At 36.9% G+C, this 72,089-nt stretch overlaps 1 long non-coding RNA gene across 1 annotated transcript; it reads right to left on the bottom strand.

Annotated features, from left to right (window-relative positions):
* Positions 1 to 16,406: 16,406 nt before the first annotated feature.
* LOC124992724 (uncharacterized) lies at positions 16,407 to 47,002 on the bottom strand. Its single transcript, XR_007110181.1, has 3 exons — positions 46,931 to 47,002; positions 18,620 to 18,668; positions 16,407 to 16,530 (listed from the first exon to the last, which is right to left on the bottom strand). It is a non-coding gene; the product is annotated as an uncharacterized LOC124992724 (long non-coding RNA).
* Between the last annotated feature and the right edge of the window lie 25,087 nt (positions 47,003 to 72,089).

Genomic DNA, 72,089 nt, shown 5'->3' on the forward strand with positions numbered 1-72,089 from the left:
GATATTTTGTGGAACAGTAATGAAGATTAAGCCCACAGAGGATATGCAATTTGCATGTATGGTATTATGTATTTGGGCTCTTCTCATTTGGCAAATCATTGTCTTTATAGTGATGTGATACTAGTCAGATTCTGGGAATGGATGGCCAGTTCTTATGAAACACAGTGTCTGTATCACTGGAGGCCAGGACAATATTCATCGAAGAGTGAATTTCCTCAACACTTTCAGAGAGTGGAAAAGAATCTGATTAGCCCATGATAAGCAGCTTAATCTTGAGGGAAAAACATATTTTTTAATATTAAGTGAGAATTAATGGAGAAATTCTGTTTCCTGTTGATAACTAAGGCAAAAGTTTTTTCTTGGGTGAATTTTTGAATAATTACTCTCATTTTGATTTTTAAGATCATTACCCAAGATTATTTTATATACTTTCTCAATTCTTATAAGTAATAAGAATATAGAGTGCGAATGCAATTTCATCTTCTTTTAAGTGAAACAACAATAAAGAGATGAACGAATGCCCTTTAATTGCACATTTCTGTTTTTCTTGCTTAAAAATGCTCATCCATCAGTTTTGAGAATAAAATATTCTACTTTTTTCTTTCCCCAAAGAGTTGTTTTTGCTTGTGTCAGCATAATTAGGAAAAGTTCTTAAAGTAAGCAATTGAAGAATATTGACTATTCATCAATATATGATTCCCTTCTATATCCAGGTAGAGGGAGGCATTATACTATCCAGTACCTTCCCTTGCATTGGGCTGGGGCTATGTGACTGCTTCCAGTCAGTGGGTCCGTTCTGGATCTAAGCATTTAGTTGCTAATTCCAGAGAGTTCTGCTACCACATATGAAGATGGATTGACCTTCAGCATGGGTCCTTGAGGGATAATGGTGAGCAGTGTTGCCTTGAGCAGAGTTGCTGTCAACCCACATTGACTATTTGGCATAAACTAGGAAGAAATCTGTGTTGTTTTAAGTCACTGAAAATTTGGGATTGTAAGCACAATGCAACATAAGCTATTCTAACACGGAAAGAAAAATTAATAACAATTACTACTAATAATTCTCTTAATCATAATTCTAACACAAGCTGATACAGATTTAAGGCATACTGTGTCAGACACTTACCAAAACTACCCTATGAGGTAGTTATTAATATGATTCCCATTTTTTAGATAAAGAAATGAAGGCCTGAGAGATTAAAATAATATAACTACCCAACTAAGAGGCATTAGGACACAAACTTGAAGATTGATTTACTCCCTGTAAACCTATAAAAATATAAATAGATTTAACTGTGAACAAGTCACCTGCCAATACTCTTTAGATGTACTTTTCAAGAGTTTATCAACATGCCTGAGGGACAATGATGTTTCAGTGATAACTTTGGTTGCCTATTTTAGTCAATAATTACAGATGAGAAACAGGTAACTGCAATCTAATTTTCTATTTTCCTAATGAAACCATACATAAAGCTTTCCAGGTTGAACAAATATTTAGGAAATATCTACTAGGTCGAATATATCCTACCAGCTGATTTTACCTGTTTTTTACTTATTCCTCTTTGAAACCCTTTCTGTTATGACACTATCACCCCCGTTTTGTAAATAAATGTCTTATTTATCTGTAATGTGCCTCAGGACACTCAGCAGTTTGACCTGTTTCATTTGACAGAAAACCCCATGCTTTTTTATTAGGAGTGAATTCATGCAAATAAACACAGCAAAGGAAGCACAAGTCTGCTAAGTAGATTCTTTTAGGATAGAATGGACCTTGAAGAAAGCTGGCCTAGGGGACTGTGAGAATTTCTGCCAGCTCAGGATCGTTGGCAGACTCCGCGGATCTCATCGTGCCTCATCTTGCCGGTTCAAAGCCAGCAGCCCAGCAGGACTGCACTGTGAAGTGACTCTTGGGCGGTCCTTGAAGGAAATGTTCAGAATGGAGTCCAAATATGCCTGAAAAGACCCTACAGAAGGGGCACATACCGCATCTGTCACAGCCTTGGGTTCTCCAAAGCTTTTTTTCTTGAAGGATCTACCGTTTCTCCCTAAAGGAAATAACTTAGCATAAGCACTAGAGTTTTGGTCAGTTCCAACTTCCTGGCTTTCATAGGACTGATCAGTGTTTCAGCACATGACCTGACTCCGTCATCGGGTCCTTTAGACCACCTTCTGTCTTTGCATTTCTAAACCCCAATTTTACAAAAGCATTAGGTGAACATTTTCATACTTTGCCCTTTTTTAATATTACTGACCTGCCTATAAAGTTTACCAATTATCTGCTAAAATTCAAGTTCAATATATGCACAAGACTACTGAAGGAGCAGAAGTAAAATAAGGAGGACCAGATCCTGTTACATGAAGCCTTAAACACGTTTGATTTGTCAGTGTAGTTCTTCAGCAGGCTGGCGGTGCTTTGCCCCAGATGTGATAACAGTGTTTTTTATCAAATCCAAATAAGTATAAAGCTCTGCCCTTTACTTACTCTGAATTTCAGGAACATTTGAGTCCCCGACACCTCTCTGTATGTATAAAGCTCACCTCAGCTTCTTTACACAGTTCTTGTCAAAGGTTAAAACTAATTAAAACCTTGACTCTGTTTCTGAAACTAAATCAAATTCAAAAAGTGTTAATGTTTTTAAGATTCCTTCCAGGAGTGGCATTTAGATTATATTTGGGTGTTTTACAGAGCTGAAATGTCCTTCTAGGAGAGTCTGAGCACTGTGGATGAGAGAGATAAATGTCCAACATCTGTATCTCTTGATTTGAAAGCCAGGTGAAGGATCACTGGATACCTTTTCTTGGCAGACTTTCCAGTGGGAAGGTTTTAGGCCACCATGTCATTTTCTTTTCTAACTATTTTGTCTCACTAGATTCAGTGATGTCTTTTACAAATGGAAACGATCAAAGATGATATAGAATATCATACACAAAACAGGAAAAGAAAATGGTGTTAGAATTTTAACATCTGCTTCTTCTGTGACCACTTTCCACCCCCCACCTCCCACTACTACTACCTTGGACAAAAGAGAAAGAAATTACTTAGTTGTAAAATTGTCAACACTCTCTTCTAATAATAAAATGTACTGTTTTTAGTGTTTCTTTTAAAATTGGCCAGACTATTTTCCCAGTGAAAAACTTGAGTGCTAAAAAAGATGAAGAAAAGAAAGTCCTAAACCACTGAAACTTTGTCTCAAATTAAAATACAAATGTTATGTTTGATCATCTTGTTCAGTATTTTAATAAGATTGTAACAAATAATTTTCTCCCTCTCCAATCACTCTTCCCCCAAACACACACACACACACACACACACACACACACAGAGTTTTATGGTAAATAAGTTCAGGACACTTCCATCTCCTCCCTTTGATACTTTGTGATGTGTGCATGCACATAGAAGCTTCTGTGAAGTTCTGAGTTTTGACTTTGACATTGTTTAACAGAGCATCATTCTCCCCAGGAATACTCATTATATTTTGGTAACCACAGCTTCAGAAATGTTGGACTAGAGATGTGAGAATTAAGACACTTAAGTGCCTACTAAATTGGGACCTTGTGTGGGCAGCACATAATTGTTGCAGAGGTGGTGCAGAGCTAAGTGGTCAGCACGTCAGCCTGGTTGTCAGAAGAGTTCAGTTTGGATCCTGCTCAGCCTCCTCATACCTGTGATCATGAGCAGATTATCTCATTTCTCTGCAGCCCCAATCCTGGCTTATAAAATCTGCACACATAGGTGGGTGGGCGTGGTGGCCCACACCTGTAATTCCAATGACTTAGGAGCTGAGGCGGGACTATCTCAAGTTCAAGGCCAGTCTGGACAACTTAGTGAGATCCTGTCTTAAATTAAGAAGAAAAAGAAGAAGAAGGAGGAGGAGGAGCAGGAGGAAGGGCAGGAAAGATGAAGAAGAAGAAAAGCTGGGGATAAGGTTCAGTGGTACAGCACCCCTGGGTTCAATCCTGGGTACAAAATAAAATAAAATAATGAAATCTGCATGTTTATTTTTTAATCTCATAATGTTATTGGGAGGAGCTGGCATATTGTGAGGGCCTAAAATAACCCTCAAAATAGAAATTCTCCAGGAATGTTATTGGAAATTTAGAAGTCTCATGGAATAGCATTGTTTTCAAAGATTTCATGAGTGACCGTAGAAATCATTTCCTCCCTATTTGCTAGTAATCCTAGGTTCATAGAGTCTCTTTCTTTTAGATAAAAGCAGGTAGCTTTTATGGGTAATACTGGCATGATTTCATGGCTCGACGCAAATGTTAAGAAGCAATGAGTCAGCTTTTCTCAGTCTGTGAGGAGAATTTGCAACACACAAATCCAGTTCTGAAGGTAGCAGAAGGTGTTTCTTTGTTAAGTCTTCATTGATTTTTGTTTGAATGTGGACTGTGATATTTACCAGCTGTCTTTCTTTGCTGCCTCTATGCCTCCCAAATTCATATCACTTATTATTAACAAGAAGAAAACAAAAACATGTGATTTTTCCTTTTCGTATATGCTCTTTTCTTTTTTATGTATAAGCGTGCTGATGCCTAGATGCACATCATCAAGAGCGGCCCAGGAAGGAAGACGAATTGTGGGAAAAGATAAAAAGTCTATAAAGTGACAGCTGCTTGGAGGGGACAGAGAATATCATGCTGGTGACTGTCATTGAAACGAATTGGGGTCCTTGTTCCTGAGTGAGCTGCCAAGTGTTTGATGGTGTGAGGTACAAGGGAAAGGCAGGCTTGGCATGGTTGACAGGACAGAGTTTGATCTGGATTTCATACAGAGTTTGATCTGGATTTCATTCAGCGTTTTTGGTTCCTCAGACTTCTTAGCATTTCTTTGGAATGTTTGTTCAGAATTTCAGGTACTTTAAGAAGTAGCAGGTTTTGAGAGGATAGGAGTTATGTCCTTGGCAATAGTTTTACTACTAAGTAAAACTAATCTGGGGAAATTAATGTGAAGATGTACTGATTGTCTGCCATGCATATTTTTTTCCCTAAAAATCCCTTCATGACAGTGGGCCCCCCTTTGCCAGTGGCAATAGTCTTGAAACTATGAAATGGTTCTTGCCAAAGTTTTGAAGCTCATGATTAGCCTTACTCCATCCCTAAAACCCACCCCCACCACTACAAAAAAAACCCAGATATTTATAATAGCATTATTTCTACATATCAGGTTTTGTGTTGGACTGAAGTGCTCTATTAAAGAAGGAAGGTATATACACATTCATTCATTCAATAAACATTAATTAATTGTCTACTGTATGCCAGACTCTATTAGGTAATGGGATACTGCACTACACTGAACAAAAAGAAAAATTAATAAGAACAAAAAAAACCCTGCTACCATGGAGCTTATAGTCTAGTTGGCTTAATTGGGGAGGACCCAGCAGCAGAAGTCAACTGTAGACAAATCAGATAGCAATTAGATAGCAAATCATAAGTCTATGCTAAGGAGAAGACACAAAGCAGGGGAACCGAGGGTAGGAGAAGGGAGTAGAAATTGTAGATCATGAGGCCAGGAAAGGCCTTGCTGAGAAGATGACTTTTGAGAAAAGTCCCAAGGAAGCCAGGAGCAAGCCCTGAGGGTATCTGGGGGGAAAGCATTGACCATTGCAGGCAGAGGAAATAGCTAGTGCAAGGGTCCTGAGAGGAAAGTACCTGGAGATATGGGAGACCAAATGTCTTGGGACAAGGTAGGTGAGGGTGGGGAAGGTGGAAATGAGATTCCAAGGTAATGGAGAGCCAGTTCATGCAGGATCTTGTCAGTCTTGTAAATACTCAGGATTCCACTGTGAGGCAGGAAGTCCCACCTGCTCAGTTTTTCTGCCTTCCTTCCTCTCTTTCTTTATTGTAGATGAAAGACCTATATGACTTCCATCTTAACACCATCACCTTGGCAGCTAGGTAGTGACAAGAGAAAGAAGAAAGTAAAAACAAGGAGACCATTTAGGAAGTTTTTGTGATGATCCAGATGAGAGATGAAGGTAGCTTGGAATAAAGTGGGGGAGGCTCAGAAGTGAACACACTTGGGGTATATTTTAAAAGTATATCGAGAAGGATCTTCTGCAAGATTAGATACTGACAAGAGAAATGTCAAAGACTCTGAAGTTTTCAGTCTGAGTTAATGAGGAGATGAAGTAGATAGGCAGATTTGGGTGGGCAGTAAAGATCAGAAATTTGGCCTCAGTCATGTGAAACTTGAGACGTTTATTACACGGACAAGTGGTCATGTCAAGAAAGAGACTGAATATAGGATCCTGGAGTTAAGGGGAGAGGTCCAGATTGGAGATATAAAATTAGAAGTTGTAGCATAGAGTTGGTATTTAAAGCAATGAAGCTAGATGGAATAATCTCTCGAGAAAGTTTTCATGCAAAGTAGAAGAGATCCAAGGGATGAGCCCTGGATCTCTTCCAAAGCTCGAAATCTGAGAAATTGGAGCAAAGGTGAGTGAGAAGGAGTGATTTGTGAGGCAGTAGGAGAATCCAGACAAGGATGAAGCCAAGTACAGAGAGAGAGAGAGAGAAAGAGAGAGAGAGAGAGAAACACTGTTCTGTAAACCTTACCTTGTCAAACTCAGACAGTAGATGAAGAAGATTAGAACTTACAGTTGCTTGCTACCCTTAGCAACATGGAGGTCACTAGTGACCTCAGAAACACACATAAAAAAGAAATACTGGAGCAGAGTTCAAGTGAGAAAGACCTAAAGCATAAAAAAGCATAGATTCTTGAATACCTTTTCTTAGAAAATTGGACTGTAAATCTAGAAGGAGGTTATGAGAACTTAGCCTTGTGAATTTTATGAGTATGTCCAGGGTTGCATTTATTACTGAAACTGCTGCTAAAGGGCCAACCGGAAATAGAATACAGGAAACACAGATGCTACAAAATACAGTGTCTCTTTCGTAGTCATTGTGCCTGTGATTATTTGGAATGTTTACATCTATCTTGAAGTTTGTATTCTCTATTCCCCAGGCTGTATAACTGTGGTTATACAGTGAATGTGCTGCTAAAAATTCTTGTATTTTGAAATGTGTACTGAGTCCCAAAGGAATGAATATAACTACCATGGGGAAACCCCCCAGTGATTGCTAAGAGAACAGTTCCTCTGAAGATTTATTAAGAATAGTTGATGACAGAAACTCTAGCTAAACACTTCCACATGCTCCTAGGAACTCTCTCTAAGTTGCATTCCCTTTGTCTTCAAACATCCTCTGGTATCTTCCAACCTTAATGAGAAAAAGTCAGCATGTTCCCGATAACATTTCTAGTCTTTCCAGAAATTACTATATGATTATTGAATCTAATGATTTATTTTCAATCTGTTCCTTTTGATGACCCCATGGGATTTTACAGCATCAATCTCTCCTTTTGGAAACTCTCTTTGGAGATACTGACACTTCCTTCTGGTTAAATCTTCTAGAACTGCTTCATTGGTACTTTTTTTCTCCTTCTTCCCCAAAACTGTTGGTATTGCTTGGGGTAATTCTGTGGTATTACTGATGTTTTTCTTTTTCTAAGCTATTTTCATCCTACCCTGGAGGTTTCCATATTACCTATCCAGGTGACCCTAAATCAGACTCAGGTTTCCCTCTTCTCTCTCTCTGAATTTTTCACTATACTTCAATTGCAGCTTCTTCCAAGCAAAGCTCATCATGTCTTTGTCATGACTAGTTCCCATATTTGACTTCTTTGCATTGTTCTGTGAGAAGGCTGACTGATGGACAGTTTGTAATACACCATAGCCTTTCATATACTCATTCTGTTCTCCAAATGCTTAACAGCAATAGCTGCAGAACATTTTCCATCTTGTAATTCTTCTTCAGAAATCCCAAGAGCACAGATCAATTTGTTATCTTATCCTTGAGGTCAGGGCAGTGCAAACCTGGGAAAGCCTCCCTACACAGGGGTCAAGATGTACCCTATAAAGCTTCCAGGATAGAGCTGCTAAGAAGAATGCATGATTCACGTAGACAGTTGATACCCAAGAGAAAGAGAGAGGATTGGGTTTGCCTTGTTCAGTTTTTCCCCTTCTAAAATTTAACAAATTAAATCAGAGAAACCAAGAGGTTATGAAAAACGTATTTCATTCACATAAAAAAATTCCAGCAGAAATGAAAAGTGTATCTCTCTAATATTCCCACTTTGGAACTATCATCAAATAGTTGGGAACATTATAAAATCTATCACATAATATAACAATAAAATGATATTAATATAGTGCCCACATATGCATATAAGATCCCATCTCATTATCAGATTGTCAGGGAAAATTAAAGATTGAAATCCAAAGTAATTTAAATCTAAAATTAAAGATTAAAATCCAAAGTAATTTAAATCTAATTCCCAAATCCAAAATCCAAGTTATTCAAGACTATAACCAAAACTTCTTACCCTGGGAGGACAATTGCCCAGGAAGTTCAAAATTCATCAACGTCCTTAGATTTCTGTTCTGCGCAGTCCCAGCCAGTTGTTTCTTGATGTCTGGGCAGCGTTGTGATGTTTTTCAGCAGCAGCAGCAGCAGCCAAGTCTGCCTCAGGCCAATTATCTCATGCCTCACTTCAAAGTCAGGAAAAATTATGTTAGAACTATCTACTCACCTGCTAAATGTGGAAAGTACACCAATCTCCAGGTCCCTGAGTAAGTTATTTCGGATAAGGACCATACTTCCAGAACCTAGCAGAGCAGACCACCAAACTCAGTGTTGCCAGAGATCTTAGCAGGTACTCATGGCATCAGTGAAGGAGGGCAGATGATGAAGAAATTGTGGTGACTGCTTTGCCATGATGCTGGTCACACTGAACCAGTGACCCAAAATCCGTGACTGGATTTAAATTCATTTGGGAGGTGATGCTCAGGAAAAGGGTTAGTTTTCACTCTCTGATTTATTGTGTCTTGGGTGTAAATTCAACTGTACATTCTTTATTTCTTCTGGAGAATAACATATTAACCATGGCTACTTTCATGCAAACAAAAAATTTTCATTGGTGGTACCATTGGTCACAAGGTCTTACCGAAGAATATTTTTTTCCCATACAGTTTACCCTCTTGGCTCCCATTTTCCTTTTGAACCTGCTATTCTGATACCCTGCCCCTGACCTGAGGATTGGATCTATCTAGTGATCTGATAGTACACTCTCTAGGGAGCAGGTTTTTCTAGACCTGAACCACAATGAGTGTTTCTATCACTTCTCCTTATGTAATTGCTTCAGTTTTAAAAATCTGCCTCCAAGAATACATGATTCCTTCACATGTGCTGTGGTTTGAATGTGGTTTGTCCCCTCTCAAACTTCTGTTGAAATTGAATTGCACTGTGGTGGTATTGGGAGGTGGGGCCTGTTGGAGGTGGTTAGATGGTTAAGGGGGATTAACGCCTTCCATGCAGGTGTGGGTTTATTCTCACTGAGAATAGACAGTTACAAAGTGAGGCTGCCCCTCATGTTTTGTCTCTTCTGCACACACTCACTTGCCCTTCACTCTTTCTCCATGTTTTGACACAAAATGAGAGTTGAGATTGCAGCTACTCAATCTTGAATTTTCAAGGTTCCAGAACCATGAAAGTTTCTTTCTTTTATAAATTATTCAGTGTCAGGTATTCTATTATAGCAACAAAAAATTAAATAAGACAATATGTAATCAACCAATCCAGAGTGAATTTGAAACCTTATGTGCATGCAGGGTTAAATGCTGAATGACAAAACTTATTAACTCAAGAATAACTTATTTGAAATAAGGGCAAAATGAAATCTGGGATAGCCAATCTAGTGCATCTAGCTCTATCTAGAACAGGGGTCAGCGAATGGCTCACACCTATTTTTGTAAATAAAGTTTTACTGGAATATAGCCATGCTCATTCATTCACATGTGGTATAGCAATGGCACAGTTGAATATTTACAAACATGCCAAATAATCCACAAAGACTAAACTGTTATTATCTGGCCCTTTACAGAAAAAGTTTGTCAGCCTCTGAACTATAGCATCCCTAGTATCTTTGCACATGAGAAACTCATTGTCTTATCTAAGAGTTCAGTTGGGCTTGGTACAGATCTACCTCTACAAATAGAGTCACTCACCTGTGGGCAAAGCTGCTGTTAGCTGCAGTGACTCACTATGGTCAAAGTGCCATGGTCTGCATCTTAGACCTACTGCTGTCACACAGGTTGCTATAGTTAAAAGACAACTGCACAGATGCAGAAAGGTGTTCCTTGTCTGAAGATGACAAGTCTTTAAATACCACCAAGGTCAAAATCCCCTATACTCACATTTAAGTCCAAGGTCCCATATTGCATGTCCTGGACCATCAAAAGACTCACCACCTGTTATTTGGTTTCTCACAGCTCCTGGTGAGGACCTTGTTGAGATGCTTATGGAGGGCCCATGAGTACTTCAAATCTGGGTTTAGTTTAGAGAAAATTAAGAGATGAAGGAGTAAAATTCATGGAGAGAAAATATAACCTTTATTTCTGATAAAACTGACGTGAATGAATATGACCTCTATCTATTGGTAAGTGAATGTCCTAAAGCTGGATCCAAGAGTTAAATAGCTATGCTCAACCAGTCATGAGAGCTCTTACTCAGGCAAACCTGGCTTTAAAACTGAGGTAAGAAGGAAGAGAACGATGGGTATTTCCATGTGGAGGGTTATAGAGAAAGGCAAGGGAGGAGGAGAGGGCTGGATTCTAGCCTTTTTCTTTAAAACTCACCATCCTGATTAAGTTCTATTTCCTTAGGTGAGGAATGAGAAAGCTCAGCTATAGGACAGGGAGATTATGCTGGTGGAAGGAGACATCAGGAGTGAGGAGGAAACAGGCCAGGATATCATTTTGCTCAGGCCAAACCTCTTATGTGAATATTTTTTGTCCCCTGCCATGTATTCACATTTCAGGGAATGTAGTCTTTTTCATGAATAAATTATAAATGTTGCCTTCACAGCTATAAACCATTTATACACATTTGATCAACATCTTTGTTTCTAGATTCTTTTTCATGCAGAAGTAATGAGAAGCTTATGTTATATCTGTACACAAGAGAAAATGCCTATTGTTTCAAAACTACAGAAATAATTTTCATGTTGGATACAATATTTATTTGACCATTAGCCTCTCTCTAACTAGTTCACCTCTTGAGGCCATGTTCTAATCCAGAAACAGTTTCTGAAGAGAAATTATTCCTTTGAGTTTTTGAGTTAAAACTTGGTTTCATTATCTGAAATCAGATAATCACAAATGTTTGTGAAGGTTGGTCACCTTTTTTGGTAAGGGATCAAATAGTACATATTTTCAGGTTTCTAGGCCACATGGCCTCTGCTGTGATTATCACATTGTGTGTGTGTGTGTGTGTGTGAAAAAAGAAGCCATATGCAATAGGTAAATTGAATCAGTGTGGTTGTGTACCATAGAACTTTATCCACACTCGGGTGATTTGGGCCTTTGGTCATAATTTGCTGTACCCTCTCATGTGGAGTTGTTTGAGGATTCAGTGAGATAGTGACCCTAATAAAGTGTCTGACATGAGAGGCATTCCATGCTAGTCTATCATCCTTCTTTTCTTAAAAGGTACTAGGAATTCTTACAAAGCCTTATAAACATTTTAGCCAACCATATATATGTATTTTTTTCTATTCAAGAAACTGTACAACTTAAAGAGAACAATTATCATCAGTTATGAGGGATTTGAGTTATCATTAAAGTTTATTACTTAATTATTATTGCAGGAGGTTCACAACATTTGCCTACCAGCTACTAAAATTAAAATATATACAGTAAATACAAATAAATTATTTGTTTAATTAAGTAGATCCTCAATATAAAACAGGCTGCTCTAGAAGTTTCTATTTATGACAAAAATCAATGCAATATCCAGTAGTCTTCCCAGAATCAAACACTTCACCAAGTTTACTATGAAATAATCTAGCTTTTTGAAACTATTTTTAGCTAAAATTTAATTTCTTTGTTTCCTAAACACTGATTTTATTTTCTATTAAATTAGTGCTATAAGAATCTACACAAAATTCATTAGAAAAAATTTGTCAAGCTCTTGGTATATTTAATATGCATATTTATATGTGTGTTTATGTTTCTATACTTACATATACATGTATGTGTTTTACATACATATATGTATCTATACATATGTTCTGCCCATCTGCAAAATAAGTAGTAGTATTTTGTCTGTTTAAGCTATTGCAATACATTAATTTTCATGTATAGCACTTGTCAACCTAAAATTACTGTTCCATGCATATTTAAAGCACCTTGGAACTTGTAAAATCACAAAGTCAGGGCCCCATCTCCAAAGACTCTGCTTTTACAAGTCTGGACTAGGTCCATGCACTCATTTTTACAAAGCTCCTCAACCATTGTTCTATATTAGCAGTTTCAGTTGCTGGGTCTGACTTTCCATACTGAAGAAAGCAAAAAAAAATTGATAATTGAGAGACAGTTCCTCTGACACCAGACATTGAATTACTGATTTTTGCAGATTAATCACCAACTGACTGTAAATGATTTTAAATAATAATTACAAAAGTGTGTTAAGCAAAAATATGAAAATTTGAAAGAAGTTTCTGAGGCAAATGCATCCCAGTTCTTTCATCTTTCTTTGATGTACATTATGACCCATGTCAGTAACCAGGTTTTTGGTAAGCAGAGAAGGAACTATAGGAGTATTCTGTTTGTTCTGAGGGCTTGCTATGGCTTTGGGGTTCCGTGTAAGCTACTTAAACAAATAGGCATATTCTTTTTGGGTGGGGATAGGAGATTGAATACAGGTGAGCTTTACCACTGAGCTGCATTCCCAGTTCTTTTTATTTTTTATTTTGAGACAGAGTCTTGCTAAGTTGCTTGGGGCCTTGCTAAGCTGCCAAGACTGGCCTCAAACTTGAGATTCTCCTGCTTCAGCCTCCCAAGTTGCTAGGATTACAGGTGTGCTCCACAATGCCCAGCAATAGACATATTCTTTAAGTGTGGGAACAGTCATAATTCCTTTGCACTTTAATTTCTGAATACATTGTTTCCTGGCTAGCAAGTGGCCTAGCAAACAGGTAGGCTACCTGACATAGAATGAATATAAATAATCACTGGCATTCTATCATACTATTCCTTTCAATTGCTTTTTAATGCATGAATTTTTAAATGATATGAACCTAAGAAATTGGGCCAGATCAGAGGAGAAAAGTAAAAGGAGTACAAAGAACAGTAGCTTGTGCCTAAAATGACTTCTGGTGTAATTCAGTTTTCTGGCAGCTGGGCCATTCTTGCTCTGGACAAACTCCAAACAACATCAGCTGGAGCTCCTAAGACTTGTCAGCACAATGCCTGAATATTCTACTCCAGGCTGGGGATTTAGCTTCACATAACACTGTCCAGCTGTGGCTGCCTGCACAGCAATTTTAACTTTCTCTGCAGGGGTTCAGGTGGCTCTTTTGATAACATTTCCTTCATCAAATCTTAGCTCATGATCTTAATGCAAATTTGCCTTTCAATTCTAAGTCACACTTCATTGTAAGTTGGAGATTTTGGAAAAGCAAACTTTCACGGTCTGTCCCCATGGTGATACCTAACAGCAATATGTTGGGCTGTCCCCTTGATACTGGCTAGGGAAAATTAGTGTGGTGGCCATTATTTTGCTTTAAAAACTAAGCATCTGTGCTAATTTTGATCCAGTTGAGGAGAGTAAAGGATTTTTATACAACCCTTGCTGATAACCCTCCCAGCAGCAGTGTGGAATTTGGAGCACACCTACAATACTCTCCTGTACAGATGGATTCCAGAGCTGTTCTGCAGTTCTGGCAGTTGACATGACCTGAAACTGTATCCCACTGGAGCATCTGAAGACCTGCTTCCATTTTGACATAGAAGACACCATGGTAGGTTAAGACCCAAAATAAAATGTACAATATGTTGGTTAATTTCTCCTGGTTCACTCCTTTGGACTTCCTTATTCCTCATCAATATATAATGTAGAGGACTGAGACAGGTTGGGTTTGAATCTTACTCTGTTGCCAGTTGTGTTTATTTTTGTCTTTGAACTTCAGTTTTCTCATCTCAAAATGGAATAACAATGCACCTACTTTGTTGGATTAGTAGGAAGATTAAATGAGATATGCTTGTAAGGGAGCACCATGCCTGGCTTGTGCAAGATGCTCAGTATGTGATGATTAAAAGAATGACAAAGGGTAGCTGTTACTATGTTATATTATCCTAAAAAACCGAGGACTTGTTCTCTTATTCATGTGACTACATGTCCAAAAACAAATCATGAAATTCTCATCAAGGACAAGGATTTGGTTTTCTTTCTTTTTCTAAAAAAAAAAAAAAAAAAACAAAACCATAAGGTTTTAAATGTAGAAGCAAGTAAATGTTCTATAAAGGGGAAGACTAAGTTGCTTTCAGATGTATCGATCTAAAAAATTTACGAGTCTTGTAGAACAAATGGATTCTTTTTTTACTTTGTATAACATCAACAAAAGGTATTCTATTACCATTTGTTTTTTATCCCATTTTGTATAGAAAGATTATTAATGATTTATGAATGGGGCATTAAATAACCTTGAATTATCAAGTGAGAAAATTCTTCCATTTCAATTATATTTCATTCCTTCTGATTACGTTCATGAAAACCATCTCAGTTCTAAACTAATAAGACTTTATCATTTTTGTTAACAGAGAGAACAGGGACCAGACCACAGACAAGAGAGTATGTCGTAGGAATCAAATAATCCTACATTACCTTCATTATACATAGTTTTGTGTATAATTTTTATTTTGGTAAGTTAAACTGGTTAGCAAAACATCATTTTTTTTTAAAAAATTTCTTTGATTATAAAATTAAGCCATTTGAAGAAAAATATTTACTAAATAATAGTAAAATTGATGTCTGTATATATAGAGAGTGGGAAGGTGGTAATTTAATAGCTTTAAATTACGAAGACTAGACTAGATGATCTGCTATTTTCCTTCAGACTTCAGGGGTTCTGAATGGCAAAACGAGAATCTGACTCACTCCCTCAGTGCTTGGAGGAGCTGATCTGCAGGGATGACTCAAAGAGTCACTTTGGCATGATTACCCTCCCTTTATCTCCCCCTCTGCCTGCCTTATCCTGTGGGCTGCAACGAGTAGAAAAGGAATCAGGAAAGGAAACAGAATGGAAAGGGAATAAGGAAAATTTTCATTCTCAGATTGTATGGACAAGGTATATTTTTTTCTTTAGAGATATTCCTGTGTAAATGAAAGGTATCTGTAGCCTGAACACAAGTCCCATACCTTTGTAACCTAGCAACCAAAATAACTTAGAGTCAAAATTATTTCATGGACTTGCCATTTTTTCCTACCTGATAAAGTTACTATGCTCCAGTATCCACAGGGGATATTTTCTACTTGTGGATCCTATCTATCTATCTATCTATCTATCTATCTATCTATCTATCTATCATCTATCTATCCATCTATCTGTTTATCTATCTATCTAATATCTAAATCTCTATCTTCATCATCCTCATCATCTAGCTCTTCCTATGCCATCCTATACTGTCCTAAGATGTTTTTCTATTGCCCCAATATTTGCCCAGAGAAAATAAAATTAATTACTTCACTGAATTAAAAAAAAAATTTGATGGGTGAAAGATCTGCCAAATGTAAAAGTGTTAATGCAAAAGTGTTAACTAGAACATTTTATTTTGATAAAAATTATTCATAGATAATCTATAATTGTGAAAGACTTTATATCAACTGAAAGTCCTTTCTTCGTGCTTTTCAAATGTTGAATAACAGCAATGTCCATTTGATGAACAATTCTATTATTTCTATTTTATTCTTACTATTTATTCTCTTTTCAAAAAAAATAAATAAATTTCTGCCAGGCTAAGAGTTGACATACATTTACTGAAGTGCACATATTGCCTACTTTCTAGGAGTGAAGAAACAGCTTATTGTAGACAGAAGGAATTTCAGGGATGATCTACCTTTTCCCATGTGTTTTTTGGGCAGGTAGGCTGAGACCTAGAGAGTTAAATGAACTTGGCTAAGGTTATTCCCCTACTGGTTGCCTACAACTAGAGGTGGATCCTGACCCCTGGCTTTCACAGATTAGGGCTTCCTGGTGTGGTTCACCTATCAAGACATACAGCTCTAGAAACCATCTGTTTTAATCTTTTGTGACATGTCAGTCTTCACATTCTTCACAGTTTTTTTAAAAAAGATATTTTTTTCAAATTAATGCTACAAAATATTCATTAACCGTTTACTCAACTTATTTAAAAACACTTCCATCTATCCTCCAAAAGCTTGGAATCCTAATTTATCACTAGATGTAAACATGCACCATCTGCTAATTACTTCCATCACTGAGATCAAAGCTGGCATTAAAGCCTTCTTTAGAGGTAACTTTATTTCTTTCATTTCCTTTTTCAGGCATTTGAACTTCAGGAAATTGCACCTCGAGCCCTCATTTGCCAGGAATTCATCCATATTCTCTTCAAAGCAACATCTTTCCTTTCATATTTGTTCCTTTGATAAACAGGCCTGCAACATTTATTGCTGAAGGGAAGACAGAAAAAAAAATCATCTAGGCATATAATTTCTCCCACAGAGAAATAATTCGAGACATATCAAGAAGAGTTTTAATATAATGCATTGTTTTGCATGTAGACCTGAACATGATTTTCCAAGATAATTTGTCTGCAACTGATTGGTGAATGTACCTTTTTAAAATGTATATGTTATGGATACTGTATTATGTTATGTGCCAGTTAACAGTTCAGTCAATGATAGATTGCATTTATAACCATATAACCGTGGTCCATAAGATTATCATGAAGCTGAAAAATTCCTATCATCTCCTGACCCTGCAGCCAGTGTAACATCATAATGCAAAGTTATTCGTGTGTTTGTGGTGATACTGGTGTGTGCAAATCTACTGCCCCAACAGTCATATAATAGTATAACATGTAGAATTATGTACAATACCTAATGCTTGGCAATGATACTAAATAGCTTATTTATGTGTTTACTCTACTTTTAGTCATTATTTTTGAGTGTACTTCTTGTACTTATAAAAGGTTTTTATAGCAGCAGTCTCATATATCTCATTTACCACATCTCTTGATTGCATCAGAGGGCTGTGTGGAGTGACTGATCTCTATGTATCGTCAAGGTCTGTGTAAGATATTCTCTGCTGTTCACAGTGTTGAAATCACACAATGATACATTTCTGAGAATATATCCTCATCATTAAACTATGCAGGACTATATCAAATTTATATAGATACATATACAAATATAAAATATATACATTAATATATACATTAATGTCACATTGAAGGATATCTCTAAATCATACTCCTGGACCATACTTTCCAGTGTTCCTGGAGTCAATCATATAAACCATAGAATATGGTAGTGAACATGGTAATTACTCTGATTATTTCACAGCATACATATGTATCAAAATTATTTTGTACCCCATAAATATATATAAACAGTAATTTGTCAATTAAAAATAAAGTAAAACTGAAAAATAGGCAATCCTCTGCAAGGATTTTAGTGGTATCATTAATATAAGGCTGCACAAATTAATTCATCTACTATAAATGATGTAAGCATCAAATTACCATTTCAATTTCTGACTTTTTTTTTTTTTTTAATTTTGAGTAATGTTATGGTTTGGAAGTGAGGTGGCCCCCAAAAGTTCACATGTGAGACAATGTAGGCAGGTTTAGAGGAGAAATGATTGGGTTGTAAGAGACTTAACCCAATCAGTGAATTAATCCCTGATGGGATTAGTTGAAGCGGTAGGGTGTGGCTGGAAGAGCTGGGAATTGGGGCAAGGCTACAAGGTATATGTTTTGTATCTGGTGAGTAGAGACTCTCTCTCTCTCTCTCTCTCTCTGCTTCCTGATGATGCAAGCTGCTTCCCTCTGCCACGCTCTTCCGCCATGATGTTCTGCCTCATCTGGAGCCCCGAGGAATGGAGCCTGACTTCTATGGGCTAAGAACTCTGAAACTATGAACCTTCAAATAAACCTTTCTCCTCTATAATTGTGCTGGTTAGATCTGTAATGTATAAAACTGCCACCCCGCCCATTCCGTTGCAGTCATTTTCCCCGCCTCCCAACCACTTGTCAATCTGTGAACATCCTAGCTAGCTATTGGTTCATCAGTCAGCTTGCAAGTATCCTTCTCCATTATTGGTCCCCTGTTAGCCTGGTGGAATTCAACCCCCATCTTTCCCTTCTTGCTTTTCTCTCCTACACACTTGCTTTTCCTCCTCCTCACTTTCCACTCTCTCTAGCGTGCGCCCTTTCTCTTTCCTTTCTCTTTTCCTCCCATTTTCTCTTTTACCCTGCAGGGAGACACTGTTTGCTTAATAAAGTCCCTTATGTGATTTCCTGTGTCCGGTGTGGTTTCCGTGGGATTCCTTACAAGATCATTTAGTCACAGCAGCAAAACAGGTGACTAAAAGAAGTAAGAAAAATTCGGAGTGACAGAAAAAAAGAGGTCTTTAAATCCAAAATTAATTCAAGACTGGTTTCCATATTAAAGAGCAAAATAAGAATGTCTCCTCTTCAAAATACATACACAAAACCTGGGTACAGAAATGAAAAGGAAAAAAAAAAAAAAGGACAACCTTTCTTTAAAGAATAGATGAAAGTTGATTCCATTGTGTGCAGTGCTCCCTAGAATGGAAAAGAAAAAATATCTGCTTAGAAATAAAAACCCTTTGGTCAACACCCAAAATATGAATGCCCTGCCCTGCAGGGCTTTGGGTTGCTCTTGTCTTTCCAGCTTTGATGTGGTCCATAGAAATATAGCAGTCTGAACATGTATTTGAGAGCTACAAAAGCTATAAGGTGAAGCAAATTCTCTCCTCTGAATATCCTGAAGTTATGTGCAACATTTGGTGGGAATGTACACTAGAGAACATTTTTTAAAATGTGAAGTTGGTTCACAGAATCTATTAGGTTCTCAAAGGGAATTGTGGCATAACCAAGATTAAGAACCACTTGTGGGACTGGGGATATAGCTCAGTTGGTAGAGTGCTTGCCTCGCAAGCACAAGGCCCTGGGGGTTCAGTCCCCAGTACTGAGGGGCAAAAAAAAAAAAAAAAGAACCACTTGCAAGGGATAATGCACTGAAAGTGGAATTTTAAGTACCTAGCCCCACTTGGAGAAAGACTCCAAGCAAGCCTCCCTGCCCTAGTAAAAAGGGTACATAATGTTTGATTTCATTTATATACAGTTCTGGAAAATGCAAACTCAACTGTGGTGACAGAAAACAGATTACTGTTTGCCTTGGAACTGAAAGCAAAGGGCAATGGGAGGAGGGATTTTATTTGTTTTAAAATTTTTTTTCTCTTAAAATCTTAAACTTTGACATTGAATGAATTCTCATTTTAGGAAGACAAATCATCCCTGATTCCTAGGGATCCCATCTCCTGGGCATAGGTGGAGGGTCGGGGGAGAAAAAGTTGGTCTGACCTTTGATGTTCCTTTTAGTTGTATCTACCTCGTGTATGTTATTATCTTTCAGTACAACAGTCTTTTCTTACCAACAGTTTTAGTCATTATTTCTCAAGGCTGACATCCAAGCCTAGATAGCTGTCTCTGCTTCTGGGGCAACTTCCTTTGGGGCAACCTTATTTTTTTTACTTATTAAGTACATTGCAAACTAACCTTCTCATATAAAGCCAGCTATTAATGTCACATCCAGTTGTCCACAGAGCGTTTTCCAATTACCAGTGAGAACTATGAAAATGAACATCTTAGTGAACTTAAAATAATAAAAATGATGGCAATGACTTTCACTCATTGTATTTTGATTATGAACCAGGGATTGTGCTTTAAAAACAATATCTAAATTAATTGTCACATAATTCTACAACAGACATTCTCATGTTATCAGATAAAAAAACAATGAATGTGTAGTAAAAGTTGAGCAAATAGTCCAAGGTTACATAATCATCAAGCAAGATGGAGGAAATTTAGAACAAGTAGCTCTGATGCCACAGAAAAAGTATTTACTTAGCTCATTTTACTGATTCTTCAAATAATAACCAATACTTGACACTCTTGTTAATTACAGATTTGTTCCCCTCTAAGTTACCTCTTAAGTTGAAACATTGTTTGATTTAAATTTTATTTCATATTTCCTCCTATGAGATAATCAACTTGTCAAAGACATGAGGAAAGACAACAAAAGCTGGGATAATCCATCACCCTAGACAATATAGAGATGGATTATTTTATTATTAATAACATTCTCTAAGATGAAGACAAGTTAAAAACTAATTCTTCAAGGAACATGATTGCTGTATTTTTCTGCTAGCTGCTGTTGTCTTCCAAACGATTTTATCGATTAATATATACATGTCATTTTCACATCTCCTTTGCTCAGACATATTGTTCAATGGAAAGTGTTACCTGGTGCTGGTGGGTGGAAGAGAGCACATTTCATGAAAATGAGAACATGCAATAGCTCAATTGTTTTAATCACATAATACAATAGTAGAATAATATTCTTTCATCTTGACTTATGCAAAGACTAATGTTTTAATATAGATTTTTTAATACAACCATTTGTACTCTCAATTAGTTTTATAGACTAAAAGAATTTGCTAATGAGATTTCATCTTGTGTGATGTTTATCCTCTTGGACTGTGACTATTTAAGGAGGGGCTAATCTGTATTTATTGCCTCCTGAAAGACCCACCCTTGATGTAACTACAGTCCTAAATCTGCCAAGACACCAATGCATGTGCTGCTTGCTGAAGGCCATTGAGCCCTGGCATTGCCAATGAGCTCAATTCCTCAGCTGTTAGTGAGCTGCCCCTTAGCAACTGTGGTCCCCTGTGCCTTCACACTGAGTTTGGCAAGGTGGCCCTGAAGGCTTTGCAAACTTTCTAGAATAAAATATGCATTGATTTTTGCATAATAGCTTGATTTTCTTAATTTATTTTTCATATTGAGTTGAATTTCATGTAACATAAGATTAACAAATTCTAAATGTAAAAAAAAAAAGAATAAAATATGCATTTGTGTGTGTGTGTGTGTGTGTGTGTGTGTGTGTGTGTGTTTGTATTTCCAATCAAGCATGATACACTGTTTTTATTTATACATGTGTAGGTACTTTTTGTGGTAAAAAAAATCAGAAACAAATCTCCCCAACCTCTGCACTCACATTTTCCCCTGTTTTATTTTTATCTCTTGTTCAGTCCAAAACTTCAAACAACAGAGTCATTAACTGTTTATACATATATTCTCCCTGAGTTACACTGGGTTATCCGGTGTTTGGTTTATGATATTCAGAAATTCAAAAGGGTAGAGAAGACCGTCAAAAGCAATTTTTTTTAACCTAGTATCCTTTCCTGTTAGAACAACACTTAATTTATACATTCTTTTTCCTGTTGTGTTCTTCCTAAGTTTACCTAACAGAACTGTGAAAATTAATTCAGAAGAGAGATAGTCTGAGAATTTACCTAATTTCAACAGAAAGTCACCAATGGTAACAAATTAAACTTCCATAATTTAAGATAGTTTCTTCCCACAATTATAAAATAACTAATATATTTGGAAGCTGGAATTAAGTATGAAAAGGTTTAAGTAAAGTGTTTACTACTTGTTACATCTGTTTTTAGTAGAAGATTATTTTCTTTAACTTCTGCCTGATATTTTTCACCCAAATGTAGTAAGAAAGAGACTTTGCAGTTATTTCCAGATGGATAGCAATTGCAGCTATAATTTTATTGTTATTCACCAAATTTACAATTGTCCTCAATTTGACTGATTAGTATTATTACCATCTTGTCAGAGTTGCTTAGATATATTCTCCTACTTCAAAAGGATATTTGAGTACATGGATTTAAAGATTTGATTAAAGCACTAATATTAATCTGTCTCTGAAATATTACCTCTTAAATAATACTACGTGCCCACTATGTTGTCTCATTGTATTGGAATGACTTTTGTCAATGCTTACATAGATAGTTTTGGCAGATTTATTAAGGTATAATTGATGTACATCGAGCTACATAGGTTTAAAGTATACAATTTGATAAAGTTTAACCTATTACACCTATGAAACTGTATTATTTTATCAATGCAGCTGTTTCAATGCATGGATTTTTTTAATCAAAAAAGTTTTTTAAAGGAAAATGTTAAATTAAACCACAACTTAGGTGGTCAACTCACATTCTGGTTCATTTTCTTTACCTCTTTTAATATTTGGGTAACATATTTTAGGTGATGAATGGACTGGAATAAACTGTATAGCAGTTCTCAAATAGCCTATCTTAATTTACTTACTTTTACCTAATATTCTCTTTATGTTATTTCACTGTCTGAACATCTTTGCAGTTCAACTTTAAAAAACCTATTTTTCTAAATTCCATGATCTATTTATTTTATTCTACACATCCTTGTAGCTACTACTCATTGACCTGGGCACCTTGTATGTAAATTGCAAAACATAACAAGATTATTTGAATAATTTTTTCTCATACTAAAACTATATGACTCCAAGATGTATTTCCTTTTCACATTAGCCTGAATGCTAGTTAAACATTTCTCAGGAAAAATGTTTGTGTCCTTAGAAACACTCTGTGCCAACAGATATAGTTGCTCAGATGTGTCCTGGCCTTCCAATGGTCTGCATGGCCTCAGGCCTGCAAGGACAGCTAACAGTCACATGTTGTCAGCAGGGGGGGGCTCTGATGTGGCCTTACGGTAGTTATCCTTCAAGTAAGGTACATTCTTCTGCATTGCTGATGGCATGAAGGGAAAGCAGACTGCAAGTCCTCTAATGCTTTTGTCTGAGTTTCAAGTGCATTTATTTTTTCTTGAAATCTTGATGCCAAACACCTGGTTTTTCTGAGCTCAGAAAATTAATCTATTTCTGAGTTGTAAAGATTTGCTTTGTGTCTCAAATGGGTATTGATTTTTTAATATCTTTATTTCTTCTGGCACTAGTTCTTTTAAAGATATCCATGCTATTTTTTTTTTTTTTCTTTTTGCCTCTGACATTCAGAAAAGGTAAGGAAGATGAAATACTGTTTTCTATGTCTTCCTCATCATAATCTCAATAAAAACATTTATGCTTGAAAAGAACTCTCTATGTCATTGATCACAAACTGTGCCGTTCTCAGGAGGTGAATGGGATCTTGCGTCTTGTATATCTACAGGAGACTGTAAGTCCCTCAAAAGTAATTCATTTTTGCATCTTCTCTAAGCTGCAGAATATTCACATATAGCCAGTGCTTAACAACTTTTAATAAAATTAATCTCTATTTGGCACAAAAGAGAGTTAAACACAATGCCTCATTATGTCAGGCTAAAGGCAGCAGTAATCATTAGAGAATGCAAATTTCTTGAAAATTAATATCAGGTTCCAAAATTTATTTAATATACATTTAAGTATAGATTTTTACAGGTGAGTCATTATTGTCTGGACCCTTAAAACTTGAGCGTTTAATGCCATTTCTGCATTGTGAGACTTTGCTTCCCTGAGGGACAGGCAGATTATACAGTCTTAAAAATTCAATGAACATCAATACTTCCACCATCCAGTGGAAGAGACCTTCATATAAATCTCACCATGAGGGAAAAAAAAAAAAAAAAAAAACTACAAAGTAATACACAGAAAAGTCTATTTTCTGAAAGTTCATCTGTGGACTTGTCCCATCAGTGGCTCACTTGGCCGCCCTCTGCAGTTTAGTCAGCCCCTGTTCCCACACCCGTCCCTCAGCTTAGTCTCCCCAGTTAAAAAAAAAAAAAAAAAAAGCAGAGTTGCTGCTCTCCTCAGCTCCCAAACTGGAACATCTGTTGGGGCAACAGAAGCTTGGTTTGGGCTAAGCAGAAGAGATAAGATCAAAGTTCCAACTAAAATGGAAGAAGAAATAGCCAGTCCTTTGAGATCTTGGCTGACTGCATGCCAACCTTGTGTTTACAGTGTTCAGCACACCACAAAGGAGACTTGGGGACAGCTTTTGGATGAGCTGCCAAGTTCCTCTGTCTTTTAGGTTCAGGAGAAGCCAGTTATATACCTTAGAGTCCTTTTTCTCTCTGAGTAGCTCCCTAAATCCAATCTTGTTGAAACCAGGTTGAAATATTCTCTTAGCTTTATAAGGATATGGTCAACTAAATATTTAAAAAGTGTAATTATTTAAAAGTTAATAATTTAAAATGTCTATTTCCAAAAAGAGGAATGATCAGAACCACACATACTTTCAAATTTTGTAGACCTGCCATCCCGTTTTGAGGTCAGAGACCAACATTTAAAAAATGTTCCTTTCTTATGAATGGTCTCTTCAGCTGAATTCTTAGAGCCACTAGCCTATGCTAGATTTTGGGATCTGAGCTTTTTCTTTCTTTCATTTTATTAAAGAAAAATATTATAATAAGTGAGTATATTATTGTACAAAAGTTTCTTAAAACAGAATCATTCATATAAATATTTCATATAAATAATTCATATAAATAAAGCAAACAAAATGTGTAATTCAAATACATTAGAACTGGTACATGAGCATTCAATATTGGCTATGTCACTAGGAATCCATGGGATTTTTTTATGGACAACTGGTGGAAAGGGTTCAGGTTTAGCATGTAGAAATAGACTTAATGCTATTATACATTAAAAACTTATTTAAGCATTACTCATTTTATTAAGAAAATGGGTAATTTTGAATTTGTAATACAGGGGATACAGGTTTATCCCAGGACCATTACACATCTTTGTAAATATTTCATGGCTCTTCTCATTCTAAAATAAGTCATTGTCAGGTAAATGGTTAAAAAATTATATTCCATGTTTTGTATAAGTATGTCAAAATGAACCCCAGTATAACTGTGATGCACTAATTAAAAAAAAAAAATCGGGTGTAGTCCTTCCTTCTGCCCTAAATATAATCAATCTTATTTTTATCATTAAGTTACTACCCAGTTAACCACAAGTGCCCTATACTAGCTGCTGGGAGACCTATGGTTATTTTTAGGTCTAGGAAGGGCATTAGTGATGACCCCAAAAGCAGTGCCATCTTCCTGTGTGTATCATGCCGTGATGTCAATCATTAACTTTCAGGTTTGGGAATTTCTTTGGTCCTGACACCTTTGGAGCAGTGTGGTTGACTCTGTGAACCATGAACTCCTTCCTTGGTAAACCTGGTTCCCTGAAACTGCCATGAGACACTCTACCACACTGACCATGACTCAGAAAAGCTAAAAGTGGTGTAGGAAAAATAAAAAATAGATGAGCTTTAGGGAGTGCTTTGTTCTTGAAATACATTATTATTTGTTTGCTCCAGTTAAATATTAAACGAAGCAGACTTATTTAACTATTAAATCTCTATTTTTATTTTTCTTATTTACTCTAGTATTTCACAGGAATAGCATTCCTGGAACAACACTTTGAAAGAGGCTGCTAAAAAATAAATCAAGAATTAGGATTTCATGACTGTTACTTTCCACAATAGATAATCTTCCATATGTATACAGACCATGCCCGTGGACTAGTTTTACCTCTAATCTTCATTGTAGTGGATCACCACGTGTGGTGAACAGCTTTTTCCAAAAGCAGGAGTTTTTGAACAACTTTATTAAAAAATTAGGTTTTGAAAGGAAGAGTTCAACTCTATGGTACAACTTTCCTAATAAATTAAATTCAAGAAGACTTTGACCAAGCCCTGCCAAGCTGGGAATCAAGCAAAGATAAAAATAAAGCAATTTTGGTTTTCAACATTCAAAATTTTGTGAAGGAGTTCACAGATTCCTGTAATTTATATACATTTGTATTAAGTACATAAATTAACTGGTACACCATGATTATGGTCATATTCTGAGAGAGGGGAAATAGCTACAATGGCAGGGAGCCTTCACAAAAGAAGTGACATTGGGCTAAGGTCTTAAAGACTAGGCAGCATACGTGGGATTGTGTTTCCCCCAACAAAAAACAAGAGCAATTGTCACAATGCACGACTTGCTCAGAGACTGGAGAGCAATTCAGGTGACTGGAGTGTGGAGGGCATAAGAAACATAGTGAGAGGGAAGGTAAGAGGGTCAACTGTGGACAGAATACCATGGCCTCAAGTGACACACGAGGGCACATAGATTCTCTATTACACACAGAACTATCCAAAGTAGAATGAGCATGGAGACTCCTTATATGCAGGATAGATGTATTAGGGACCCTTTATAACTCACATTTTATATCTTCTTATTAAATGTCTATTTTTAAAAGTTTTTTTTTTTTTTCAATTTACCTAGTAGTAGAATAGTGCATGGATATCTTATGCCAATTAATGTACAACTACTGGGAATCTCTGCTTGATTTTTTTTCCCTGATGAAGAATACAAAGCTTGGGGGCTGCTGCAAAGGATACAAAATCTCAGTCAGACAGGAGAAAGAAGTTCTGGTAACTGTAGTTAATAACAATGTATTATTCACTTGAAAATCATAAAAATAATAGATCTTAAATAGTGTCACCACAAAAATATAAGTATATGATACTGGATATTAATTAGCTTGATTTATCCATTCCACAATGTATGTCAAAAAGTCATATTGTACACCATAAAGAGATAAAATGTTAGTCAATGAAAAGTTAATAAAAATAAAATTACTGTAAAAAACAGCACAAGACCACAGCTACAAATGACTACCTTTTATCCAGTCTGAAAAGAAAATGGAAAAAGATTCTTTTCTGAATTAGATGATTTTTTTTTTTTTTAAAGTCATCCTTCGTGTCACTATGACCAAAATACCCTACAAGAACAACTTAGAAGAGGAAAAGTTTACTTGGGGCTCATGGTTTCAGAGGTCTCTGTCCAAAGATGGCTTACTTCATTATTTTGGGCTAAAAGTAAGGCAGTACATCATGAGGGAAGCTCAGCAAAGGAAAGCTGCTCAGCTCAGGATGAGATCAGGAAACAGACAGAGAGAGGAAGGGGCCACAGGGATGACGAACTCTTCTAGGGGGCAGGTCCCTTAGTGAACCATCTCCTCCAGCCACACCCTCTGCCTAGACTTACCACACAATTTGTCCATTCAAAGTAGGATGAATAGACTAATCACTTTACCTCTGAATATTTCTGTATTCACAGGAATTTGGGGGAATCATAACAATGATGGAAGTTTATTAGATCTAGAAGGATCTTGGAGATATAATTTAACTTGCTTTTTCTACAAGCGAATGCAAGTCCAGTGAATGTGAATGAACCAAAGCTCACAGACTGTGTTTATGGAAGAGTCAAGTTTGGATAATTCACCTGCATTGCTGTCATGAAACCTACAAGTTTTTTCCTAAATGATGACATTCTCATCATTTTAATAGTATTCTATCAGCAAATGGAGCGCATGTTCTGTGTTATGGCACTTTAAGATAGAACCCAGGTAACATTAGCTGAAGCAGGAGGAAAAGAAGATACGTAAAAGTGTAGCTAGAATACTACAGGAGGCACTATTATAGAAAAAAAAATCATAATTGTTAAAAAAAACAGTTAAGGTGAAAGATTATCTGGAAAACTGTCATACAGTCTAAATCTTTACTCTCCAAACTACCAGATGACAAGGTGCTCCCACTCTATGATAAAAGGGAAGAAACTGGGCAGAAGGGACATCTGAGGCACAGGGCCCTTTCCAAACCTCACATGTTGGACATGAAGCTGAGATTCTTACAACACAGCATTGCAGTGTTTTGAAATTTCCCTTCTCCACCCTTTTGAAAACTTTTAGGAAGAAATCATAACCAGGCATGAGAACATAGACTCTGCCTTGGGGTGAGGTGGTTTTATTTTATTTTTTTGTGGGTGGGGTTTGTTTGTTTGTTTTTAAACAATTTTCCTCACTATTTCAGGGAAGTCAAATCATATTTTAAGTTTGAGGCCACAAACTGGATGGGCATGGGTAGAACTTGACTTTAGACTATTTTTGTTTGTGTTTTCCCACATAATTTATCATTTAAGCATTTTGAAATATAATTTTTATTTTTGAAAATTTGAACCAAGATCATATGTATGTCTTAATCACTAATTTTTACATATTTTGCCAGATTTGTTTTGTAATTTTCTCTCTTACACACATATACCCAACAGTTTTTTTAAAGCTATTTGACAATAGATTGCATATATCCTTTGTCTTTGTCCTTCGTATTTCAATGTGTATTTTTAAAGAACACTGAGAACCCCATAACCACAACATGCTAACCAGTTAGAAAATTTAGCATTGACACATTAGTTTTATTTATTGTCATATTCCACTTCCATCAGCTCATTCTAGTAGTCTTGCTTAAAGCAATTTCCTCCAGACAGAATCTGGTCCAGGATCACACCTCACATTTAGTTGCTATGACTGTTTAGTTTCTTCAGTTTGGGACAACCTTTTTGTCTTACCTTGTTTTTTGTTTGAAAGATGTCTCCAAAGTATGTGAAGCATTCAGGCCAATTTTTTATAGACTATTGCTCAGTTTGGGTTTTTCAATGTTTCCCCATGATTAGACTTAGAGTATGCATTTTGGGTGGGAATATTATACAACCAATGTGTGTCTTTCTCAGGGAACCATACCTGAGCACATATGATGCTTATCCAACCCCCTTTGGTGATATTAATTTTAATCACTTGGTCAAGGTTTTGTCAATTATGAACTGTTACTTTTTTTCCCTTTTGTAATTAATAGGGAATTTGTGAAAGATGCTTTGAGACTATGAAAATATCCTATTCCTTATTCAATTCCTAAGGATTAATGATTCTTGCCTAAATCATTGTTTTCTCATGAAGGTTGTAAAAGGATTGTCCCTTCTTTATATTAGTTAGAACTATTTGGTCAGAAGGAAATCGTCTGCCTTTCTCCCTCCCTTCCTTCTTTCCTTTTTTCCTCCTACTTCCTCTCTCTTTCTTATCTCTACACTATAAACTCATGACATGGTTTTATTCAATGGGTTGCGTTTTGTTTTAATTTTCTCCATCTTTTGTTGTGGTACAATACACAACATAAGACTTACCATCTTGAACATTTATCAATGTATGGTTCAATAGTGTTAACTATATTTATAATGTCAGGCAACCATCACTGTCTTTCTCCATAACACTTTTCACCTTGCAAAACAGAAATTTTATATCACTAAACAGTGAGTTCCCATTCCATCTACTCCAAGCTTCTAGCAACCATGTTTCTACTTTCTGTCTCTATGAGTCTGACTATTCCAAGTACCCCACTTAAATCATACAGTGTTTGCTTTTTTTGTGATTGGCTTATTTCACTTAGCATAATGTTTTCAAGAGTCATCCATGTTGTAACAAATGTCCTTCCCTTTAAAGGCTGGATAATATTCCATTGTGTGTATATACCACATTCTGCTTATTCATTAATTTGTTAATAGACAATTGAGTTGTTTCTACATTTTAACTATCATGAATAATGTTGCTGTGAACATAGGTATACGAATATCTCTTTGAAATCTCACTTTCAATGTTCTTTCGGATATGGGTTCAGAAGTGAAATTGATGAAGTTGTAGTAATTCTATTTTTAGGTTTTTGTAGAACCACCATATTGTTATATTGTTTTCCATAGGGACTGCGCTGTCTGGAGTAGCCAATGAATTATGGGTCTTTGCACGGCCCAAAGATAGAGGCGGCACCTCTCTTGGGAATTTCTCAGTGCAAAGGTTCCCAGAAGATCACCCAATTTATATGGTGACACCCTGTTCCAAGGGGGATTTTGTGCCAGCCATGGATTTTATTAGTTCATGGCCTTGGGTTCAAACACCTGCTGCCCGGGGGTGGAGAGTTATGGGTACAAGCTGATAAACCCTAATTGGGCTGCTTTTACCCTCAGCAGCTCCAACTCTGTTTATCCTGAAGAAGCTTTCTCACAAAAAATTCTTTTGATGTTTAAACCCGTATAATAAACATGCTGAGCTTACTGGTGGTTGGTGTTTCTCCACCAAAGTATGGCTGATCCACCAGGTCCCGACTTTTTTCTCTACTTGTACATCTGTTTTTTTCTTAATGGCCCTCACAGCCAGGTTTGTATAACCCCGAACAAAACTGTCATGCGGGACTCAAAGCTGCACTACTTTACATTTCCACCAACAGTGCCCAAGGATTCCATTTTCTCCACATCCCTACCCAAACTCATTCTTTCTTTTTTTTTTTTTTTATTGTAAACAAATGGGATACATGTTGTTTCTCTATTTGTACATGGAGTCAAGGCATACCATTTGTGTAATCATAAATTTACATAGGGTAATGTTGTTTGATTCATTCTGTTATTTTTTTCCCTTCCCCCCACCCCTCCCACCCCTCTTTTCCCTCTATACAGTCCTTCCTTCCTCCATGCTTACCACCCTCCTTATCCCTAACCCTAAACCTAACCCTAACCCTAACGCTAACCCCTCCCACCCCCCATTATATGTCGTCATCCGCTTATCAGCAAGATCATTCGTCCTTTAGTTTTTTGAGATTGGCTTATCTCACTTAGCATGATATTCTCCAATTTCATCCATTTGCCTGCAAATGCCATAATTTTATCATTCTTTATGGCGGAGTAATATTCCATTGTATATATATGCCACAGTTTCTTTATCCATTCATCAACTGAAGGGCATCTAGGTTGGTTCCACAATCTGGCTATGGTGAATTGTTGAACATTTTTTCATATATCTGTTGATTGCTTGTACATCTTCTTCTGTGAAGTGTCTGCTCATTTCCTTAGCCCATTTGTTGATTGGATTATTTGTATTCTTCGTGTAGAGTTTTTTGAGTTCTTTATATATTCTGGAAATTAGCGCTCTATCTGAAGTATGAGTGGCAAAGGTTTTCTCCCACTCTGTAGGCTCTCTCTTCACATTACTGATAGTTTCCTTTGCTGAGAGAAAGCTTTTTAGTTTGAATCTATCCCAGTTGTTGATTCTTGCTTTTATTTCTTGTGCTATGGGAGTCCTGTTGAGGAAGTCTGATCCTAAGCCAACAAGTTGAAGATTTGGACCTACTTTTTCTTCTATAAGATGCAGGGTCTCTGGTCTGATTCCGAGGTCCTTAACATGATCAATTTTCATATGCTTATTGACTATTTACATATCTTCTATGAAGAAATATTTATTCAAGTCCTTTGCTCACTTTTAAATTGAGTTTTTTGTTTTATTCTTATTGAGTTTTTAGGGGTTCTCTGCATCTTTGGGACATTAATCCCTTATGAGATATATAATTTGCAATTATTTTTTCCCATTCTGTGACTTGAATTTTTACTCTGTCACTAGCATTTTTCTAAAGCACAAAAATTTTAAATTTTTATGTTCTAGTTGTCTAGTTTTTCTTTGTTGCTAATGCTTTTGGTATCAGATCAAGAGATCACTGCCCAACTGAATTTCCTGAGTATTTTCCCCTGTGTTTTCTTCTAAGAGTTTTATAGTTTTGGCTCTTACATTTAGGTCTTGGATCAACTTTGAGTTAATTTTTGTGTATAATGTCAGGTAAGGGTACAACTTTATATTTTTTCATGTAGATATTCAGTTTTCCCAGCATTATTTGCTACAAAGTCTGTCCTTTCCCCATTGAATGGTCTTGGCACTCTTGTTGAAAATCCTGTAACCATATTTGTGAAAGTTTATATCTGGACTCTATGTTCTGTTCTATTGGTCTATATGTCTGTCTTTATCCAGTATCATACTATTTTGATTATCACAGTCTTCTACTATGTGCTGGGACTCAGGAAGTATTAATCTTTCTACTTTTTTTATTACTTTTTTGAGATGGGTTTGATTCTTCGGGGTCCTTTGAGATTTCATATAAATTTTAGAATGACTTTTTCTATTTCTACAAAAAATGGTACTGGCATTTTGAAAGTGATTGCATTGAATATGTACATCACTTTTGGTATTATTGATATCCTAATGATATTAGATCTTCCAATCCATGAGCATGGGAGTGTATTTTAATTTGCATATTCTTGATTTATTTCAGCAATAGTTTGTAGTTCTCATTGTACAACAATTTTCCTTGTTTATATCTCCCGTCCACTCAGTTACTCAATCTATCAACAACTTTAAAAATAGTTTTATGATTACTGTACACATACCACTATGAAAACCAAACCCACTGAGAAGAGACCAAGGTTTGTTTGCAGTACTTATTTTTGTAATAAGTTATAATTGAAATCATCATAGAACTTTCTCTTTTTATTGTTAATAATTTTATCTCTGTTACTGTTATTATATGTAGGGTTTCATATTTCACAATACTGTTGAACTTGTATTTTGTCATATATATATATTTTTTAACAGAATGATGGTGAGTCATTCTGTTAAAAAATGCTTTTTTGTTGGAAACACACTAGTTCAGAGTTTTTGCCAGTACTCATTATCTTACATCTAGTCTGTTATTTGACTAGTCTCTAAAGGCACTGAGATTTTTCAACACCCTGAAAATAAAAGTCAAATTATTTTAAAATCAATATATATGTATATATTTGTTATGTAAATAAAATCTCACCCCATTGTAAGTGTTTTAAAAATTTCATTTTATATGTAGTTTTTAACAAGCACATAACTCATAATTAATTCATTTTTGTCTAAGGTACAGTTTTCCACCTGGGACTGTCCCCAAATAAAGTGATAGGGCTTTACTTATAATTTGACAGATTCTCTCAGCTAGAGTAATAATAAATATATATATTACACATATGTAAAATACTATTGTGATAAACTTCACATAAAATGTCTTCATATAGCTTGACATTTATAAATCCAGTGACATTTAAGAAAGATTATTTCAGAATTTCTACCAGTTTTTAAGTCATTTTAAAAGAAAAAATTATTCCTGGAATATAAAATTGAATACTTTATTAGTAATCAAGGGCATAATTATTACAGGTAGTCATTTAATCAGCTGTTAATTTTGCAGCATATGGTATTTTCTAACACCAACCAACACTCCACTTCTCCAACACCAAGTTTGTGTCTACCAATTCAACTCAATTCAATCCTGACCTTATCCACCTGGAGTTAGTGTCAGATCCCACAAGTGAAAGGGCTCAGTCCCACAAGATGCTTCTACTTCAGACATGAGTCTCAGGTTTCAGGACATCTGCATTTCTGACCAACTGGCTACAAGTTGGGAGTTCCCACAACCTCTCATTTGGTTGGATGCTGTGTCATTAACTCATAAAGGAAAACATTTTACTTACATTTATTGGCTTATTAAAGGGTACAACTGAAGAAGAGCAAATAGAAGAGATATATAGATCAAGGTGTACGGGTGGGGTGAAAATCTCTACATCCTCTCCAGGTGTGCCACCCTCCCATCACCACTCTGGAAACTCTCAGAATCCCATTGTTTAAAAGTTTTCATAGAGTTCATTCTCCAGTACTCTCCCAGGATATTAGGGAGTGGGTCAAAAGTTCCAACCCTCCAACCACTTGGTCTTTCTGGTGACCAGTGCCATCCTGAGGCCCTTTGGGAGCTCCTCCCTAGGTCAACTAATCATTAAAAACTCAGATGAGATTGAAGGCGCTGTTTAAGTCAGCTTTTTCAAAAGACCTGACAAGAACAACATAGAGGAAAAAAGTTTATTTAGGGCTTTCAATTTCTGAGGTCCCAGTCCATGAGACAGTCAACTCCACTGCTTTCTGGTTCTAAGTGAGGCAAACATCATGGCAGAGGTATGTGGAGGAGAAAAGCAGCCAGGACATGGTAATCAGGAAGGAGAGAGAGAGAGAGAGAGAGAGAGAGAGAGAGAGAGAGAGAGAGAGAGAGACAGAGTTCTTCATACCAGAGACAAAATAGAAACCCCAAAGGCATGCCCCCAGTGAATTACCTTCTCTAGCCATAACCTACCTGCCTTCACTTACCATCCAGTTAATCCATTCAAGTGAATTAATTCACTGATTAGGTGAAGGTTCTCCTAAGCTAATCATTTCACCTCTAAACTTTCTTGCATTGTCTCACACATAAGCTTTTGGGGGACACCTCATATCTAACCCCTAACAGGGACTCTTCATGAATAACAAAAGGCACTTCTAACCTTCAGGAAATTCCAAAGACTTCAGGAGTTTTGCAACAGGAACTGGAAAAAAAAAATTAATACGTTCCTTTTATCCTATATGTGTATATTTCAGATAAAACAAAACAAGACAAAACTGTGCCTTTTCTTTTGGTTTCCCATGAGGAAATATTGAAAGAAAGAACAATGTGAGATATAAAAAATGATGGAATAAATTGAAAGAGAGAAAATAAGAGAAGGAAAGCACATGGAGATAAAGGAGAAAAAGGGCAAAGTGATGAACATTTTTGTGCTTCGGACAACTGTTTTAACTTCTTACAGCAGCCTGCAGATTTTCACAGACTAAATCTAAATTTGGAATTGGCATTAACTCTGAATATTAATTATGATAAAAATTCTGGTAATTTGTAATTATATGTCTTTTTAAAATAATCTTCATTGATCATGGCAATGATCATGGTGATGATGTTACGATAAATTATACTATTGAAAGATAATGCCCTTTTAAGTCTGTAGTTTACATATATATCAGACTTAAAAATGAACTAATGATTAGATGTTTTCATAAATACATAGCTCATTTTTTTAACTATGAAAAAAATTCTGAGTAGCCTTGAATACTATAAGAAAACATAACCAAAATAAGTGTCATTGAGATTTAATGACTTAGGAATCATTTTAATGTAAGGCGATTATTACAGAAAAGTTAAACTATTATGATTATTCATTAACCAATTGTAGAATGGTTCAATTATGTTTCTATCAGAAATACACAGCCACCAGAGTCATGTTACTTGGTTACAAAGGTAAGCACACTAAATTTACCTTATGTTGGCCTGTCAAGTATTTAGTTCAATAAAGAAATGCCACGTTTAAATGGCTGAAGTAGCTCCCAATGGTAAATTCAGGAATGTAGGAATAATGAAAATAAGAGCAGCTTTTCCTATTTGAAGAAAACTAATTAATTGCTTCTCCTTAGCTAGCATCTCTAATGGACAAGTGAATAAGGGGCAGTGTCCCTTGTGCTAAACATCATTAGGAAAGTTGTGTGATTTCTATAGTAGTAAGTTTTAGACTTATTGTCTTTCTAGATAATTTCATTCATCTACTTCATTACCATATAATTCTAAGAAGATATGTATATATACACACACATATATATATTAGTTGAAGCTTGAATGTATATTCAACTTGTTCCCAGATCAGTAGAAAAATCAATGTTACACCTCAAAGAATAATCTCCACAACAATATCAGCAACAGTAGCTACCATGAACGGTGTCAGACACTGTGTCTCTTCTGTAAATGTTTTTATTTCCCGTTTCCCCACTCTTAATGGATAGAGCCATAGAATCTATGTGCAGATAGAGGTTTCCTCTTATAGTTGCCATCCCATTTTATAAAACTGCAGAAGAATTTATCTCATTTTTGGCATTTGCAAATCCAGACTTCAAGAACGGCTCTCAAGTCAATAATTTTTTTTCTAAAAGGCTTACATCTTCACACCAAATATTCTACATTTTTCTGTTTTTCTGTCTTTTTTACGATTAAAGTTTGCCAAACATTCCTGTAGGGCTGTCTTCTTAAAAATGCCCATGTTCATCCGACAATCTTCTAGCATGTATGTAAATAGAGTGAAGGGAGAAAAAGTAAGTTTGGTTGTTCTGGACTCTAAATGTTATGTGTGTAGCTTAGCTGCATCAATTACTCACCCAACCTCATGACATTATTCATACTCCCTGTTACCGAGTTTTGATGGCAACTATAAAATCAAATAGTGTCCCATGAAAACTACCGAACCATATCTACGTGAATCTGTGATTACTGATATTTTTGTATTTGGTAAATTTTATTTATGATTTGCCATGTTTTTATTTATATATAATTTTGTTCATACATATCATTTGAATGTTATGTATGTATTATATAATCATATTGTATAAAATGCAGAAATACATTTTGTATTTTGCTTACATAATTGTTTATTTATTTCTTTATAAATATTTATCATCAAATTCTAACTTGTTAGATCTGCTTATTCCTTAAAGTCAATTTTCCTAACATACTTTCTTCTGTCTTCATGTTATCACAATAACTATGGTTCAATAAATGTGCCATAGTATTTTTTTGTCACTAAGGTGATTCACCAAAAGCTTTTATACTCACACACATATACAGACAGTGCCTTGGAGAAAACACTAGCACTCTACTATTATAATAGCTCACTTAAATTTAGTTTTGGTCATTGAACAGGCTTTCGTTTGTATTTTCATGTATGAGACAGGATAACTTTGTCAGATAGATACCTTGCTAAGTAAGACCTTCATCAAAAATGGAAGAAAAACTCTTTCCTAGTTAATTCCTTGTTAAAATTAATGATGCTTAGCTCTCTAAGTATTGTAAACAAAATATTTGCTCAAGAGTTTTGTGAGAGACTGATGTCAAAATCACCAGTCTATGGTTTAAGTATTTACCTCCTCCTTATTCAGATTTGGAACAATGGTAACCTTTCTCCTATTTCCGAATAACTTTGATGAGATCAACATTTCCTTAAAGATCTGGGCAATGGGCCCGGTCATTCAGCTGCAATTTCTCACTGATCCTGGGAGAGACTTCATTTAGGAAACCTAAGCTAATTTAGAATAAAAAATTTGCTTTCACAATTTTCTCCCCATTTTTCTGCTATGCATTGCATTATTACACTTTTGTCTTACCAATATGATAAAATCATCCCTTTGACAGAATAGATAAGATTGGGATGTTTTTACCTTATTATTTATTAACATGATGCAATTTACCCAAATAATCAGAACTATTCTTTGTTTTCCTGAAAATACACTTGTCTCAAAAATATTTATTTTTTGTTTGTTCCTAGTATTTTTACAGGTCTTGGTTCTTTCTTAGCTTTAACCCTTAGTATCCTGTTCTTATAGTAGGTCAGTTTTACCTTTAGTATTCACCTCAACTCTGCATTATGTTTTAAGCTAATACTTATTAAGCATTTAATATATATTATCTTATTTGATACAATATCCTAAAAGATAGGTTTTATTAACCCATTTTACAGGTAAGAAATTAAGTAACTTGACAAAGTCAAGCATTTAAGATGTGATAGAACCAAACTAACAGAAGCAGTCTTATTTTAGACTTTTTACTCTCAACCACTCTCATATATTGATTTTTGCTTCCATATTTTCTACAGACCTTTTGAAATCTATAAAGCTCCTTTCATAATCATATCAATGAGCCCTTTCTTTTTGTTCAAAGGTGTTAAGTACAAAACAACTTCTTGGAATCTCTCTCTGTCCTGTTGAATAATTTGTCCTACTTAAAGTAGACCTATGTCTGACTCTCTTTGAACTCCTTGGTGTTTAACTCTCTGAATTCTAGAAAGTGTGGCTGACTGTGACTAGGATTCCCCTCCTTGGATGTCCCAAAATTAATGAACACATTTTACCAATTTCTTGTACTCAAACTCAATCAGCAGATTTGTTCTTGAAACTAGGGATGAAAGAAACTTAGTTTCTTTCACTTTCAGAGACTATCAACAAGGTAAGTAAAGGCTTGTCAAATATACTTTCTACAGCCAAAAGATAAAGCAAGATTGTAATACAATAAAGCAAAAATATAGTTGGTGGCCAGTTTGGAGCCCTGAATGGACACAGAGATTTGGGTGATTCAATTGAGATATGGGCTTTCCTGTAGCCATGACAGGAAGAGGTATAGAAAGAAGAAGTGATAAAGATGTTGATAGCCATCAAAAAATGCAGCCACATCAATGTTTATAGCAGCTCAATTCACAATAACTAGATTGTGGAACCAACCTAGATGCCCTTCAACAGATGAATGGATAAAGAAACTGTGGTATATATACACAATGGAATATTATTCAGTCATAAAGAAGAATAATATTATGGCATTTGCAGATAAATGGATGGCATTGGAGAATATCATGCTAAGTGAAATAAGCCAATCCCAAAAAACCAAAGGCCAAATGTTTTCCCTGATAAATGGATGATGATATATAATGGGAGTAGTGGGGTGGGGGTGAGAGAAGAATGGAGGAACTTTAGATTATGTAGAGGAAAATGAGAGGGAAGGGCATATGAAAGATGGTGGAATAAGACAAACATCATTACCCTATGTACATGTATGATTACACGAATGGTATGAATCTATATCATGTACAACCATAGAAACAAAAAGATGTACCCATTTGCATACAATGAATCAAAATGCAGTCTGTAAAAATAAAAAAATTTAAATAAAATAAAAAAATCCTAGAAACAAAAAATTCTAAAGAAGATTGAAAACTTCAAAGAAATCTATGAAATTTAACAAATGCAAAATTAAGAAACAGATGAAAAAAAGATGAAATATATGCATAAGAAAAAGACAACAGTACCCAGCCAAGAGAATTTACACACACCCACACACCCACACACACACTCATTCACTCCAGAGGGAAGAGGAAGCTTGGTTGAACAAATGACAAAAAATAACATACTTTTTTTTGTTGTGAAATTTTAGAAAATAATTTTCTAAACTCTTTCTGAAAGGAAAAAAAGAAGTACGTTGTCTACAAAGGCAAGGAATCAGACAATCAAGATTTTCTCACTAGTTCACTACATGATTTTTAAAAAGCCATAGAAGATGAGGCACAGTGCTTTCGAGTTTTTGGAGGGATGTTTTTGATTCACAATTCCATACCCAGCCAAACTGCCAATTAAATTGCAAGGGAAGAACTAAAATGTTTTAAGAACACAGGAAACTTAAAGTTCAGTCCCCTAGGGACCCTCTTCTTCTAGAAAAAAAAATCATGAGCTTCCACAACTCTCTATCTTTACAGGATTAAAGTTTTAAGCGATAAATTTCAGAAATTAATTAGAGTTAAAAGCATTCTTCAAAATAGATTCTATTCCTTGTCCTAGAAATGTTCTTTTAGCAAGGGCTGTGGCACACCCCGGCAATTCCAGCCACTTGGGAGATTGAGATAGAAGAATCACAAGTTCAAGGCCAGCCTCAGCAACTTAGGGAAACCCTGTCTCAAAATTAAAAAAAAAAAAAAATAGAGGGGCTGGAGATGTGACTCAGTGATGGAGCACCCATGGATTTAATCTCTAGTACCAAAAAAAATGTTCTTTTAAAGTTTGAAATTTACTTGCTATTTAGACTGTAGCATTTGGAACAATATGTAGCATTCAATGTTTAATGAAAGGAGACACAAGTCAAGTTCAGGTTACATTGGTGGATGAAACCTGACTGGAACACCTCCATGGAAAACTACCAAGAGGGACCAGTGCTGTTCTTGGCAATAAAAACATTTATAAGTTTCCAGTCACACTACCTGGGCTTTCTTTCCTCAAATGGTAACTTTTTTCTTATACACTGATTTTGATTTTTGTTCGTCTGCATAAGCAATTTTGTTGGCAGGAGCTACTTAATTCTCTGTCTAGATTTCCTCGGTAGACACACTTGTAAGTAACTACATATTACAACAAAAGTGAACCAACGGTTCTCTTGGCTCCATTCTTTTGGTTGTTTATAGGTTAGCTCTGCTGGCACCGAGTTCTTGGCTTGCAACTCTCCTATTGATTTTCAGAGGTGAAATAATGCCCCCCTTCTCCATGAAGGAAGGAGCTGGGGAGAAAAAGCGTCTCTACATGTTGGTATTCAGATGAACTGAAGTGAGAGCTGCTGATCTATTGCCAATTTAAATCACTTCCAAACTGTGGAAGGCCAGCATCACCTGGGAATATAAGATGTTTGACAAACATAATATTGTATTGACACTGAGAAAGAAGCCAAAGCTTATCCTAAGCACATAAGGTAGGAAAAAAGAAACCAGTCTTGAATTTGGTAAAGCCTGAGGAAACTTTTTTCCTCCAAAAAATTGATTCAGCAAATTCAGTTTTGATTGGGAGTAGAAATAAATCTTAACAATCTTCTAATTTGTCTAACTTGAATGTTCAGGTTGAGAAATATGACAAATAAAAGGTCCAAAAAATTCCAAGGAATCTGTCTTAGTGTTCCTAGGTCACTTAGAAATGTGGGTAGAGTTTGTTTGATTTTGAAAATAAATATCAGTCACTTGTTGTACCCTACAAAGAAAAATTAATTACTAGAGAAGCTGAGAATTTAAACTTTTATTTGCACAGTTTGCAAACCACTCAGCCACTCTATACATCTTAGATTATACCAGAATTCGTTAGAGAAACCTTGAGCCAAGCAAACAGACTTGGTTATCGTGGTCTTTAGTTATACACCCAGCTGAAGATTCATTCTGATTCTTTTTCAGGTTGTCTTAAAACTCTTAAGTCAATTTTTTGTTTTTTTTTTTTTTTTTTGGTACTGGGGATTGAACCTAGGGACACTTAACCACTAAGCCACATCCCCAGCCCTTTTTTAAAATATATATTTTATTTAGAGACAGGGTCTTGCTAAATTGCTTAGGCAATCATTAAAATGCCTAGGCCGGCTTTGAACTCACTACCCTCTTGTCACAGCTGTTATCCTCACAGCCTCCTGAGCTGCTGGCATGCGCCACTGTGTCCAGCAAAACTCTGAAATCTTGAAACTTAAATTCTGAAATCAGAAATCAAAAATTTTAACATTTTCTTGATATAATCCTTATGAGTAGAAATAATATTATGAATGCAGTTTCCAATATTTTCCAGGACAAACGTCTTTTTTAATAAATGGCCTCTAGATAATTGCTCTGTGAAGGTTTAAACACTATGATTACAGCTTTTTAAGTGACCAGAAGTCATTACTCAAAAGCTTGCTTACCACACAATTACTGGGTCATGTGCTTCTCTTGTGCTTCTACACTACTCCAGCGTGATTCAACTTTTGTTTGGGAAAAAAATAGATGTTGTTTGTGTCAGCAACAAAAAAATCACTGTCTTTTATGGGAATCAAAAAAATTTTAAAAAGACTTGCATTCTTCTTGTGAAATCAAGTACATGGAACATAAGTTTGAGGAATATTGTATTTCTACTATGTTACTTATTTGTTAAGTGTCAAGTTGATTACTTTTCTAGGGATCTTCTCATATATTTTAATATAGACATTGTTCCTGTGAGGTAGGCATTAAAGTTATCTCCATTTTGAACAAAAAGAAACTGACCCTGTGACAGCAAATCCTGTGCCACCTGAAGTCCTTCAGTAAGTACATTGAGTTGTTGAAATAACTGTTGGGAAAGATCATGAAAGCTCTTGGTAGTTGTGAGAATGTAGAGGAGGAAACTGAAGATGTGAGAGGTACAAGGACTAAAATGACAACTGGGCTGGCAACTGTTTGATGGACCTGGCAAAGCATGAAAGAATCTAAGGTGTCATTTCTAACCTCTCATGAAGACAACTTCTGCTCACCAAAAGTCATGCTGAAGTCTTCCGGATGGCATGAAACGTGTCATTGGGTTCAAAGGCACTACCGTAGGTTTGGGGCTGATCTCCAGCAGATCTAAATCTCCAACTAGATCCTAAGGTCATCTTCGTTCTTATTTCCTCCACCAAAACAGAACCAAAGGAAGGAGGTTACCCTAGATATGAAAAACTACTGCTGGGAGTTTAAGAGGGGGTGGTAGGGGCAAAAAGTGCCCAAGTAGATTGGGGATTAGCAAACTGGAGATCAGTCACCTGAAACTTTACCGTGTCATACTTTGTACCATGCCATCAGCACAAACACCACTCCAAAATTAAAACTTGTTTTTGTCTGACGAAAAGGGAAATCAAACCAGTGCTCTACAAACAGCTTTTGTTTTACTTTAAATCCCAAGTTTAGTGAGGACTAGGTCCTAATAAGTTGCAATGTTGTATTGTGGTCCCCAAACTAGAAATCACAATAGATATGCTGTCTTTTGCTCTTTGTGGGTGTTGTCGGGCTCCAGCCTTTACCCAATTGTTTATCTTCACGATCTCTGAACTTTTCATATCTGGTTACATGAGCTCCAGGCTGCAAATATACAAACCAAACAACAGCCAGAGGACAAACGCTCACTCATGAGCAGTGTCAACTCCAAAGAATATAGAAACTAATTTTGCTCTTTTAAAAGGGAATGAAACACACAGGATAGATTACTGTTGCTGTCTGTGCTGTCACAAGGACACAGTGATAGTTACAGCTCAGAATTCCTTCCTTTATTTTGCTCATAAATATCTATTTAGACCACTCAGTGCGGAAGAACTAGGAAAGACTTTACTTGAGCAGGAATGGTATAGAGAGGTTTAGACAGATTCTCAATCGATTTTGGAACTAGTTACATTTAAAAATCATCCTTTTGAGCCATCTTTTAATATCTAGTATTAATATTAAATTAATTAAATTAGTAAACTAATAATAACAAAACCAACAATATAAAAATTGTATCTTGGTAATATTAAGTCAGAATAATTATTAATATTATATTATAATAAAAATCTTTAATAATATGAAAAGAGATGTTTAGGACTTTGGGGCGAGAGGTGAAAAGAGGCAATAAACTCACTCTGATGTAATGGGTGAAGCGCTGAAATTCTCTTCCTGTTGGGTTAGACCTGACAAATGGATCTGGTAACAGTCATGGGTTCAGGTGCATGAAGGAATATCTCACAGAAATCTTCAACATTCTGGGATAAAGCCATCCATTGAGATCCATTCTAGGGACTGAAGAACTGATGAATAAATCATTCTCTCTAGCCTCCAAGAGCTCACAAGTATTTCTGAGAGATGATGATGTGAAAGAGATAATCATAAAAGCAGCATGATATGAATTAAGCACTTACTCTGTGCCAGGAAGATTTCTAAGAAGCCTATGTCTTTTAGAATATAAAACAATATCCTTCTGGAGACACACATGCTGTTATTCCTATTTCACAGGTACAGAAACTGAGACATAAAGGGATTAAGAGATTTGCTCGAAGTGACACAGGACAATTAGGATCCAGGTAAGGATTCACATGAAAGCAATTTGACCAGAGCCCGTGTTCTGAGGCACTGTGTAAGGCGGTGTTGTGGAACCACAGAATGTGCCTGACCCAGCTGATGGAGGCAGGTCTGGGCAGAGTCAAACAGGCCTGAGGCTGAACCTTAGCGGGGGTAGGAGCTAGGGAAAAAAGGCATGAAGAAGACAAGGACAGAGTAAAGAAGGACAACACGAGTCAAGCTAATGCTCGAACGTGACATGCAGCATCATGAAGGGGCATTGACACTGCTGCCAGTAATGGGTAGGGTCTCAAGGAATTCAAAATAAAGAGCGGAGGGATCTCCATCAGAGGCGAGGCTGGAGAAAGTCGGTAGGGTCCCATTACAGTGACCCTTGAGGGCTTCCTTAGTCAATTCGCATCTTATCCTGTTTCTGACCCTCATCTTTACTTTGTAGGGATTTGGGGTTTCTGTTATTTTGTTTTATGGTTTGTTTACATTGTTTTGAGCTACAATTCACAAACAGAATAAATGCCAAAACATTTTCCTGGGGGCTCCAGTTTCTTTTTGTAAAGTTTATGGAGTTTGGGTTAGATAACCTCTTAGATCCCATCTAGTGTTGAGATTTATATCTAACTTAGCCCTTCAGTCTCGTATTTGTGTGATTATATTTATTTTCTAAAGCTAAACTTTGCCAACTTTACATATCTCTGCCTCAGTTCAATATAAAAACCAAGTCCAGCGAAACCCCAGGTGATTCCAGTGTGAGGAGCGCTGCTCCCCTGTTCTCATTTCCCTGTAGGAGATGGCTGGAGGCTAAGGAACCAAACAGCAGGAGGAGAATCACACACTGTAGGAGGTGTGCATGAGGGCAAACCCAAATTATACATTAGTGAGCAGGCTTCTCATAAAATGGCATTACTGTGGTGCACCTAATCCTTTGTTCTTTGGCTTTTCTGATTGCCAACTCTGATGACATGCAACTTTGGCTTTTCATTCCTTCTCTCATTTGCCTCATTCCTGTTTCTTATTCTGTCAAAATCATGTTATCCTGCAACCAAGTCAAGCTGTCTTGTCTCCGTCTCTTGTTCTCTGTCTCTTGTGTCCTCCGTCTGCTGGGGAACTTGCTGCAGAATTCACCTCCCTCTGCACAACACAGGCCTGTGCTTCTGATTGCAGGCAATGAGATTTTCCTCCCACCTATCTCCAAGCACCTTGGTACACTAGGAAAAAAACTCCATTTTGCCTGAAGTTTCTTGAAAATACTTTTTTGTAAAACCTTTGAGCCATTTTTACTTTAAGATTTTAGTTATTCACAAGGAAAAGGAACTGGCAGGACTCACTAGACATGTACAAGAGTACATTTTTTTCTTCTTTTCCTCTCTTTTTCCCTACTTCCCCAATTTCTTCTGCTTTTCTCTTTTCCTTCCACCCAGAAAGGATGTGAAACAACTTTCAAGAGAAATACATGACTAAATATAATCATGTCTAGATATTATCAAAGTAAAGATTTTTGGTTGAGAAAATCAAGACATTTGGGGAGAAATCAGAGAGAAATCAGGAATGAAGTTATATTCAAAACAAATGACATGAAGTCCTTGTTCCATGTTTGTAAAAGGCAAACTGCAAATTTGGCTTTAGCCAGGTTAGCAGCACATGCTTAGAGGAGAATCTGACCTGCTGTTTATAAGAGAAACCAAGCAGCTATAGAAAACACAGTATGTTTTGAAGCAGAATTGAGAGAAATTTTTTCCATGAACCCTCCTAAAGAAGATGCCCTATGTACAGCATTCTCAGTGCTATCCTTACAAAAAACAGCAGCACATAAAACGCCTTTTAAAGGTTTGTACTTTGGACCACATATCATGCCAATTCAGTACAAAAAATTCAAGGGACTACTATATTGTCCTGATCGGTAGAACTCTTCTGGGTTACTTAATCCAGGGATAGATTTTAGAAACTTAAGAACAGTAGTGTGTATTCTGTGGTTCTTTATGTAAAGTTCTCTTTGGAGATTCAACATGCACATTAGCATAAAAGGGCTCTGAACAGTCTTAAAGAAGTGTTTTTGGAAGTAAGTGCTGGAGAGTAATATTGGCCAAATTATATTGTATTGTGTGCATGTATGAATATGTAACAACAAATCCCATCATTATGTTCAACTATAATGCATCAATAAAAAATCTGGAAAAAAAGAAATATTCTCACCTTTGTTTAACTTGTTTGATACCAAAACATGTTTAAACACAGAACTGGTTTTCATATTATATTGTTGTTGTCATCTCCCAGTTTATTACTTGGGCAATTTCCCTATATTTAAGGAATAGTAGTTACTGAATTTATTTGGGTTAACCAAACATAAATGTTTTAGAAATTATACCTTCAAATATCAGCTTTTGAATTGTTACAAAGTCTGATGGAAATTAGGTGAAATGAAATTAAAACTTGGAAAAGATTTCAATAACATTTTACTTTATGTTAAACAAAAGCTGTTTCCTTCAGAACTCAAGGAAATGTCCATTTTGATAGTTTAAAAAATGACTAATTCAAATACTACTGACACAAAGTTAACCGTACTTTCAGTTTTTCAAATATAATGAGGATAACTGCAAAAGCAACCATTAAACTGCTGAGGTTGAGGGTTTTTGAAAAACTGAATTGACTAATCATTTTTAATGCTAGAGAGTTAAACCATGATTAAACTTATAAAACAAGTATTTCTTAGGTATGCTCCAAAACTTTTTTAATGAGCCTTGTATATTGAATTTCTAAGTAGAAATAAAAATTTTATAATAATTCTATTTTAGGTTTCCTTTTCAGTGTAAAGAGAGAAATTTAATGAAAGATATTTAAATAAATAACTGCTTCAAGCTTTCTGGTTCTATTATTAGATGTACAAAATTCTCACCGAAACTATTTTTTCCTAAGCAAAAGAACAAATAAACAAGCACCAATGAATGAATTGCATATGAATCAGAAGTTCTTCTCCCTCCAATTTTTTCTAAGTAATACCTTTGTGGTAGTTAGTTCTTTTCTGTTCTCAGTTCATTCTCACCCTTTAGTTTTATGAACATGCTATTTTGGGATCACTATTTATCTGGATGTAATGCAGATTCTAGCCTACCTTCATTTTTAGAACCTACATTACAATTAAATCCACTTGCTGAGAAAATTATTAGGTAGACAGAAGAAATCCTATTTTACTACATTAGATTCTGCTGGATACAGAGGAGTATTGCATGTTGGCCATTTTTAAAGGGCTATAAACTTCCAGTGAGTGATATACTTCTCTTTGGAAGTTATGGACAGTGCAAAATATTACAGCTCAAAGATCCTATCCCATAATTTTTACAGATGCAGAGACTGACAATTAGAGATGGAAAGAGATTTTCCTATGATCATTTATAAGTTTGATGGCAAAAAATTAGAAGAAGCCTGGGTTTTCTTATTCAGAGGCCAGTGATTTCATCCATAGAAATCTCTATAGACACAGCACATTATTTTTCTGTTGTTCAAATGAGTTTGTAAAAGTAGTAAGGACTAGAGTTTATAAGTATTAAAGTACTGACTAGTAAATAACACACACAATAGCAACACACCAAGCCAAATTATCCCGAGATCTGAAGCAATTCTGGTGTTTGCAGGAGGTTCATCCACTCTCAAGCTACTTATTGAATTGAGAAAAACACAAAGGTGTGCTACAGATACATGGTTAATCCTTGTTCTTATTCTTCTCTGAAATCTAACCACCATTTATACACTACTGACATTGAAATCCACTTGTCTAGCCCAGTCCACTGTCCCAAAGTCTCACATCATAAATCTAATTACCTGCTCTTCTAAGTTCCTCAGGCACCTTAAACTTAGCAGGACAAAATTTGAACTCATCTTCTTGACCCTCTGGTCTAGTCCCTGTCCTGAATTCCTATCATGGGAATGCCCTCAACATCCCTATAGCTTCTCAGCCTGGAAATCTGGTCATTGCTCTGAATGCCTTCCTCTCTCCCAACCTTCATAACCAACCCGTCCCCAAGACACAGAGCTGTTACCTCCATGGTCCTGTGCAGCCAAGACCTTTGCTCCATCTTCCTTGAAGAGCTTTAATTCAGGCTCCGGCCTTGTCTGCCAATCTGTAGCAGCCTCCTAACTAGTTTTCTGTATGACCTATCATTTTCTTTTGGACCATTAATCAATGGTTTCTATTGTTTGAGCAATAGGATATATATTTACTTGATTATCAGAACCCTTTTAAATTCTGTGTGGACCAGTGGTCACCGTGGATTTTTGCTTAGGCAACTGATGCTAAAGTTCCTGTTGCTTAGATCAAGCTGTAGCTTGTGTTCCCTCCATTAACACAACAATCACATCCTGTTTCCTGCTTGTTTTATCAGATATCATGGGAGATAAAAAGGGGAGTATGGCAGGTGTACAGGGCCCTTGGGGATTCATAATTAAATAGGTTTTAGTAATTTCATGAATAATTTTCTTACTTGGGAACATGTATAAATAGATATAAATATAGAAACATAAATGGCAGTATGCTCTGTCTTTCCCTTTTAGAGTGTTTAAAGAAAGGGAGGAATTTGGCAATGTATGTAAACGTTAAACAAATGAAGGTTCACAAAGGATGACAAAAAACAAATAACTGGAAAATGTTCTAGAATGCACAAGCAGGAGTTCTAGAACGTATAAGCGTGTGTGCATGTATCCTTTTGTGTGTGTGACTTCTCATTTTTCCCATTCAGGACCAAGTGCAGTTTTGCACTGTGGCTTCATATTCAGTCTTGTTGTCAAGATTGCAGCTGACAGCTCCGACTTTTAAAAAATGTCACATATACTATCTTGAGGCTAAAATGGGGGATAAATTGTTTATTCTCTTAAATCTCTTTACTGTAACTTTCCTCACCAGTTCTCAGATTTGACTCTTTTTCTGATCTCTTTTGATACTATTTTTAAAGACCCATACTTCCCTTTTAGCTCAAAGAAGTTAGTGCCTAATTAATGACACCTGCATCGCCAAGTGTTCTAGATGCATTTCATAACCCTTCCTAGGAGACAACCACATGGAATTGCCAAAGAGCATTTGTACTTCAAGCAACAGATGTGCTTTCTATATCTTTTCAACTTAGTGAACTTTGCTTAATAATTTGTGTGATTCCTATTTAAAATAGAAATTCTAAACAAACAGACACAAAAACCCATCAGTTGTTCCTGTTTGAATACTTAGTTCCCTTACCTAGCCCAGAATCTCTGCCTTGGCATCCATCTCTATTTCTAGATGCTCTAGATAGTTAACATATCTGGGAAGCCCCAGAGATCTGACCTAAGATTATAGAGAAGAAAGCAGGTCAGCAGATAGGGAACTACCAGATGCAAAATAGGGAAACCATGCTCCCTGGGAGAACTGGCACCCCAAACAGTCCACTGATGGTTCCAACATTTGTACTGCACAGCTGGCGGGATCACTACCTGCCTTGTTTCTTTTTTTTTCTGTTTCCCCTCCATTACTCTCTCCCTCCCTTTTATTTCTTTGATTTTCTCTCCTTCCTCTCTCCTTTCTCCTGCTTGCTTTTATCAAGTGTCCCTGTGTGTCAGGCGCTGTTCCAGGTTTTGCAAATAGAAAGATTAAAAATCCACAACCTTTGTCCACAAGGGGCTCAAAGTCCAGTGAAAAAGACAAATACATTATCGTGTGTTTCATGATTAGTGTGGAAGTTGCAGAGATAGAGTTCTGCACACAGTAATATAAGAACCCAGGGGAGGGAAAATCCAGCTCTGATATTGGATTGAAAGGTAGAGAGCAGGTAGAAATGGAGAGACTTCTGTGTGGGTAGAGATAAAATTGGTGTAAGGGGGACGGGGAGAGAGGCACAGAGGCATATGAAATTCTATGAGAGAATTAGAAGTGATTCCAAGAACTAAATCATAGGTAGGTAAGGGAATGGTAGAGGATAAGAGTCAAAAGAAAGGCTTTGCATGTCTCCAAGGAGTTTAAAATGTATATTCTAAATAATGAGGGAGAAGTATTGGCAGGCATGAGAACCACTGAATGATAACTATAATAGTTATAAGCATACTGAACACTATATTGTAAACACCATTCTTATTATCTTAAAGACATTTTAACATTTAATTCTCAAAATAAGCCTGTTAGGTAGGCACTCAAATGATTTCCATTTTACAGCTAGAGAAACACTTTAGAACTGTGGCTTAGAAACTTAACCAAGCTCACTCAGGTTTAATCAAGTTATAGCTAAAAGAATTGGCAAATGGAATTACATCAAATTAGGAAGCTTCTGCACAGGAAAGGAAGTAAACAACTGATAAAATGGAAGAAAATTTTTGCTCGCCATTCATCTAAAAAAATATTTATATCCAGAACACATAAGAACTCAAAAAATTTAACCTCAAAAGAACAAGAAGTCCAGTTTAAAAAAATGGGCAAATGATCCAAAAGAAGTATAAGAGATCTCAAAAGAAGTACAAATAGCCAATAAATACAAGAAAAAAAAATGTTCAACGCGTTTAGCCTTGAGGGGAATGAAAATCAAAACTACATTGAAATTCCATCTCACCTCAATCAGAATGACTGTTACCAAAAAAAGCAAAAAATAACAGATACTGACAAAAAAAATATGGAGAAAAGCTCTAATGAAGACTCTGAAGCCCACAATGACTACACTGTGGTGGGAAGGTGACTTTAGTACAGCCACTGTAGCAAACAGTATGGAGGTCCCTCAAAAAGTTAAAAATAGGGCCAGGCATGGTGATGCAGGCCTGTAATCCCAGGAACTTGAGAGGCTGAGACAGGAGGATCTAAGTTCAAAGCCAGTCTCAGCAACTTAGCCAGGGGGCCCTGTCTCAAAATAAAAACACCTTACAGAAATAGAGCAAGAAATTATGAAATTCATCTGGAAGAATAAAAAACCCAGAATAGCTAAAGCAATCCTTGGCAGAAAGAGTGAAGCAGGGGGTATCACAATACCAGATCTTCAACTCTACTACAAAGCAATAGTAACAAAAACGGCATGGTATTGGTACCAAAATAGAAAGGTGGATCAATGGTACAGAATAGAGGACACGGACACAAACCCAAATAAATACAATTTTCTCATACTAGACAAAGGTTCCAACAATATGCAAAGGAGAAAAGATAGCCTCTTCAACAAATGGTGCTGGGAGAATTGGAAATCCATATGCAACAGAATGAAACTAAACCCATATCTCTCACCATGCACGAAACTAAACTCAAAATGGATTAAGGATCTCGGAATCAGACCAGAGACCTTGCATCTTATGGAAGAAAAAGTAGGTCCAGAGCTTCAACATGTCGGCTTAGGACCAGACTTCCTCAACAGGACTCCCATAGCACAAGAAATAAAAGCAAGAATTAATAACTGGGATAGATTCAAACTAAAAAGCTTTCTCTCAGCAAAGGAAACTATCAGCAATGCGAAGAAAGAGCCTACAGAGTGGGAGAAAATCTTTGCCAATCATACTTCAGATAGAGCACTAATCTCCAGAATCTATAAAGAACTCAAAAAACTCTACACCAAGAATGTAAATAATCCAATCAACAAATGGGCTAAGGAAATGAATAGACACTTCACAGAAGAAGATCTACAAGCAATCAACAAACATATGGAAAAATGTTCAACATCTCTAGTAATAAGAGAAATGCAAATCAAAACCACCCTAAGATTCCATCTCACCCCAATTAGAATGGCGATTATCAAGAATACAAGCAACAATAGGTGTTGGCGAGGATGTGGGGAGAAAGGTACACTCATACATTCTGGTGGGGCTGCAAATTAGTGCAGACACTCTGGAAAGCAGTGTGGAGACTCCTTAGAAAACTTGGAATGGAACCACCATTTGACCCAGCTATCCCACTCCTTGGCCTATACCCAAAGGACTTAAAATCAGCATATTACAGAGATACAGCCACATCAATGTTCATAGCTGCTCAGTTCACAATAGCCAGATTGTGGAACCAACCTAGATGTCCTTCAACTGATGAATGGATAAAGAAACTGTGGTATATATATACAATGGAATATTACTCAGCCATAAAGAATGATAAAATTATGGCATTTGCAGGCAAATGGATGAAACTGGAGAATATCATGCTAAGTGAGATAAGCCAATCTCAAAAAACCAAAGGAAGAATGATATCGCTAATAAGTGGATGATGACACATAATGGGGGGTGGGAGGGGTTAGTGTTGGGGTTGGAGTTGGGTTTAGGGAGGGGGGCAGGAATGGAGGAAGGAAGGACTGTATAGAGGGAGGGGAGGGGTGGGAGGGGTGGGGGGAAGGGAAAAAATGGCAGAATGAATCAAACAACATTACCCTATGAAAATTTATGATTACACAAATGGTATGCCTTTACGCCATGTACAGACAGAGAAACAACATGTATCCCATTTGTTTACAATAAAAAAAAATAGGCTATGTATCCTACAGCTTCTCAAGTTAGCATAATAGATGCCTTGTGTTCTTTAATATTAACTTAATATCCATATGATAGCATGTCTACCTAATATAATAGGTGCCCTGTGGACTTAAACATTAATATAATATCTATAATATGACATCTTAATACCATCTATATCCTGTGCCCTTAGTACTAATATTATATCCCTGCTATAGGATTAAAACTAGTATAAGGGACAACTTGTGTCCTTTAATGTTAATATGAAAAACATATTGCATTCTTTAAAATTAATATAATACCTGTCCTGTGGCCTCTGATATTTATGTAATATCCATAATAAAGCATCTAAAATTAAAAAAAACAAAAAACAAAAAACACCAACAGCTGGAAGTGTTGCTCAGTGGTTAAGCACTCCTGTATTCAATCCCTCGTACTACAAAAAAGAAAAGTTAAAAATAGAAATATCATATGATCCAACTATAAACTACTCCTGGGCATACAATGAAGATACCAGAAAACCCATGTTCCTCACAGCACAATTCACAAAGCCCAGATGTGGAATCAGCTTGGGTGTTCATCAAAAGACAAATGGATAAAGAAAAGGTGGTTCATATACACAATGAAATATTATTCAGGAAAAAATGGCATTCACTGGAGATCATTATGTTAAGTGAAATAAGCCAGACTCAGAAAGACACGTATTCCATGTTTTCTTTCATATATAGAATCTAGGTGGGGAGAGATGAAATGAAAATAGAAGGGGGAACATTAGGGATGGGGAAAGGATAGGGGTGGGGAGCTTGTAATGGGGAAGTTGGATATGATCGTCTGCATACATGTGTGGAAATGGCAGAGCAATACCCCTTGTTCTGTACAATTAATGTGCTAATAATTATAATGATGATTAAAAATACACAACTGAAATTCAATCTTAGGCAGTCTAACCTAGAGACTCTTACAGTAAACACTACATAACAATAATGAACAATAATGATTTTGCAGGATGAACTATGACCAGTGGGCCAAATTCAAACACCACCTGCCATTAAGAATCATTTGGATGTTTTTAAATGATTGAAAAAAATTTTAAATAGAATATTTTGAATAGAATATTTTGTGACACATGAAAGACATTTGGATTTCAGACTTCCGTGTTCATAAAATGTCTTTTTGTGAATTTTCAAAAAATTTTTATTTGTTCTAATTTGTTGTACATGACAGTAGAATGCATTTATACATTTTGATAGATCATAGATAAGTGGAGTATAATTTCTCATTTTTCTGATTATACATATTGCAGGATCATGTTAGTCATGCAGTCATATATGTACATGAGGTAATAATGTCTGTTTCACTCTACTATCACTCCTACCCCTTCCCCTCCCTTCACTCCCCTCTACCCTAATATAAAGTAACTCTATTCTTCCCTATACTACGCCCCCCATTGTGAATTAGCATCCGCATATCAGCGAAGACATTTGGCTTTTGTTTTTTTTTGGGTTTGACTTATTTTGCTTAGCAAGATATTCTCTAACTCCATCCATTTATCTGAAAATGCCATAATATTATTCTTCTTTATGACTGAATAATATTCCATTGTGTATATATATCACAGTTTCTTTATCCATTCATCTGTTGAAGGGCATCTAGGTTGGTTCCACAATCTAACAATTATGAATTGAGTTGCTATAAATATTGATGTGACTGCGTTACTGTAGTAGAAGACATACAGGTGATTAATAAATATATGAAAAAGTGTTCAACATCTCTAGTAATTAGAGAAATGCAAATTAAAACAACTCTAAGAATTCATCTTACTCCAATTAGAAAGGCTATTATCAAGAACACAAACAATAATAGATGTTGGCATGTTTGTGGGGAAAAAGGCACACTTTTACATTGCTGGTGGAGTTGCAAATTGGTGCAGTCACTCTGGAAAGCAGTGTGGAGAATCCTCAGAAAACTTGGAATGGACCCACCTTTTGACCCAGTTATCCCACTCCTTGGTTTATACCCAAAGGACTTAAAATTAGTGCACCACATTTTCTTTATCCATTCATTTTTTGAAGGGCATCTAGTTTGGTTCCCTGTTTCAGTCATGGTGAAATCAACTGCTATAAACATTGACGTGGCTGTATCACTGTAGTATGCTGATTTTAAGTCCTCTGGGTATAGGCCGAGGAGTGGGATAGCTGGGTCAAATGGTGGTTCCATTCCAAGTTTTCTGAGGAATCTCCACACTGCTTTCCATGATAGTCGCACCATTTTGCATTCCCACGAGCAATGTATGAGTGTACCTTTTCCCACATCCTCACCAACATTTATTATTGCTTGTATTCTTGATGATTACCATTCTAATTGGAGTGAGATGAAATCTTACAGTAGTGTTTTAAAACATAACCACATCTACTTAGTTGTAGGTTACCTGTGGATATCTTCAGATAACAAGTGCTGAATTAAATAGCTCTGATAAAGACTATAAAGTCCATAAACACTTAAATGACTATTATATGACCCTTTATGGAAAAGGATTGCAGACCCCTGGTAGAGTGGAAAAGATTCTGAGAGGAAACCTGAACACAGACAGGTTGGAGGTAAGAAAATAACAGATAGCCTTCATTCAAGTGGGTTTGGTACAGAGCAAAGAATTTGGTCCTGCTTAGCAGGTCCACAATAGTTGGAGGCTTTGGGAGACAAAACCAACTACCAGCATTTAGCCCAATTCCTAACTTGTAATGGGGACTAAAATAAACAAGATGAATGAATGAATAGCTATAGATAGCAGTGGGGCCATAGGAGACTAAGGTTTGGTTCTATTAACATATCTAAGGTCCCAAGCTGGAAAATTGCCACCTCCTGCAACTCTAGCTTTGTAGTGACTTTCCTGCATATGAGTCTCTCTTTTGAGGAAGATATGCCTATCTAAATGACACAAAAGAATTTCAGAACTGGAGAAAGAATTTCACACCTAGAAAGAATAAAAGAAAAATCAACCTTCTATATTTGTAGATTGAGGTCTGGAAAAATTTAGAAACTGATCCAAAGACCTATGGCTAGTAAGTGGAGAATCTGAGACCCCTTCTCCCTGTGATTTTTCCTGCTGCAATGTCATGAGTGGAGATGAAGTTTATATGCCCATCTCTCACAATTCCTTATAAGAGTTAAGAAATACTTTAATCTTTTGAATAAACCCACTGTTCTTCAAGCACCAAAGGAATGCAGGGGGGAATTTCTGGGGAGAAAAATCACCATCTGTGCAGCTCAGTCCTATAAACTACTATTGCACTCTTTCCTCCTACATATACTTTTAAGGGTAGGAGAAGCTCCTGCATTTACTCACTCATTTCATAAGTATGCACTGGGCATTGTTCTTTGCACTAGTGTTTATAGCAACAAACCCTGCCAGTTGGTCCATAGTTTCCTGATTGTAAGCCTGCAGTCCCATATCCCAGGAATTCCCTCAGTTCTGGAAATACCAAAACAGCTGTTTTAACCTTGGATAGAGCAGTAAAAAAGACTGATCCAGTCTCTGAGTCCACTGATATTTCGGTCTAGCAGGAACACACTGAACAGACAATTTTTTAAAATACATTTTATTCAGTTATAATTATTTGATTTCATCTACAACTATATAGTTTAAAGAAAGTTTCATATGTCGACATGTTTATGCTGAGACCTGAAGGGTGTGTAGGTGCCAATCAAATGAGGAGAAGCAGTAAGACAATACAGCAGAGTCTAGGATAATGCATTTGAAAAACAGACAGGAGACCAGAAGATGTTTGGTATGAAGGGTCATGTTAAGGGCTTTTAACTTTATACTAAGTGCAAAGGGAAGTTGTTGAAATGTTAAGAGTGCAGAGACATTTTTAAAAGATTCATCTGGCCACTGTTGGGAGCAGGAATTGAGGAGTAGTATACAGAGTGGCTATGGCAGAGTAGTGAGGAGGTGTTGCCATACTCAAGGTAAGCTTGACCAGATAAACAGAGGAACAGGTGGAAAGATAGGGCACACTTAAGAGGGACGATGGAAGCAGAACTGATGGGCCTTGGTTGATTGGTTGATTTGTTGAATGCCCAGAGTGAATACAAGATGAAGTCCATTTATTGGGATTGCTGAGTTACTGAACACCACGGAGTTGAGCATCAGTATTTTGGTAATAACATCTTTGAGTTCCTCATAAGCTCCAATGGGATATGCCAAGCAAGCAGTGACTATGGATGTGTTTAGAATGCAGAAGACAATATAGTCAAGGAACAGTACTGGGGGCCATAATAATGGACAGTAAAACTTAGAAATACTGTGGAGAGTAACACAAGAAGAGAATTAATCATTCTGAGGTATTTGATGTTTGTTGTTGCTGGTTTGTCCAGGTAGATTGGCAAAGGGGATGGTATTTGCCAGGAAATGATTGAACAGAAATATTATGAAATCTAAGCTAGCTAATTATTTACTTACCTTGCGGGCTAGAAGACTAAATAGGATTAATAAGTAGAGAGAAAGGAAGGAAGTGGAAAGAGGATGTGATCAAGGTCTTAATTAACCCACTGATATAAAGGCAGTTGGATGAGACAGCTTGCTGGAAGGTTAAGAGGAGTGTACCTTTTGGTGATTTGGGAGGTTGTACTGTTTCACAGTACCATTGGTGACACTGGTGTGGCCATAGGAAGGTATACCTGTGGCAGAAATGAGGGAGGTGAATTTCCATGTAAAAGTCTCCTGGGATGATGGCTGGCATCGGGGTAGAAAGAAAATGTTCCTAAGACTTGGAATCTTCCATAAATGAAAGGGATACCACTGGGAAGTGAGGGGATAATAAGAATAAGGAGGAAAGAAGGTTATTTAGCTCAGCCATAGGAAGCTCAAAGCAGAGACATTTTGTTTTTCTTTTTAAAGCCATGGGTTGGAGGGGAAGGGTTTCAGGGATAAAGAGCAATGACTTGAAAGTGGGGAGCAAAGGAGACACTGATCCCAGCTCTTATTCCTGAGTTACAGGGAGTATCAAAAAAGAAATACCTTTACTTAAGAGCATTGTGAGAAGTGTAGGCCCTTATGTGAACATCCAAGTTTTAGGTAGAGTAAGGAAGTTGAGAAGGTAAGGCCAAATAATTTCAGCCAAAAGTTCTTGGGAGGCAATCGAGGAGGAAGGGTTTGGATACCAAGATTCTGGAGAATCACTGAACAAAGGAACTTTTCTTGAGTAGTGCTGGAGGAAACCAGACATGAGCAAAAGGTAGAGTGATTCCTTGTTGCACAGAGCAAGCGTTGCTCCTGGCAGCCATGGCAGAGGTTGTGATGTGGAACCAGGGTTACTTTCCAGGAGTCCTCTCTTCTAGGGAGGTGGAATGAGCACGGCAGGTGTGGTTGGGGAAGCACTGTGAGTGCTGAATGGGACAGGTTGGTGAGCCACGGGACCCCAGAGCTAAGGAGAGAAGGTACTCCAGAGGCATGCTCCGGGTGACGATTGGCTTTGGGCACAAATCTGGCCTTCTCATCATGAGTGTTGAGAGGCCACCTAATGAAAGACCTGTGAACAAATTCTAAATTCCCTAAAGTTCTCTCTTATGTTTTACAATGCCCTGCCAACACTTTTGGTAGTTGTTGGTCTAAATAACAAAAGAATGAGTAAATGAGCCATTGGTTTTAGAATCTTGTTTCCATGCAGTAGAGGGAAGACCCTTTGGAAACTTACCTTGTCTTCTCTGGACATGTCAGTATTTCTAGCTTCCAGATGGTCCAAAAATTAACTTTTCATGGCAATGCTCTTCTTCTGTGTTGTTCCAGTGACCACAACTTTACAAATTATGTTTACCAGCTATAGCTATTTTATCCAGCTTTGTTTCATCCATCTACTTCCTTCAATATCTGCCTTGATTTTTGAAACGCTTATTTCCTTAGCTAAATTTCTCAGGTCAGGAATGATATAATTAGACCGTGATTCATCTGGCTTTAGACCTCAATGCTATATAAAAAAGTTGACTCTTATGAAGTTTCCTGATGTAGGTCCTGGGGTGGGGGTGGGAGACAAATAAACACTGACATGACAAGAATCAAGGACTATTTTTGAGATTTACACAAGCTACTTCCTTCCTCCTAAAAAATAGTCCATAGATTGCTCTCATTATTTGATAGCTATGGGATATAGAACCTTGAGAGGATGTCAGATTGTAGTCATAGAAGCTAAAATTAAGAATTTCAGGTTATGGATTTGAACTTCCCCATGCTCTGGAGGCTCACTCTACTTATGGTGTTTACCCCCGAGGGTGAAATGGTCGCCTGGTCAGCCAGCACTACCAGGATGTCAGAGTCTGAATTGCCGAGGGCTTTGATTTATGTAACCTTCTCTCCTTCACCTAATTACAGATAGGCCAGGAGGTTGCATCCCTTATCTGGAAACCACAATCAGGAGTTTCTGACTCAATTCCTTACCCCATTTACTTTAAGGTCTTCAGAGAAACTAGACTGCCTTCTATTTAGAATTACCTACGGCCAGTCTAAGCTGACTCATTCCTTGCTGATGGTACAATCCCGTGAAAGGGAAGACTTGGTGAATGATGCAACCCTTCTTCCTTGTTTTAGATTGGGTTGGGATTTGTTTGATTCCGAGTTGTAAGTGCTTGATTTTTTAAAGAAATATATTTGCTTCTGTGGTCACTGAACCTCAGGTCCCAAGTTCTACTGCCTGTCTTATAAAGTGAAAAATGACTGTAGTGAGTGCTTTGTGTGCCCCAGAGAGGATAAAACCTAGACCCCAGCACCAAAGATTCCTGGGACTCATTGTGAATCCCTCTCCACCCTGCCTGAGGATGCTGCTCCTTCCAAACTGTTCCATGTGTTCCATTTAGAGAAGCTTGAAGCTGTTCACAAAGATTTAGACCTAGTGTCCCAAAATTTTCTACAGAGTCAAACTACCTAAGAAAATATGGCTCATTACACAGGTGTTACTATGTTGATTTTGTCCAAAACAAAACAAAAATATAAACCCAATGCTATTATCGAGTTTGATTCCCCAGCTTATTTAAAATGAATTCTTAATGAATTTTGAGATTTTCTAAAATACCAAGTCCACCTGAAGGGTACTGACTTGCCACTGTTGTTGTACTAAAGTGGGTGGGAGGAAAAGCCTGGAATTTGAGGACAGAAGTTGAGGGTCTATGTTCTTAGACTTGGGATGTGAAAGTCGTTAGCCCCTTTCAGTCTCTGCTGCTTCATCTGTCAGCCATGAATAGTCATCCTTTCAAGAATGTATTGGGAGCTGAGGTTGTGACTCAGTGGTAGAGTGCATGCCACACATGCATGAGGCGCTGGGTTCAATTCTCAGCACCACATGTAAATAAATGAATAAAATGAAGATCCATCAACAACTAAAATATTTAAAAAATTTAATAAAAGAATGTATTGGGCAGGATCCTGTTGGCAGCTCTCTCCTTACACTCATTTCGTGATGACCCACTGATTCTTACAAGGACTGGATTAGACAAAATGTGTGCACTGGTTCCAAGAATGAAAGGTGTCATATAAATAACACACTTCAGGCCCTGAGAAGAAGTAAAAAAGAAGTTCTGGAAATATTGTGATAATTGGCAGCTTCACTAGAGGAAATACTTGGCTTACCGAAGTACCTGAAACTCTGAATATTTATCAGATGGATAAGTTTCTCCAGAGTGAAGACTGCAAGAGAAAATCAATAGCCCTACTCGTAGTCTGGTGGAGCACATGAGTAAATGAATGAATGATGACATTTACTGGTAAAATGTACATTGTTGCATATTAGGTGATGTACACTTGAACTTCACACCTTAAAAAAGCTTATACTCGAAGTTTGAAGGAAATCAAAATTTCCAAAGAATCATCTCCTAAAGAAACTAGAAAAAGTAATCTTTTTAGATTCCCTTTCCTAAACTGGTTGTTGATTCTTTTGAGGACAAAAAGGCATTCCTTCACTTACTACTTCAATAATCACTTTCTAAAGCACCTTGAGGTGGTGGGTGCTGGGTATATCACAAATGAGACATTCTCCTAGCCTTTGTGAAACTCACATTTGTACTTTGCAACTTTCCTAAATCCAGAGGCTCCTGCTGGGCAGATAATCTCAGCTAACTGCAGCACTGGATGCTCCCTATGCCAATTATTTCTGCAATAATAGGATTAGCTTACTATTATACTGCCAGAAAATGGCTCCACAGGTAAAACTGAAAAGGGGTGAATCCTCTACCTGGATAATTGAGGCCATGTTGAAACACTTCCCAAAGAAGACTTATGACCACTAATTCTTGGGCAACTACCCACTATCATTTCTCAATTTTAATAATTATAATAATAACAATGCATTTGTATAGTGTTTTAGTCATTATCTTCATTTGGCATATAAAAGTTGTGGCTTAGACAGCCTGGTAAGCATAGTTTGGTGCTGACATAGCCAGGGTAATACTTCATGTCTTCTAGTTTCCTTACCTGAACACATTCAAACATACCATGGATGTTCCTCTTCTGATCACTTCTTTTCCTCTCATTTCTGTTAAAAATTCATGAACTTTTAGGAGTGATAGAAAAATGTGCTCTTTCGGTTTACTAAGAGTTTGCTGGAAAACAAGAGAACAGACAAGTTGCAGTCTAGAAATGACTTAATAGACACCCTCACGGACATGGCAGCCATTAAGAAATAGTCATCGTTATTAACTGAATCATGGTAGCATACAGAAATGCTTTTTGGGTTTATTGGTAACAGTAACAATATATATACATTGCATATATATATATATATATATATATATATATATATATATATATATACAGTAAACATTTTCTTTGTCAGAAAATACAAGATACTTACATAAACCATCCCAGAATTAGGGCGATTTATTTGTTTAAAATAAACAAATCAGTATGATTATGAATTAATTAACATAAAGATATTATTTCAGGATATTTAATTAACACTTAATCAGTGAGACCACATATAAACCAGTATCAGAAAGCAATATAATGTCTTTTTTAACAGTTGTGCAAAGCTTTTGGTCTAATTATTAGATCTTTGATCCACTTTAAGTTGACTTTTATGCAGGGTGAAAGAGAGAGAGAGATGTAATTTTATTCTTCTATATATGGATATTGTTTTCTCAACAGCATTTGCTAAAAAGCTTTCTTCTCAAAAATGTTTTTGGCACCTTTGTCAAGGATCAGATGACTGAATCAGTGTGAGTTTGTCTGTGTCTTCTATCTGTACCATTGACTGATGTGTTTTTATGCCAGTACCATGCAGTTTTTGTTACCATACTTTGTAGTCTATTTTACCATGTAGATGCAGACATGAACTTCCTCAGTAAGACCACTAAAGCCCACAGAAATAAAACCCAAAAGTTAACAATGGGCGGGCATCAAATTTAAAAGCTTCTATACTGCAACAGAAGCAATTAAGAGCAAGAAGAAAGAACCCAAAAATGTGAGAAAAATTTTTGCTGGGTAATTTTCTGACAGAGGATTAATATCCAGAATGTATAAAGAACTCAAAAGAGTTAGCACCAAAAAAAAAACAAAAAAAAAAAACCCATCAAATCAATAAATGAGTAAATGAATGTACAGATACTTCTCAAAATAAGAAATACAAATGACCAACAAATATATAAAAACATTAAAACATTTTCAACACTTTTGGCAATCAGGGGAAGGCAAATTAAAACTACATTGAGATTCTATCATCCTCCAGTTAGAATGGCAATCATCAAAAATACAAATAACAATAAATGCTGGCTAGGATGTGGGAAAAAAGGAATACTTATACACTGTTCTTGGGATTGTAAATTAGTACAACCACTATGGAGATCAGTATGGAGGTCCCTCAAAACACTAAGAATGGAACCACTATATGACCCAGCTGTACCATTCCTTGTTACCCTGAAGAATTAAAATCAGCATACTGGAGTGATACACGCATACCATGTAAAGCAGCATACTTCACAGTAACCAATTTATGGAACAAATCTAGGTGTCCAACAGATGAATAGATAAAGCAAATGTGGTATATATTTGCAAAGGAGTTCTTTTCAGCCATAAAGAAGAATGAATTTTTGTCATTTACAGGAAACTCGTGAAAATAGCAGAGAAACCAGTAAACAAGAGAAAGAAAATCTGGGGAGGAAAGGGTAAAGGGAAAGGGAGAGGGAAAGAGCGAATGAAACAGACTAAATTATCCATTGTGCATCTATGAATGTATCACAATGAATCCTATAATTATGTATAATTAAAATGCACCAATAAAAATGTTTTTAAAAATGCAAGATGGTTTTTTATAGTGATGACATAACCAGATGTGTGGGAATGTGATAACACAGCAGGCTAATGCAGAGGCTGCCTGAACACCGACTTTGTGGGGGCTTTGAACCATGCAGAGGAGCCATATTGAAAGTCTGCACCAGACATGTCTAAATTTCCAGGGACATTCTGACAATCAGCAAAGTAGCAGGTTTTCAATTTTAGCATAGGACTTTGAAGTTGGAAAGAGCCGTGTGGATCCTAGCTGCCCCTCTTTGTCAATAGTGTGCCTGGGACAGATTCTATCTTCATAATTCTACACCTCAGTTGCCTCATCTGTAATATGAAAATAATATCTTTATCACAGGGTGGATTAAATGAAACATTATTTGCAAAGCAGGTAGTATAACTGGGATGTGGTTGGCATTCAACAAATAAATGTTTTTAGAGCTATAGAAAGAAAAGCTATTATATTCTGATGGGTGAATTCTCAGTATTTTCTGTTGTGGGTAATAAAGAAATGTAAATATCCCACTGGTGTGTGCACTCTGAAGTAGGAAAGAGTCCACATAGATCAATCCTATATCTGAATACCAGATCAAGTCTCAAAATCCAGGCTCAGCATGAGCAATGAATGAATGCTGTCATCAGGGAGTCCTGACCCTCCCAGGTGTTAAACCTTATGTATTTAGGTCAAAGAAAACGATAAATCCATGCGCGCAAGATATTACATCTCAACCAAACCAGAGGTGGAGTCAATTCTGGGAAATATGATATAATCCTACTAAACATTTTTGCCTGAGGGATGAAGCACACCTGTTGGGAAACCTCTTTAAATGGGAGGAAACACTTGGGTCAATGCCTTTGGTCGAATTACAAAGTCTCAGTCTCAGTCATGAGTGAGAGAATACAGTAAGGTGTAGGTTATTCAGTATAGCTGGGATCTCTTAGGTGTGGACAATTAAAAGTATAGTAGACTCTTCATTATCCATGATTTCACTTTCTGTGGTTTCATTTACCTGCTGTCAACGATGGCCCAAAAATATTACACAAAAAAATCCAGAAATAAACTATTTACAAGTTTTAAATTGTGCACCATTCTGGATAGCATGATGAAATCTTGTGCTATGCTGATCTATCCAGCTAGGGATGTGAATCATCCCTTGGTGCACACACACTAAATATACTATTTGTTAGGCACTTAGTCGCTGTCTGGGTTTCATAGTGACTGTCATTGTCACAGTACTTGTGTTTAAGTAAACCTTATTTCACTTACTACTGGCCCAAAACACAAGAGTAGTGATGTTGGCAATTTGGATATGCCAAAGAGAAGCCACATAGTGCTTCTTTTGAGTGAAAAGGTGAATAAAGTTCTTGACTTATTAGAAAATAAAATCTTATGTTGAGGTTGTTAAGAGCTATGGTAAGAACAAATTTTCAATCCATGAAAGTTTTAGGATGGAAAAAGGAATTTATGCTAGTTTTGCTATCACACTTCAAACTGCAAAATTTACTGTCTAAGTGTTTGATAATTGCTCAGTTAAGGTGAGAAAGGTATTACATTTGGGTATGTATTGGAGAAAACATAGTATATTGTGTTCAGTACTTTATATGGTTTCAGTCATCCACTGGGGGTCTTAGAATGTGTTACCCATGGATAAGGCAGGAACTATTGTATTCTGAAAGACTTGTTGACCCATATGTTTTGGTTTTAAATCTTGGCTTTATTGCTTACTATTTGGTTTACCTGGGACAAGTCACCAGTATCAGTTTGCTATTGTTATATGACAGATTGTCACAAATGTAGCCCCTCAACATAACACCCACTTGTTAGCTCATGATTCTGTAGGTCAGAAGTCCAGCATGTCTTGACTGGGTTCTCTGTTCCCTGATCCTTGAGAGCTGAAGTTGAGGTGTCAGGTGTGCTGACTTCTTATCCAGAGTCTCTAGGGAATAATCACCTCCAAGTTAATTGATATCATTGGCAGAATCTTGTTTCTTGTGGATGTAGGTCTTAGGTCCCATTTCATCTGTGACCTGAGATGTCAATCTGTTCTTTGAGGCACCCCACATTCCTCACCACATACCCCTTTCCACATTCAAAGCCAACAATAGCATGTGGAATTTTTTTCTCATGCTTCAAATCTCTCTGACTCTCCTTCTGCTGCCAACTGTAGAAATCTCTTCTTTTAAAGAACTGATTGTAATATATCTACCTGGTTGACATCTTAATCTTCAGAGAAATTAACCTTATACCTTTAAATACATCTACAACAATTCCCCCATGGCAGTGTCTGAATTTGTCAGAACAATCACTGGGTGGGAATATTGGGTTCCTCTGTGGGCCTTGGTCTCCCCTTCCATAATCCTGAGATAGTGGTAGTGCTTGTCTCATAAGATTGTTGTAAGGAGCAGATGGTATAACCCATGCAAAGTGCCTAGACATGTGGTAAAAGAATTGCTAGGTGCTTACAATGATTAGTTTTGAGGACTAGTGACCCAGATCCTAAAAGTGGTACCTAGGAGATTTCATGGTGAATGTTGGAGTAGTAGTTCCTATAGCAGTGGTATCAGTGACCCAAGAGACAGACATCCCTGGTGGGAGGGCACAGGGATATGGCAGTGCCAGGCAAACAGGAAGGTACCCAAGAGAAGGAGGCAGAACAAAATAAATGAAAGACAGAGACCACTGCTGTTAGCCTAGTCTTATTCCTGAACACAATGGAGGCATTTTCTAAGGACACCCAGAGATGCTCAGAGGGGGACTTTTCAAGCTTAATGCTAGCTGCACATTAGAATTCCCTGGGAACTTTTCAAAAACACCAAAAACATTTAACTGAGCTTCACCCCAGACCAACTGAACTAAAATTTCAGATCTGTTTCTAAATAGACCTTTAAAAGCACCCCAAGTATTCTGATATGCTGGAAGGATTTAAGACTACAGGTCTAAAAGGAGCTAGGAAAACACAAAATACTCCTGAAATAGATGGAAGAACTGTCATTCCTCAAGGCAAAACTTTCTAGGGCACAATATGCAACACTCCACTGGGAAGTCAGATCTCTCTTTTGGGCTGTAAGTGCCATGTCTACCAAAGAGGTGTTCTGCCCTGGCTTTCTCCACACCACTGGAGGGTAGGTGGGTAGCCCCAGCAGGGCACATGGGATAGGGAAGCAAAGGTAGGAAGACACAGGACGGTAGTGGGAGCCGTGGTGACCTTGGGTGCTTCTCCTGCTGGTCAGTCCCATACTGGCCAACCAGCCACTGCAAGGCATGCACCTTGGGCCAGACAGTGCAGGGGGATCTAGACTCAAATAACAAAGCTGGTTAGGGCTGGAGCTGATACCACTGTGGTTGTTAGTGAAGCCCTTGGTTTTTCCCTGTGATTGCCCTGGTCTAAGGAATTAGGGTGATGTGTTGGGATTAAGTTAGTTGGTTTTTTTCATCAGCAGACGTGTCTTGGCTGGCATTAAAGCTGGGTTATGGCCCTTGGGCACATACCAGCTGGGTGAAGTAGAAAAGACAGCTGGAAGTGGGTTGAATGTGAGTTGGGAATGAGGAAGTCAGCTCAGGATTGCAACTTGGCTGTAACTGATGCACAGGGAAGGCAAACTGCATAATGGAGAGTTGAAAATTCATTAAAGCTTGTAGATTTTTTGAAAATGTCTTCCTTCTAGAATTCTTTCATGATTTCCATGCAACTTATTTGATAGTACTGAGATTTTTAAAAATTTATATTTATTCATTAACATCACAACTATCTTCACCTAAAACAAAAAACAATTTGGAATACACTAATGTTCCATTTATAAATTCCTAAGTCAGTTTTTAAAAAATAAACCTTCATCTGTACTTCAAAACATTTAACAATACCATCTTAATTTATATAGTTTTCTTGTAAAAGTTTAACTTTTAAGTATGTCCTTGAATGAAAATATCTCTGTTAAAGTTTCATAAAGTGCTTTTGATCTTTATCTTCAAGACACTTTCCTGAAAAGTACATTTCCTGGCATACTCTGCTGCCCTACTTGATTTCAGGTGAGAAAAGTTGCATGAATCCAGGACCATGGGCACTTTTCAGTTCTCTTCCTAGCGAAGTCAAAATCCAAGGTAATCATTTAAAGTTCTTCCCCATCTTTGAGTTGGTTTCCTCAGTGTGCCCACTTGACGTGCTTTCCTGTCTTAGGGATCGATGCTGACATGAATTATTAAAGATAAATCTAGCTGACTGATCAAGTGGAAAAATAGATTATAGGCTGCAGAGACCTGTCAGCCCAAAATCCAGAGTGAGAAGAAGCCTGAGCCACAAGGCAAAAAGATCTGGAAAATAGAACCCAGCACTTTGTCTTTCTAGAAGCCCAACAGCAGATAGAAAACAACAGTTTTTGTTCCTTTTTGAAGAAGTTATCTTTTCACCTAAGGGCTTATCAAATCAGTCCCCAAACAAAGCAGACTGAAAAACAATAACTAGGTCATTCCAACACATACAACCCCAAGTTTAAATTGACTCAGTTAAAATATGTATATTTTCTAAATTATGTTGAAAAGTAACAAACAAAAATTATGTTTTTATTATTTGTTTTGTACAATCAGCCTAGTTGGATTAAAGACACTTTTTTTGATTTTTAATATTATTCATCCAAAAACCATTTCAAAGGCTTTTAAAGCAAGCACAAAGGATAAGGGTGTCAGCAGTTCCCTGGTCACACAAAGGTTGCCCTGAGAGGCTTTTGAACCATTTTTTAACCCAGGGTGGAGAGCAGGGATAGGCTAAAACTCACTGCACACTGACCCCAGCTACCTTCCTCCTGACATCTGTATCTTTAAAATACGGCCTGACCTATGGCTCTAGAAAATGAAGAGGTGAGATAATGGTTGGATATCTAATATCTTTCCAGTTTAAAATTGGAAATTTGCCTGAGAATGCTGAAGTCCCAGCAAGAGACGGCCAGGCCCTTACTATTCTGGGCTGTCTCTGAAGAATATCTTAGAGAAAGAAGGGAGGAAAACGGAGGTGGACACATCTGGGATACTATTTTCAGGCTCCTGAATTCCCGAAAGATGCTGAGAAACTGGAAAGAGACCAGAAGTGTAATAGGAAATGATTTATAAGAAAAATCAGGCAGAAAAACTGTAAGAATGACTGCAGAGGGTGTAGCTAACTTGAAATCAAGGACAACAAGGATAAGCAGGAAAGAAATTCTCAGTATCAGTCAGTGGGGGAGACAGCTTTGTTATGTAAACAAAATGCTAGTGACATTGGGGCTGGTGGAGCAGAAAGTGGGGAAACAGTAGCAGCTCTCAGTTTCAGCTGTGTATCAGCTTTCTACCCAGGCCCAGGCCTTAATTCTGAAGTCATCGTACAAGGAGGCTTTCCATACTGTTTTCAGATTACAGTAATACCTATAAATTATACGGAAACATTTTTAAAGGTATACTCAGATCACAGATGGTTGTAAACAACAGCATCATGGTGTAAGGGCAATATTAGTTAAATGATTAAATAGAGAAACTTTTTAAATTTGAGGAGCTATGGTAGTTCCTTACTAATTAATAACAATGAAACAATTTACTGTGATATCTTTTAATAATGATTATTTAAACAAAACTCTGGGAATATTCCTACTCCTCAGTACTCCTCAAACTTCAATGTGCATAAGCATCATCTTGTAAAACTTTTCAAAATGCAGATTTTGATCTGATAGGTCTGGGGGAGGCTTGAGATTCTTCTAATGGACTCTCAACAAAGCTAAAGCTACTGGTTGGCACACACAGAGGAAGAAGGCTGCATTTTAAGGGGCCTCTTCCCATATTTTCAGAATTGGAGACTTCCAGAAATGATTATTATGTGAGATTTGGTAACTTCACTTTTCTTCCAGGAGGGTGGAGTAGAAAAAAGAAAGATTATTTTAATGCATCATTAATGACTCAGCATTTACCTTAAAAATGTACCGATCATTTGTTAATTACTGAAATTTCATTCATACAATTTCCAAAGAGTCTGTAAGGGATCCCATGGAAACCACGCCGGACATGGGAAATCACATAAGGGAGTTTATTAAGCAAACAGAGTGTCTCCCTGCAGGGTAAGAGAGAAAATGAGAGGAAAAGAAAGAGAATGAGAAGAGCACACACTAGAGAAAGTGTGAAAGCCAGGAGGATAGAGAAAGTGAGGAGGACAGACAGAAGAATGGGAAAAGATGGCGGGGTAGCTACAGTAAACAGTTGAATTCCACCGGGCTAACAGGGGACCAATATCAGAGAAGGATACTTGCAAGCTGACTGATGAACCAATAGCTAGCTAGGATGTTCACAGATTGACAAGTGGTTGGGAGGCGGGGAAAGTGGCGGCACCGGAAAGGTTGGGGAGAGCAGCTTTATACATTACAGAGTCAATTCATGTGTTTTCAAATTATGTCTTGACTTAAAGTAAAATGTTTAATGCCAAAATAAATGATGGGCACCGAAAAAAAAAAAAAAAAAAGGCAGCAATTCCTTGCATGCTAGAAAAATAATTTGTGCTTGATGCTTCTGGGTGTTTTTTTGCTGCAAACACAGGGCCTGGTCTGCAGTCACAGCTAATACAGAATTACGTGTGTGGCACAGAAGGTGGGAGGGCTGAGAGAGGACAGGAGGCAAAAGAACTTGAAGTTAACACTTAGACAAATGTTCCTGATCATACATTATCCCTCATTATGTTACACATATTTTGGGGGAAATTTTTCTTATCTTCTTGAAGCAAAGGGAGATGAATTAAACAACACAGATATCCACTTTCTAAGTAAGATCTACTTATCACATACCCAGGGTTACTTTTTACTAATTTGACTTTAGAGTTATTTTAGAAGCATAATCCCTTTGCCAACTTTTAGTGTAGCGTGTGTGTGTGTGTGTGTGTGTGTGTGTGTGTGTGTGTGTATAGGTTTCTTAAGTTTGGATTTTGTTTTTTTTTTTTTTATTTATTTATTTATTTTTTTACGTTTACATAGGGTAATGATGTTTATTATATTTTTCCCCTCCCCCCCACCCCTCCCACCCCTCCCACCCCTCCCACCCCTCTTTTCCCTCTACACAGTCCTTCTTTCCTTCATTCTTACTGCTCTCCTTAGCCTAATTCTAAACCTAACCCTAAACCTAATGCTAGCCCGTCCCACCCCCCATTATATGTCCTCATCCGCTTATCAGCGAGATCATTCGTCCTTTAGTTTTTTGAGATTGGCTTATCTCACTTAGCATGATATTCTCCAATTTCGACCATTTGCCTACAAATGCCATAATTTTATCATTCTTCATTGCGGAGTAATATTCCATTGTATAAATATGCCACAGTTTCTTTATCCATTCATCAACTGAAGGGCATCTAGGTTGGTTCCACAATCTGGCTATGGTGAATTGAGCAGCAATGAACATTGATGTGGCTGTATCTCTGTAGTATGCTGATTTTAAGTCCTTTGGGTATAGGCCAAGGAGTGGGATAGCTGGGTCAAATGGTGTTTCCATTCCAAGCTTTCTGAGGAATCTCCACACTGCTTTCCAGAGTGGTTGCACTAATTTGCAACCCCACCAGCAATGTATGAGTGTTCCTTTTTCACCACATCCTCGCCAACACCTATTGTTGCTTGTGGATTTTGTTTTTTGACCTTTTAAATTATTTGTGAAACATCCATCTGCATGTGATGCTTTCAAATGCTCATTAATTTTTGGCCCAGGAAACAGATTTGAATTATTAAAGTCCTTCAACTGTGCTCACAGATAACATTAAGGTGTTCTTAGGAATCAATAGAATAAAATAGACTAAGAGGGTGGGGACAGAACAGAAGCAGAGTGATTGATAAATTGGTAGAAATTAAGGAGGAAGTAACATACCCTTCTAAATTGGTATTTTTCCAGTTGTATTTCCAAATACTCGGCCTTTTCATATTTCAAAAACTAAATAAGAGTTATTGAAGAGATGGTAGAAACTGTCCTACACTTAGAGGTTGTGCTCTGTTTGAAGTTCCTTACTGAAAAAGGTGAATAAATGCTCACTTCCTCCATTTTACTGTCCAGTGAATATGTATTCTAATAATCTGGAAATGTCTGTATCTGTGTTGTTCAAGATAGCAGCTACGAGCCACACATGGCTAGGGAGCATGTGAAATGCAACTTGCCCTGTAAGTATAAAATACAAACCCAGTTTCCAAGACTTAGTTAAAAAAAAAATCTTATTAAGAATTTTAATGTTGCCAGGTGTAATCGTTCACACCTGTAATTCCAGTGACTCGGGAGGCTGAGACAGGAGGAACGCAAGTCAAGGTCAGTCTCAGAAACTTAGTGAGACCCTAAGCAACTCAGTGAGACCCTGTCTCAAAATAATAAAATTTTTAAAAAGGACTGTTGGCTCAGTGGTTAAGCACCCCTGGGTTCAATTCCTGGTATTAAAAAAAAAAGGAATTTTAATATTGATTTTGTGTTGACATAATATTTTAGACATATTTAGTTTAGTAATATTATTAAATCTAATTTTGCCTTTTGTTTTTCACTTTTCAAAAAGTAGCTATTTTTAAAAACACGGGGTTAACATTCAATTTCTATTGGATGGTGCTAATTATATCTAGATTACTCACTGTTTTGAAATAATATTTAATTTGCTGAATAATTTGCTGTATTACTAAGCTAAGCACTTTACTTATATTAACTTACTTTAATTATTTCTCCTTTGCAAATGAAGATATCAAGTGTACAGAAAGCTTGTTGAAGTTACACCTGTAGGAAGAATCTGTCTGAATCCAAAGTCAATGCTCTTAGCCAGGTGTTACCATGGTGAGGTAAGACAGGTAGGTATTCTACCCAGGTGCAAAATTTAAGGGGCACCAACAAATTCAGTACTTTAGATATGTAATATTTTAATAGAATATTTTTTAAAAAATTAAATTAATACAAGGAATCTACCATTGGCAAAAATGCCAAAATTTTAAAAAGAACAGGATTCGATCCTACTCTTTCATAAAGTGACCTCCCTCGACCCCCACATACACCCCAAGTCTTGGTCCTGACCATTGTTCCACCTTGCTAAATGATTGCTCGCTTTGGTATGACTTATCTGTTCAAATACCTTGCCAGCTCTTGAGGAGATGGTCTCTCAAACTCACACTTCATGACTGGTGGGTGCCTGGGCCTGGGGAAGGAATAGCACATGGAAGGTATTAATAAAAGTGCAAAGAACAAAAAGGCTAAAAGAAAATAGACTAAAATGTTTAGAAGGTTTTCCCTGTGTAGTAGTAGGATATCCTCATCACTTCATATGTATATATGATGTATTAAGAACACACATAAAACTTGCTGAATAAGTTCTGAACTCCATTCCAAACCACAGAGAAGCACTTATTGCTGTGAAAAGTACTCAAATTAACAATCTTACACAAAGAATTAAAAGACTTTCATAGCCAAACTCAACAAATCAAGTACACTGTTGGGAAAATCATAACCTGTGCATTGAATTCCCATTGTTCATTATATGAATCACAGGGTGGACCTTTAAAAACAGACTCTTTGCCAACACCTGTTACATTATAATGGACTGTAATAAGACTGCAGGAACTTGATCATTCCTCTGTGTTAGAGATTCTCAACCAGTAGGACCAAATAGAAATTCTGTGGAATTTTCCCTCTCCTCCTCAGCCACATCTTTCATATCTTTCTAGTTCCCTTCCTGGATAAGCTGCTTGAGAAAAGGACCAACCCTGGGACTCTACTTCCTCCTTACCCCTTCAACTCTCTCTCATCTAACACCCACCTCTTTCTCTACACTGAACCTGCTTTTGACCTCCGATTCCTAACAACTAATCTATTGACAGTTTACAATTTCATGTTACGATCTGTATAGTTTGGATCTTTTCTGACCCGTCAGCTACTTTTTACATAATGGACCCATGCCTCTTGGAATATTCTTTTCTCTGCTTCCTTGGTTACCTTTCTTCTGGTTTTCATTCATGTTGTTGAAAGCTCCTTGTGAGTTTCCTTCAAAAAAGGGACTCTGCTGGAAGAACCCCTTCTCTCCCCCACACACAGACATCCTCGCTAACTTTCTGCATGAAACATCCCCCATTCACCTTTTAAAAATCTTATCTCTTACTGTGAATTTGGTGTGGTTTCCCTGGATGCAGTCCCTTCTCTGAATTCTAATTACTTAGTCAACAGTAATGTCAGATTGGTGATCTAGTAGCCATCATATCTGATCCAGTGCTTTCTCTCCCAGTTGGACCTTGTCTTTCTCACATTCACCATTGCATTCTTGTTGTCTGGAGGAGAACCTGGCACACATATATCAGTATGATTTTGACAGGAAGTAGAAGAGCTGCAACTTGAAATCACTTAAACAGACAAACAAAAAATGTAATTTATCACATAATTGGAGGTCCAGCGTAGAGTACACCCCTGGCCCCATGTTGCCAGCAAGAGTTACAGCTCTTTCAATCTCACCACTTCTCTGGGTCAACTAAATGATCCCTTGTTCAAGGAGTTTCACAGTGGATAAGCAACAAAA

This window comes from Sciurus carolinensis, chromosome 1, assembly GCF_902686445.1.
Source record: "Sciurus carolinensis chromosome 1, mSciCar1.2, whole genome shotgun sequence".
In the NCBI taxonomy this organism is placed as follows: Eukaryota; Metazoa; Chordata; class Mammalia; order Rodentia; family Sciuridae; genus Sciurus; species Sciurus carolinensis.